The sequence below is a fragment of the Aotus nancymaae genome, unplaced genomic scaffold (genome assembly GCF_030222135.1).
Source record: "Aotus nancymaae isolate 86718 unplaced genomic scaffold, 86718_ANA_hifiasm-v0.15.2.pri h1tg000022l_1, whole genome shotgun sequence".
Classification (NCBI taxonomy): Eukaryota; Metazoa; Chordata; class Mammalia; order Primates; family Aotidae; genus Aotus; species Aotus nancymaae.
In genome coordinates this window covers 28,078,151-28,150,239 of record NW_026988435.1, presented here as the reverse complement: position 1 = coordinate 28,150,239, position 72,089 = coordinate 28,078,151, and positions in this window count along the sequence as shown.

Sequence of the window (72,089 nt, the reverse complement as noted above, 5' to 3'; positions counted from 1 at the left end):
GTGCACTTTTGAGACTATTTTCTCAATCCTGTAGCTGTACTTTCTTCTTTTTTATTCTTTTTTCTTTTGCTTCCTCTGACTATTTTCAAATACCCTGTCTTTGATATCACCAATTCTTCATTCTGCTTGATCAATTCTGCTGTTGAGAGACTGGTGCCTTATTCAGTGTACCAATTGCATGTGTCAGCTCCAGAATTTCTGCTTGATTAATAAAAAACTTTCAATCTCTTTGTCAAATGTATCTGATAGGATTCTGAATGCCTTCTCTGTATTGTCTTAAATTTAATTGAGCTTCCTCAAAACAGCTCAACAGCTTTTGCCTTCTTGGTCTGAAAGTTCACATATCTGTCACTCTGGGATTGGTCACTGATGGCTTATTTATTTCATTTGGTAAGATTATGTTTTCCTGGATGGTCTTGATGCTCGTGGATGTTCTTTGATGTCTGGGCGTCAGAAGAGTTAGGTCTTTGTTATACTCTTCCCAGTCTTCCACTCTGGGCTTGTTTCTAGCCATCCTTCTTGGGATGGTATTCCAAGTATTCAAAGGGAATTAGCATGTGATCTAAGTTGTTGTTCAACTCAGTACATTAGGGGACACCCCAATCCCAGTAATACTGAAACCCTCACAGACTTGAAGAGGTACCACTTTTATGGTTTTGGTTGAGATCCCAGACAATTCTCTAGATTACCAGGTAAAAACTCTTAAACTCTTCCCTTACTGTCCCCTAAAGAAATGGAGTCTCTGTCCCCATTTTGATATGCATAGAGCTTGCAGAGGAGAGACAGAAGCACCCCTGTGGTCATGAGCAGTGGGACTGCATTGGGTTAGACCCAAAGCCTGCATAACGCTGGGTCTCACCCAAGGCCTGCCACAACTGCTTGGCTACCACCAATGTTCAATGAAAATCCTTTTTTAGTCAGCAAGTGGTGAATCCAACCAGGCTGTGTCTTTTCCTTCAGAATGGCAATCTCCCCTGCCAGCCCAGGGTGTATCTAAAATTGCCATCCAGAAGCCCAGGTCTAGAGGCAGAATCCTCATGAAGCTACTTGGTACTCTATTCTATTGCTGCTGAACCAGCACCAAAGTTATAAGTCCACATCCTTCTCACTCTTCCTTCTTTTTCTCAAGCAGAAGGAAGGAGTCTTTCCTGGAGCTGTGAGCTGCACTGCCTGGGATTGGTGGAGAGGGGTAACACAAGCACTCCCTTGGCCACCCCCGCTGATATCTACATGCACTTCAGATCCACTTACTTCAAGTCCAGCATGGCACCAGAACTTACCCAGGAATTGCAGTCCTTGTGGTCTAGACTGCCTTTCAAGTTTATTTAGGACTTCAGAGTGCTTTAATTGGTGGTTAACTCCCCTTCACCTATGCCTGCTCTATATGCTCCCTCCTGGGGCTCCAGCTGAATTATACTCTATGCTGCTTTCCACTGTGACTAAGTAGCATTGAGTTCCAGTGCAAAGTCCTACGATCACCATACTCTCTCTTTCTCAAGCACACAGATTATCTCTCCATCACGTGGCTAATGCTAGGGGTTGCAGGAGGGGTTATGTAGGCGATTCAAGACTGCCTTTCTATCCACTTCAGTGCATCTTTCCTCCATATATTAAAACCAGGTACTGTGATTACTCATCTGATTTATGGTTTTTATGAAGGTGCTTTCTTGTGTGGACAGTTGTTTAATTTGGTGTTCCTATAAGGGGGACAATCACTGGAGAGTTCTATTTGGCCATGTTGCTCCACCTTCTTAAGCATTAATTTTTGTTCTTCTGTATGTTATTCTGTGACAAAGACTGTCAAGAAAATAATAAGATTATCTGTAGCTTTTAATTGGGCAATATTTAAGTATGATAAAGTAAGAGGATTCAGTATAGAATACATGAAGTGTGGAGGTTCTGCCCAAGACCTTCTCCCACAAGTTTGCCATGTGGCTTATTTCCTCGTGTATGCTCATGTATTCATGTTTTGTGGGGAAATAAAACTTTCTTGAATTTTAAATGCTCTTGTATATTTGTCCAGGGAGAGAGAAAGAGAGAAGAGAGACTTGTCACATACCGTGAGAGTTAGATTTGTAGCAGTTTTCCTAGTTATTTTATCTTATCCAAATGAATAATAAAAAAACAGTGTAAGCTCTCTTTGAAGCCCAAGAGTTTGCAGCCTGGCCTCGATCTCTAGGTTAAGCCACAGGTGTCTGGGAATCTAGGGAGCTACTGCTTAAGTATTTGGAGACATCTCCAGATTGTAAAATCCAAGATCTATACTGATACTTGGCTCCCGGAGATATTTTACTTATATAACTAAGGATTGGACTAAGAAACCAATCTTTTCATGAAGAGAGTGAACAGCTACCTCTTTCACTTTATACACAAAGAAAATTATTTTTGCTCATCTTTCACCTATGGTGTACACCACTACTTGAAAACCAGCTTCCAAACTCTCTGAGTTTTCAATGCATGACCTGAAGAGGAAAGGATGAAGCAAGGAGGTTAGGAGGCAGCATGCTTATTTTCAATGTAATGCAATTAATTAATTAGAAATCTGATTCAGAGTATCTCCTGTGTACATAAGAATAAAATTAATAATAATAAATATTAAAAACCTACCATCTCTCTTTAAATATTGTGTCTTCACAGAGGCATTGTGTTATCCACTGTCTAAAATAACCAGCACACAAATTTATTCATTCTCTTGCCTCTTTTTCTCCTTTAATGTCTTAGTATTTCTCATCTAATATTATATGAATTATTTATTTTTCTTATTTACTGCCTTAGTCACTGGAATGTAAACTCCGTGAGGACTTTGGAGTTTTTTTGTTTTTTTTTACATTTTTTTACTCTATTGCTAGAACCAATAAAGATATCTTGTTAGCAATATTAACTTCAGGCACTTTTCTTAGATTTCCAGAAATGATATCAACCAGCACACCTGACCATAAATTTATATGGTTCATTTTGATTACATAAATACATTATGTGGTAGAAAATATAATCTCCAAATATATCTCTTACAACAGTTGAAGAAATAACATTAAGGAAAGTTTTTTTTTGAATTAAACAAAGCAAAAACATTCTATTACTTATGCAAAAGTATATACTTATATATGATGAATGACTTCAAATGTCAATGCCTACTGCAGCCCTACTGGGTGGAATACAGGATGTACAACAGCAGGCAGTAATTTGTTTATATAGTAGATGCGGTTGTTGTGCACGAATGTAGGGTAAATGTTGCCTTATCTTCCAATTTTTTGAAGAAAGCTGAGAATGTAAATATTTATGTAAAATTATGTGATATTTATGTGCTGTCAAGTACCCAAGTGGACTGCAGCATGCATCCCAGTGGTTTGAATCTCTCTATTGAGTCAATGAGAATTATGTACTTCCACTTTTAGGGGCTTTTTCAGATTTATCTTAATCTTACACACACTTTACCATTGTGCCATTGACCTATTTCAAGCACAATGTGAGAAATTCAGCTATAAAACTCTCTATTGTATTTACTCTAAGGAAACCTATCGAACTTAGCTCAGTATGACTTCTTTAAGAAAATTCACATACCATGTTACATTTTTAATTCCAGTTAACAAGTTTACACTGAGAATTGGGTAATAGGGTTTTTTTGGTTTGTTTGAGAGCTGTAAAAAAGTCATTTCAATCTATCTCAAGCAAATATATGAAATCATTTGGCATATATTTTTAGTAGCAATTTAAATGTATTCCATCAATGAGTTCTAGTTGAACTTAGGAAGTACTTCCTAAACATCTTAAGATATTATTCTATTTTATTCTGATAATTACCTTAATAATATTAATGATTGCATAATAATATTAATAATTTGTTAAAGTATTTGCATAGTATGTTGAGTCAATGGGCATCATCTGTGTTCTTCACTGCTACATCCCTGGAAACTGGAAGAGAGCTTGAACTAAAATAGGTTCTTAGAAAATATTTGTTATTTAAATTTAAAAATCCATTATATTATAACTTATAACTCATTATAACTTAAATGCCTAATAAATGTCCTAAACATTGCTAAGAACCCAAGCAGCCAAATGATACACAAACCTTCTAAAGATATGACAAATAGGCTCTCATCTTATATATAAGGAAATTGAGACTCAGTGCATTAAACCATTAGTCCAGAGCCACTCATCCTGATAAAATAATTCAAGTTTCAAAATTCTGTGCAGTTCTTTCAAATTGTTTCATGTTGGCAAATGATCTTGGTTTTATAATTTATATATGTTTATAAAATAATTACAATCACTTCACAAATCATCTTTTCTGTAAAGCATTATCATTAAATAGGAAAGAAATAGAGAGAGAAAGTAAGGAACAAAGAAAATAGAAGAAAATCCATGTGTCGTGTATTCAGAATGATACTTCATGGTGAGGACACACACTAAGCAAGATAAGAAAGCCACAACCAGTACCTTGGTGCCAGGACTCATAGCAATAATTAGAAACTGAGCATGCAGGAAACACATAATTAAAATTGCAGATTTTATTTTTCAGTAGCCATTTACTTTTTATTAAGTTGACTACATTCTTCAATGTAAATTTTTTAGAAGGAAGAACTGTTCCAATAGAGCCTCCAAGTTTTAGTTTCACATCCTCAGCTATTTCTCTGATTAGTATGGAATTCCTATTTAGAAGCATAGAAGCTGGATATAATCATGTTCTAGTAATTTCTAGACAACTAACATGTCTTAAATTCAACTTAAAAGAAGACTGTCTCTAAAATTTTTGATTCTAATCTTAAATAAGCCTCCCACTATACATGCATATTTCTAATAACCAGGTATATTTTGGTTTACTGTAAAATTTACCCCAAATATGCAATAAGAAATTATCAGACTATGATTAACTCAAAAGATATTCAGTGAAATATTTCTGAAAATAAAAGTAACTATTTTCTCTATGTATGTAATAAATATTTATAATTTATTAATTTAGAAAATAAATTAATACATAAAAGATGAAAATACATAGAAGATGAAAAGCATCCATGGCCAAACCAAATGAAATAACCACTAGTAATACAGTACATTTCCTTCTAAAACAATACATATGCATATATTTGCATAGAGGGGCAACATATTCTAGACAAGGTTTTTTTATTCTTATTTAATTCATGATTGTAATTTGAGCTCTGTCTTTGGTTAAAAGTATCCTTATAAGACATTTATTGTTAAATATTTGGAGAGCATTCAATTTATTAAGCATATAAAACTAATAATGTATAGAAAATAGACTTATTCTCATATTTAATTGTATAATTTGAGATATTTGAAAGTGTTTTCAAGTCTGTCATGTAATATTACAATATCACAATAAACTTCTGTATGAATATCTTTGTGAATGTCTATGATTATTTTATAAGAATCATTTCCAAAATTAAGTATATCTAAAAAGTATCAACATTCTACAAGAGTTCTTGATGTGTACCTCCAAAGTGTCCCCCAGAAACCTTAAGTGAATTAACAGAAACAGAAAACCAAATACTGCATGTTCTCTTAAAAATGGGTAATGGGAGCTAATCATTGGGTACACATGGACATAAAGAGGGGCACAATGGACACTGGGGACTCCAAAGACAGGCAGGCAGAGAGAGAAGCAAGGACTGAAAAACCATCTGAGGGAACCATACTGTGTTCACCATCTGAGTGATACGTTCAACTGAAACCCAAGCCTCTGCATCTCAATATATCCATTAAAAAATTTGTGGGTAACCCCCCATATAGGCACTGAGGAAGGAGAGCTAAGCAGAATCCTGGCACAATTAGGGCCTGAAGAATATCTCAGTTTATAGTGTTACTACTCAGTTATTCCCCATTATATAATCCTCTATACAAAATCATATACTAGTTCATAGAATGAGTGCCTTAAGAATATCTTACCACTCAGTTATTTCCATATATATATGTGTGTGTATATATATATAAACTATATCTTAGCTCATAATCAGAGGAATGCCTAGAGTAGACAAGGTACAGAGCATGAATTAAGGAATAAGGAGCTTATAGTCAGAGGAATGTCTGGAGCAGACACAGTGCAGAGCATGATTTAAGAGAAAAACAGTTATACCAGGAGAAGAATCCATGGCCCAGGCAGCAGCGTTCAATATTGTAAAGATACCTGCTGTATGGCAGGCTTGGGGCAAGAGCCACTTCTCCTAATAAAGGAGTTGTAGGACCTTGCTCCAGTTCTTGTGGATGGCTGCCCTCAGATCGGCAATCCCTCGAGCATCCAAGGGCTCAAAACCCCTCCGGATAATCCACCTTGGTGACTGTGAATTTTATCAGCTCTTGTTACTGTGCTAGCTCAAAAAGCATCCTCCTATAGAACTCACTGGAAGCTGCCAGCAGGTGGTGGTAGACCCTGACAGCTCTATCATGCTGTGTGACTTAAGCATCCTCCTATAAATTTTCTTAGGAGTAGTATGCCCATAGATAGAGGTATTACACACTGCGCCCTCTTCACTGCACATGGTCCATCTCCATGCCTCGGTGACCTAATGGGGGTGGACCCCTTACTGCACACTGCCCACCTCCTTGCCTTGATGACCTAATGGGGGCAGACCCCTTGCTGCACACTGTCCACCTCCTAGCCTAGGTGACCTAATGGGTGTGGACCCTTGTTTTATTGCTCACGGCACTATCACTATCCTTAAAGATGACTTCACTCACTACCCTGCCCCCTAACCTATACCCAATAAATACGGATGCTTCTGGACATTCCAGGCCGCGCCTGTCTCAGCTTATAGGTGGCGTGGCCCCCTTGATCCGAGCTGCATTTTCCTTGTACTTCTGTGTCCTGTCTCTTTATTTCTCAGATCCTATGCCTCAGCACAGCATAAGGGACACCCCACGACCCTGTGGGGCCTTTAGCCCTACACAAATTTGCACATGTATCCACTGAATCTAAAATTTTTAAAAAATAACAAAAACTGACATTTTTTTTTTTTTTTTTTTTGAGATGGAGTCTTGCTGTATTGCCAGGCTAAGATGGCGCACTCTCAGCTCACTGCAACCTCTGCCTCCCCGGTTCAAGCGATTCTCCTGTCTCAGCCTCCAGAGTAACTGGGACTACAGATTTGTGCCACCATGCCTGGCTAAGTTTTTGTGTTTTGGTAGAGACATGGTTTCACCATGCATGTTGGCCAGGATGGTCTCGATCTTCTGACCTTGGCCTCCCAAGGTGCTGGGATTATGGGCATGAGCCACCGTGCCCAGCCAACCATTTTTGATGTTTGACTTCTAACGATGTTCAAACCCTTCCCTACTCCTCGTGACATTTGGCATCACATCTGAAGCTGATTGGTAAGTTTCCGTGCCTCCTCTATTGGTGACTGTGAGAATTTCAAACCATTCAAACTAAGGCAGGGAAACCACCCTGGCTGCATCACTTAACCACAATAAAAACCAGAGCCACTTGCCCCTACTCACTCTTCTTTCTCTTGGGGTCTAACCTGAGCACTCTTTCTTGGGGAATTGGTTTGCAGTTAGTCTGGAGACAGCAAACTCTGACATCTATTGGTCCCTGTGTATCATTCTTCCAGGCATCTATATATTTCTGAGGAAGGTGGAAGCCATTGAGGGACTCACAGTTTCCAGCAGGGAGTGCCATGAGCCCAGGTAAAACATTTATATTCTAGTTAATGGTGTAAGAGTATACACTCATTTTATTACCTTTTTGTAAACTTGGTGAGTATAGTTTTAATTTTATTATTTTATTATAATAAAAATTACACATCAAGTTTGCAAAAGAGTAGTAAAATCTAAATTAATGAACAGAGTAATTTAGGCTAATTAAATGTAAGTTATAACTACATACTTGCATTTAAGATTTTAAATAAACTCATCTGTAAGGGAAGGTGTAGACCTTTAAAATAAATGCACTGAAGAAATAATCTATTTTCATATGCCTTATATGAGGAACATAGCCTTCAAGCTGCAATTTTTATCCACACCATCTGTTTTTATTTAATGAGAGCATATCTGATCTGAATGATGTGGATAATTACTTCAATCTTTCATTTCAGTTGCCATTTGCAAGCACAGTTCTAAAAAGACAAAATGAAAATAAATAGGCCCTATTTGGGAAAAAGAATGGAAGTCTTTATTTCTTCAACAACTTTCAATTAAAGCAACAGTTTTGCTTTCAGTAATCAATGTTTATTTTATTAAAAAAAAAAAAAAAAAATCTATAATCCCAGAACTTTGGGAGGCCGAGGCGGGTGGATCACGAGGTCAAGAAATCGAGACCATCCCAGTCAACATGGTTACAAAAAATTAGCTGGGCATGGTGGCGCGTGCCTGTAATCCCAGCTACTCAGGAGGCTGAGGCAGGAGAATTGCCTGAACCCAGGAGGCGGAGATTGTGGTTGCAGTGAGCCGAGATCGCGCCATTGCACTCCAGCCTGGGTAACAAGAGCAAAACTCCGTCTCAAAAAAAAAACAACCAAAGATCCTTCTCTGATATTCAAAATGTAACAAGTTATAATTTTTGACATTTTAAAATTTGGAATATGTGTGTATGTCTCTTTTCAAAGTTTAAATTGTGCTAATGTTTAATTTTATTTAAAGGGTAAAATAGAAGGTTGTCTTTAGTTTCGGAAATACATACACTATTATCAAAAGTAAAGAATAAAAAGTATCAGGACAAACTGAAACAAAGTTTAAGTTGAGATTTCTTAAAATAAGAGTGAATCCTCAGGGGAAAAAGTGGCAAGTTCTATAATTCCAAGCAGGGTCTTAGATCCAGGAGTATAAGATATGTTTAGTAGTGAATTAAATAGGATTGAGATTAAGTAAAGTCCTGAAACTAATGGGTTATTCCTAAATCTCTAAATTAAATACAGAAAGAGATCCTGAAGCTTTAGAGATCTGTTATGTACTGAATGGCTGTGTTCTCCTGAAATTCATGTTGAAGCCTAACCCCCACTGCAATATTCTAAGGAAATACAGCCTTTGAGAGGTAGTTAGGATTATATGAGCTTCAGGAGAGTCAGATCCTTATGATAGGATTATTGCCGTAATAAGAGACACCAGAGTGCTTCCCCTTCCTCTCTATCTCTCTATAGCATGTGAAGACACAGCAAGATGATGATGCTCTGCAAGCCAGGAAGAGAATTTTCCCCAAATAGGACCATACTGGCACCTTGATCTTGGACTTTCAGGCTTTGGGACTGTAAGAAAATATGTCTTTGTTATTTAAGCCACTCAGTCTATGGTATTTTGTTATGGCAGCTAGAGTTGACTAAGGTAAGACATAAATAGGTTTTGTCACCTCCATTTTTGTTTTGAATATTGGTAGAGACTAAGATATCATCATAGACTTCAGGGTCTTCAGGATTGGAGAATAATAAAATAAATAAGTTATTCTAAATTAATTTTCTAGAATTGGAGGAATAGGTCATCATACATATATAGGAAATAATTTCATTGTGTTTCTAGAATTTATAATATGATAGAATTTATTTCACAATAATTACTTTACAAACGTAATGAAGCTTATTATCTTATTTCATAGAAAATGTATAAAAATCTAAACTATAATTTCAGTTATGTTTATTATATAAATAAATATTGTTGCTTCAACTTTAAATTTTTAACCCATCAGATATGTGTTAGGATTTTAAGAACTTGACTGTAAGGTTCCATATTTTCTATTTATTTCTGTACACAGAAAGCTAATTATTAGACACTGATTTTTATAGAAGTATTTTAGCATTTCTTTATAATGCAAACTAAAGTTATTTAAATAATAATATAGTTTGTAGCTGTACTTTTATATTTTATGAAAATGCTTAAATTCACAGGCTACAGATTTTTGAAAGGCAATTGAATTCATTCAATCTATCAAAGAAAAAGCCCAGTGAAATGGCTCAGATTAACATGAAAAGAAATGCCAGTACCATGGATAACAAAGAAACATTCAATTTAGTAATAAAGCATAACAAATCATCATTACCAATAGTGACACTATTTTCACTGCAATGTTAGAGAAGACTTTTGAAGACACAATAACTGGATTATTATTATCTGAATCATTATGAATAAATTAAAAAATAAATCAACAAATAAATCACATACTCTCAGGAATACTATAATATACTGAATGTGTTTTTGTAAAATTTACGTGTTGAAATATATGATAAATTATTTTTGACTATAGTCATCCTGTTGTGCTAGCAAATACATGTGTTATTTATTCTATCTAACTCTATTGTTATCAAATATCCAAAAGAGTGGAATTGAAATGTTCCTAAAACCAAGAAATGATAAGTGCTGGGGGTGATGGAAACTCCAGTTACCCAATGTGATTGTTACACATTGTATGCCTGTATCAAAACATTACATGTAGCCCATAAATATAAATACCTACTGTGTAACCATCAAAATAAAAAATTCATAACTATCTAATGTGGAGGAAGTTCAGCCTTTAGGAGGTAATTTGATCACTAGGATAGAGCCCTCGTGAATGGGATTAGTACCCTTATAAAGGGGAATGCAGAGAAGTTTCTCAGTGTCTTTTTAAAATGTGAGGACACAATGAAAAGACTGCCATCTATGAACAAAAATGTGAACGCTTGCCAGATACAGAATCTGCCAGTGCCTTGGTCTTGGACTTTTGAGCCCCCAGAACTGTGAGAAATAAATGTATGCTGTTGAATCTGCATTATTCTGTTCTATTAGTCTGAACAGACTAAGAAAAACACTAAAAGTATATTTTAAAAAAACCCACTATGCAATCACTTTATAAAATATTTTCTAATTTGGAAGACTTTCCAAAGATTCACTAAGACGTCTTGAGACCAGGCTTTAAATGGTTTTCCCCTCATTTATGAAATTACTAACAAAATAACCTCCTGAAAACGAAAGAGAAGGTTTTCATAATGCATAAAATATCTTTTATTATGAATAGATATTAATAATAAAAGAAAACTTTTAAAAGATGTTTTTGTTGAGACTAGTCATTAAGCATTGTATGCCAAAAAACATTTGGCCTTTTATTTGTGGAAATGGCCTCTATATTTCTGGAAGTACAGCTGTAAAATATTAAAAGTAAATTGAGCTAAAGATATTACTTTCCAGAACTTATGCTGCCGAAGCATTTAGTAGCATATTAAATCATAGTTTGAATAATTTATGCATGGCAATTGCCATGATGTGATGTGTCCTTTGTGAGTACAGCCAGCATTTTTCATTAGGTTTTCAGGCTTAATTTCAGGAAATAAATTCAAGTTTAAAACTTAGGACACCTAATTCAAATCTAAACCTTAAGCCAATAAAATAAGTCACACTGTTTTAGTTAAGTAAGTGCTACTGGCCTTCCTCAGTGTCTTACAACTGCAGCTCCTAATTCTAAGTGGCCTGGTTTGTTTCAGACACTGTATACATTCAGTGTATTTAAGTTCTCCTTTTATTGCATATTTTTGTTTCATTTAATCTGAAAAGAATACAGATCTATGTAACTTCATAAAAGTTAAAGATTTTGTTAAAAAATTATTTTCAGAAAGAAAAGGTAAAGTCATGACTCTCATACAGATACAAAAATGAATAAGCATTAAGGATTTTATTTAACTCATTCAGTGAGGGAAGAAGTTTGATATTATAAGTGGGAAAAGGAAATGAAAAAATTGGGCATATTTATACAAAGCTGTAAAATAGCTCAAGAAAATAAACAGAGTTAATATCAGATAACCAACCGGGTGTGCTGGACGTAGAAAAGGTATAGTTGAAAATCAGCTCAAACACAGTCAAATACTAGAATTAGATAATTTAGAGAGGATATCATCGGAAAATGTATAGTTTCCACTGAAACATATTTTTTCTACATTCTTTTGTCACTAACATCAAAATAATATTTGTGATTTTTATCCATCTAACTGAGGTGCTCTAGTTGTTCAAATTAAAGGGCCCCCTCATTGCTCATGTTCTGATTGTTGAAGTGGTTGATTAAAACAGCTTTAAATCAGCTTGGCACAGCTTCAGAAATTTTCAAACTAAGCAAGTATGACCTAAATATTGCTTCTTTGGAAAGAGAGGATAGTTTTTATCAATCTGATTGTATTATTTCATTCTCACACTGCTATAAAGATACTGAGACTGGACAATTTATAATCAAAATAGGTTTAATTGACTCACAGTCCCACATGGCTGGGGAGGCCTCAGGAAATGTACAATCATGGCAGAAGGTGAAGGGGAAACATGGCAAGTCTGACGTGGTGACAGGTGAGAAAGAGCACAGGGGAAACTGCCAATTTTAAAACTATCAGATATCTCTCATGAGAATTCCCTCACTGTCACAATAACAGCATGGGGAAAATATCCTCCATGATCAAATCACCTCCTACCAGTTCCCTCCCTTGACATTGGGGAATTACAATTCAAGATGAGATTTGGGAAGGGACACAGAGGCAAACCAGTTCACTGTATAATATTCAAGATGAGATTTGGGAAGGGACACACTGTACACACTGTACAATTCAAGATAAGATTTGGGAAGGGACACAGAAGCAAACCAGATCAATGTATAATATTTCAATAGAAGATTATAGTTAACTAATATTTATGCTTTTACTTTTACTAATATTGTATATACTTGTATATTAAAGTAAAATACTTTAATAGTGTATATACTTCTTACTTCATTTCAAATATTTTTGTGGTGCTTATAGTCTTTTATGTTTCATCATTCTTTTTTTTCTTTAACTTGCCTTGTCTTTTTTTTATTCATTTATTTCAAAGGTCTGTTAAAACTAATATATTTTTCAAAGGACCAAATTTTTGGTTTTATTAATTTCTAATTTTGTCTATGTATTTGTTTTTCTTCCCTTTAAAATTTTTATTTCTAGCTTTATGATTTTATCTCTTCTTTCCCTAATGTTTAAAGTAAAAGCCTATCTTATTTAGTTGCAGTAATACACCTTATATATTACTTTACTCCTATCCTGTGTATTTGACATGCAGTGCTTCATTAGCATAATTTAAAAATATTTATTAATTTATATTGTTATTTGTATGTAGGGTATTTAATAACTGGTAATTTGGCCTTCAAATATATACAATTTAGTTGTTAATTTCTAATATTTTTATTGAGTCAAAAGAACATGGCTAGCATATTCTTTGTTTCATCAGGATTTATTGAAACTTTTTAATGCACTAATATAGGCATTATTTTCAAACAATATGAACACCTGCTGAAAAAAATCAACACATCAGAAGACAAACTTTTAGAAATTAACAAATTGAAAAATAATTGAGCATCTTTTAAGTACAATTATAAGTTTCATCCTAAGTTGTTGAGCATAGATCCAGAATTCTTGGCTTGCATGAAGTCTACATAAACATGGGGAAATGAAGAAATATATACATAATAAAAATATTTTATTATAAAGTATACAAAATATTAGATCACAGTAAGGGCAGTGAATAAAAAGAGGCCACAAAGGTGCAGGGGTGAGATGTCATTTAAAATAGGATGTTTGGAAAATGTGTTACAGAGAAAATATATTTGAGAAGAAACGTAACACATACGTGAAAGTCATCTATGGAAATATACAAAAGAAGAGCTTTCTAAACAAAGACAAATGCAAACTAATGGTGTGTTCTATGTACTGGTGAATGTTTTTAATAACAAGTATTGTAGGTGGGGTTAAAGAAAGACCCCTGATTTATATTGCTCTCTGAATGTTTGTGTTGAAAATACTCTGACCAAGGTTAGTTTCACGTTACCAACATGAAATCACTGAATACAGAGCTGGAAAAAAATATGCAGTAGCACACCATTGTATGGCGGTGGCAGGGACAACTATATTTTATTTATGTTTTCACCGTATAAATACAATAGTGTATATACAGATATGATAGATGTGAATAACCTCCAGAATAGAGTTAATAGTAGTAAAATGCAGTAAAATAGTAAATGATGAGTTTTAGATATATATAACTCATGTTTTCCTATATAATTTTTTAAATATTGTTTTATATAATTTAATATTTAATCCTGGCTAGATTTAATAACAGATCTTCCAAGTTCCTGAACATTTAATAATCAACACTCATATGGAATTCTAGGACATCACCGGTTGCAAGAGATCAAGGCAAGTCTTTGAGATGGACTGAGTGGATACAAAAAGTAAAGTTAGGTACATGAGCACTAGAACAGACAGGATGGGGTAAGCCCATATATAGAATTTTGCTGTCGTTCTAGATTGGTAGGGAGATACTATAGTGTTTCAAGCTTAGAAGGGACATGATTATTATTTTTAATGGATCTTGCTGACTTCTATTTTGAGAATAGATTGAATTGTGGCAAATGCAAAACCAGTAAAACCATTTTAGGAGAGTGTTTCAGTAATCCAGAAAAGGTACTGTACTTCTTAGATTAGATGAAGTAAAAGAAATAGTAGTAAATGGCCACATTCTGGATATTTTTGGAAAGTAAAGAAAAAAATTGCAAATGGATTGAGTACAGAGTGTGAAATTAAGAGGCAAGGATTTTGACCTTGAGCTTTTAGAAGAGTGACATTTTTATTAACTGAGATGGAGAAACAAGGGGTAGAACAGAATGATGTCATGTCAACATTTGAACATGCTGACTTTCAAATGGCACAAATGAAAATGTTGTGAAGGAATTCAATATATGAATTTGAGTTTATGTATTTAGATAACCAAGTATAACTCCCAGATGGCTTTAGTAATAAAGACTTAATAGTAATGTAATTGCTAGGGAGTAAGACAGGCAGTGTTTGCATTAATTAGAAAATGTTTAAATATCCACATACATACATAATAAGTATAATTATTCTGTTTGGGGGCATAGAGGGATATAATAGAGGTATAGAAAATACCTTCTTTTTAGTTTTAAATGCTTTCAGCATTTATTACCCAGTGGCTAGTGAAGGCCACAATCACTCAAGCAAACTTGCTGCTTTCTAATGCAGATTCAATCATCTCCCTACTGACCTCAAAGGGGAAATTTAAAAAGCACACATATCGGCCGGGCATGGTGGCTCATGCCTGTAATCCCAGCACTTTGGGAAGCTCAGGCGGGCAAATCATGAGGTCAGAAGATCCAGATCATCCTGGTTATCACGGTGAAACCCCATCTCTACTAAAAATACAAAAAATTAGCCAGGCATGGTGGCACGTACCTGTAGCCCCAGCTACTCAGGAGGCTAAGGCAAGAGAATTGCTTGAACACAGAAGGTGGAGGTTGTAGTGAGCAGAGATCATGCCACTGCACTCCAGTCTGGGTGACAGAGCGAGACTGTCTCAAAACAAAACAAAAAACGTATGTCAGTTTCTCCACCCAGTCACAACTTAAAATAAGGGGTAAAAATATTTTGTAAAAATTGCTATATGCATAATTTGCCTATGTTAAAAATCTGGGTTTACATTTATCAACAAATGCTATTACAGTGTCCTGGCAAACTACTTCCACCTATTTTTACAGTTAGGAATGTTTTTAAAAACACTAATGTTCCTGTAATAATTTCATAGTCATTATCTAATATTTAGTATAATTTCATGAGGTAAATACCATGTTGATTAGTGATATCACAGATATCTTTGGAGACCTGGGTGCAGAGGTATTCTGGTGAGTGCCGCCCTTCCTGTCTGGTCTTATTGTCATAAGTCCTTCTTCACTTAGACTCCCACATTGAGTGATAACCAGAGGTTAGACTCTGGTAAGAAGCCAGGGCTTTGTCTTTAATGCTTTAGTTATGATTCATTCACATGATCAAAGTACAGACAATTCTGCCCATATACATAAATACGTATATATATATATATATATAGTGCTGAGTATAAAAGAATGTGTAGTTATCTCTCTCCTCTGTTAAATGTAATCTGGTTGATGAGATCTAAGAGTACCTAGTCACTTATATTAAAATTCACATAAGTTAAATAATTTTAAAAAGTAAAAATAGAATGCTGTGGAAGTCAAAAGAAGGGAGAAACTTTAGCAAGTTGAAAAAAATCATAAAAGCTCCTATGGAAAGAGCAATATTGAGTTTGATCTTGAAGAATAAATAAAATGTCAACTGGTGAGAGCATAGGGAGAATTAACTAGGCAGAAGTTTAAACTGTGAGCGAAAGTCTAGATGTTGGAGGAAGGTGAGATATTTGGAAAACAAATAATCAAGTATGACTGGACTGAAGGTCAGCATAGAGAAATAATATACATTAGAGCTGGAAAATATTTTAGAGTGATATTACTGGGAGACTTGAAAGATAGTGTGAGTTTTTAAAGCTTTATTAGCAATTATAATTCTTTCCATGTCTGTCATTAAGAAATTGGCATAATTGCAAGTCAGAAAATAGTTCATTGGGTAATGCACATTGTAGGACCTCAATCAGGACAGTGACAGTAAGAAGAGAAGAATGAGCTATGGTAGGAGTTTTGGAGGTAGAAATCATGGGAGTTTGAAAACAACTGAGTATGAGAAATAAGAAAGAAAACTAAACTAACATCAACTGTGGAGTTGTAAGACTGAGTAGCAGCATGTTCCTGAAATTATCAGGTAGACAGACATGGAATCACCTGAAATGCACACCAATGATAGACTGAACAAAGCAAACGTGGTACATACACACCATGGAATACTATGCAGTCATAAAAAGGAATGAGATTGTGTCCTTTGCAGGGACATGGATGGAGCTGGAAGCTGTTATCTTCAGCAAACTAACACAGGAACAGAAAACCAAACACTGCATGTTCTCACTTGTAAGTAAGAGCTGAACACATGGAGGCAACAACACACACTGGGTCATTTTGCAGGGGCAGGGGGAGGGAGAGCATCAGAATAGCTAATGGATGCTGGGCTTAATACCTAGGTGATGGGATGATCTGTGCAGCAAGCCACTATGGCACACGTTTACCTGTGTAACAAACATATACATCCTGCACGTGTACCTCAGAACTTAAAAGCTGAAAAGAAAAAAGGCAGATAGAAGGCAAGAAGAAATGTTGATGTGAAATAGAAGTCCAGTTTTGCAAATTTTCATATTAATTAGATGGCACTAGGAAGTTGAGCATCTACATCCTCTGAATAATAATGGGGAAGAATGAATTATATATATAATTGACTATATATATATGATTATATATATAATGAATTATGTAAATTCATATAGCATATGATAATATAAACATATAAAATATGATGATATATATAATATATAATGAATTCTATATCTAATAGGGTTAATTATATTGTTATAATTACATAAATAATTCATTATATATAATATAGACATATATGCTAATATAGACATATGTTATGTATGTTAATATATGCATATATTGTCATATGTCTATATTATATATAATGAATTATTTATCTAATGAATTATATATATATCTATTTATCTAATCTATTCTATATTTCTTATGAATTATATATACATAATTCATTAAATAATTCATTATATATAATATAGACATGTATACATATATTTATGTATATATAATTCATTAAATATTATATATACATATATGATATATATTATATGTATAATATATATGTGTGTATATATTTAATAATTATATATAATATATGTATATATATTATATTATATATGTATATAACATATATACACATGTATACATATATGACAATCTATGTATATAATATATAACATATATGTAATATGTTATATATTATATGTATATAATATATACTATGCATATAATATACATATATACATATATAATACACATAAATATGCATTATATAATGCATATATGCATATATTATCATATATGCATGTATTATCGCCTATGCATATATTGTATATAAAATGTATATATATAATTCTGAATGTTATTAGAATAGGAATATTAGTTGATCCAGCGAAAGCAGATGTCATTGTTGCAGCCCCAAAGGGAGAATTAGACATATTTCTTAACCTTTTCTCCTCTCTCCAGGCCATTTCCCACTTAGAAATTCCCTGAATTTTGAACTTTATTTTCTTCACTTATGTTACTTTTTCTTTATCCACAGTAGGCTGATTATCCAGACATGTTTCTTCCTCACTGATAAATGTGGCAAGGTTACTAAATATTCACCAAATACATTTTCTTCTTTCTTAGCACAAAATTCTGCTTTTATTTATAAAGTTAGGAAGGCTAGTTTTTAAATAATAATTGTTCTCTCACCTTCTCTTATCATGTAACATATTTTAGCCAATGAAGTGAAGGCAGAACTCTGAAAGAAATGTACAGGGGCTCAATCATCCCGAATACGTCTCCTTTTGCTCATGCCCTTCTTCCTGCCTGAAACATAATGTGATAGCTGGAGTTTTTGCAGCCATCTAGAGAGCATAAAAATGAGACTTACATTATATTATGAACAAGCAAGATGTTAAAGAGTTACTATTCCCTTTAATGGCATCGTGGCCCTCTGCTCTAATCTGGAACTCTCTGCTCTAAATTTCTTGTACTTGAGAAAACATTACATTTTTAATTCAGATAAGGGAGCTTTTTCTTGCTACCTGAATACAATTCCTAACTTACTAAATTAATTCAATGTTTTCCTGTACCAATCTGCTATAATATGATTAGGAAGATCTATTTATCATCAGCATAAGCAATATATCAATTTTAAGGAAAAGCAACATAAATATCCCATGCTAAGCTACATAATCAATGTGGCCTAATAATATGCATTAAACTAAAAACAGAATAAAAACATAAGAAAAGAGCTGCTTTTTGGATGACAGTGTCATTTATCACCTTGAAATGACTTCAGTTTCTTATTGTAATCACCTTGGTTAATGAGTAGGAACAAACATATATACATCTAAATAAACGTTCCACCAATCAGATACCTGCTGAGAAAGCATAACATCTTGAGGTTTTTTGATTTTGTATTCCTAGCATGCTTGCTTTGTGCAGCATGAAATATGTGCAGATACAGTAGAGGAAGGTAGAAAGCAATTTGATCAACTAATGGCTTGTTTCTTTTGAGATAAGCACCATATGGAAAACAGTGACAAACAAGGAAACTGGAGGTGCACACACACACACACACACACAGGCACACACACACACACAGCCTGAAAAGCAGAAACCTGGTTTCCTTATCTTGAGTAATTTATCTTTTTTATTATTTATATTTTCTGCACAGTAATCAGTAATGTTTAAAAAAGAAACATTTTGAATTTATGCTATTAAAGCAAAAAACAAAAAAATACAAATGCCAGCTTAAATATTAAGGACAACCTAAAATTCTCAAACACATAACTCATTTTTTCTTATCTGATCACATATGACATATGAATATTGCTGATATTTACTGAATCTTTCCTTTTCATATATTTGTAATATATTTTCTAAATATGTTATTTTTTTGATATTATAGAATGAATAGAAAAGAATAGAGAAAAATTCAAAATGTCCCATTTGTATTCCAAACATATTTGTTCTACCCATTCAAAGAAATAAATCAGAAAGCTATTCTCTTTTTAATGTGTTATACCTCACCAGGGGAAAATGGAATATACCCACAAAAAAAATTTGGTAAAATAAGAAACACTAGCAGAAAATTTGTATGGCTTACTTTTGAGATGTTCTTCTGCATCTTAGCTTTACGCAGAGCTCATTTTTTTATACAGATGTTCACACTTTGTAACAGGACTTAAGCATGGTCAATGACCCTCAGCTGTAGTTATCAAACTTGATCAGTTTAAGCCAATAATTAGGATTCATAATCATCTCCAGTGATTGAGTTAGTCATAGACTTTAGAGAAGTTTTTTGTTTTGTTTTGTTTTGTTTTTTTGAGATGGAGTCTGGTCTCCAGGCTGGAGTGCAATTTCGTGATCCCTGCTCACTGCAACTTCCGCCTCCCAAGTTGAAGTGATTCTCCTGCCTCAGCCTCCTGAGTAGTTGGGATTACGGTTGCCTGCCACCGAACCCAGCTGATTTTTTGTATTTTAGTAGAGACAGAGTTTCACCATGTTGCTCAGGATGGTCTTGATTTCCTGACCTCATGATCCACTAGCCTTGGCCTCCCAAAGTGCTGGGATTACAGGTGTGACCCACCACCACCAGCCCAGAAGTTTTAACCAATAAGATCCTTACAGGTATCTGCTAGAAAGTTGATTGGAAGTTTACTTCAAAAAGGAGGTGGGGGGACTGAGAGGGGAGGGAAGGAGGAGGGGGAGGGGGAGGGAAGGGGGATGAGAAGGGAAATAAAAGGGGAGAGAAGGTGGAGGTGGAGGGGAGAGGAGGAAGATGCAGGAGTCCAGGTAGAGGGGATGGAGAGTAGGGGGGAAGAGGAGGGGAGAGGGAAGAAAGGAGAGCCAAGGAGAAAGTAAGAGATTTCTGCTAATCATTCCAAATTGTAGGTCTGGGACAGCTGCAGCTTTCTTTTGACCACAAGAAGAGTTCTCCTAAGGGTAAGACAACATGTTTCATTTACAAATCTGAAGTTTTCTCTACTTCCATACTCCTTGCTTTGTGTTGTTATAATTTGTTTCTGTTTATTTAAGAAAAACGAGTATTCTTACATTACTTGCATCCGAAAGCACACTGATGTAGCAAGTGTGTATCAGCTAAACCAATATCTACCGAATGAGTATCTCACATGCTTAGTTTTAAAAGTATTAGAAATTTCTTGTTCAAGTTGATTATATTTTATCACAGAAGAAACATATTTTTCATACTATGATTTTGATGAGCAGGTAGAATGATATGAAGCATATTTCACATTAATGTCTTTTTAAGACTGAATTAAGAATAGTATCATAATCATCTGAGTTGAAAAATTCAGATCGCTGGACTTTTCTCCTGACCTATTAATTCAGAATCTCTGGGGAGCAGTGATCTGAAATCTTAAAATTTAATGTGCAATTTAGTTGGATCTTAGCTGTACAGCTAATAGACATACAGCGAACTTTTTTCTATACAGAAAGCCTTCACTCCTTTGCATTTTTCTAACAAGATACATAATCCCAATTAACTTAATATTATCAAAATGGCTAATTCATCAACATTCAAAATCTTGCTGTTACTCAAATCTAAATATTTTTACATCAATTATCTTTCCAACCACAGTGAACTTGTCTCACACACCTAAAATCCTGAAAATAATTAGTATCAGCAAATGCAATTTCTAAGAATTCAAATAACTTTATTTTTGGTCATTGTCGTCAATTTTAGAAATATGCTCCGTTAAGAAATTTGGATTTTTTATTAACTTTATTTCAATAAATAAATGTTATTTAAGAACTTGAGATGGTAATGAGGTTGTTAGAAATCAGTGCAAGTTGTATAGTTTGTAGAATCATCATTCTGTAAGCATGAGCAAATCAACTCAATTCTAATGATGTTAATTTAGTGTAGATGTGGATGATCACAACTGTCTCACCAAGTCTGTTGTCTTAATGACCAACAGAGCAGATGCTCCTCCTTCTCTTAAGCAATACTCATGGAGATAATTATTAGATTCAGCACAGACCGAAGGAATGTGCTCTCAGCTGGGACTTGTTCCTGATAACTGGGCTGCAGCAGCTGCCTGCTGATTAGTAGAACAAATAAGCGTGAGTTACAGAAAATAACTCACAGCTTTTAATGTACCTGGTAGAGTTTATTTGCATTCTGTGCTGATACTACTGCAGAGTGGGTTTGGAAAGATACTACTGATAACTTACTGTCATTTGTACTGGTGATTAAACCAGCTTCATTGCTGAATATAGTTACTGAAAGATAATTACTGAAGATGCAAGCATATAGAAATTAAAAATGTCAGCCATGCGCTCTGTCATGATATTCTGCAGCAATATGACTTTTTCTTATGGAGCAAGTTGCTTTATTTCATCTTTGATGTCTTTGTTGAAATCGGTTATAAAAAACAGATTATATGCAAATGAACCAGAATCATTGGGAATAATACTTCACAATCTTAATATCCATGTTTAAATGTATAATGATTCTGGGTTATATTTGCGTATTTATAATTTACATCTTTAATTTATTTGAAAATACGAATGTGGGAGCACCTCTCTGCAGGTTCGATATCTTAGGCATTCTAATTTGAAGAAGTACTTTTTCCCTGAGAAAGTAAGATAAGATTACTTTTAGTTGACATGACTAAAGTAACAGCTTCTGTTCAAGCACACTTTAGGTAAAAATACCAGAATACAATGTATTTAAAATGTTCCAACAGGATTTTAAAAAATATGTTATTCATACTTAGCAACTTATGAAAAATAAGAGTCTTAATAGCTGTTCATCCATAAACAAATGTATTGGTTCAAATTATTTCAATTTACATTAACAATTTACTTTAAGGTTTGGGAAAGATAACCCTCATGATGTCAAGCAAATATCTCTAGTTTCTAGAGGGTCTGGGAGAGAAATGCTCTAATAATTAGCATTGATTAAAAAAACAATTTTAACTGGAAATGTCCAAAAAACTTTTTTTTAACTAATGGGCTTATGTGATTTGTATTTTATAATATGTATATGTTTTGCTTCCTCAATTGCAAATGTTACAGGTTTCTTGGGTAAAACTACTATGATCAGTTATACACCTCCACCAGGAATATATACACCATTATATGCCGCCACGTAGTTTTATTTAACATAAGCAAAAAACTGAAAATCCGAGGAAGAGTCTTGCTAATTAAATTATTTTTTGAATACTCAAAACTAACCCTTAACTTTGTTCCCAGTTTCTTGGCTAATGACATTTAAATATTCTCTCTGTAACTATAATTATAAAACTCCTTTTATATTTAAAATGTTTTAAGTTAAATCATCTTTAGTTTTTAGCCAACTTTAAGATATTTGATGTTAAATTAAAATTAAATAGCTCTCTTAGCACATCAAAACATTTGACATTATAAGACATGTGCATTTGCTACATAGCTAAACTTCTCAGATCAATTATAATCAAAATGGACTATGAAGCTGATCATAGTGGCTCACACCCATGATCCCAGCAGTTTGGGAGGCTAAGGCAGGAGGACCACTTTAACCCAAGAGTTTGAGACCAATCTGGGCAAAAGGCAAGACCCCATCTCTACAAATAATAAAAATAAAAAAGTAACCGGGTATGATGGTGTGTACCTATACTCCCCACTACTTGGGAGGCTGGGGTGGGAGGATTGCTTGAGGTCAGGAGGTCAAGGCTGCAGTGAGCCATGATCACACCACTGCACTCTTACACTCCCACCTGGGTGACAGAGTAAGAACTTGTCTCTTAGAAAAAGACAGAGAAAGAGAAAGAGAGAGTGAGAGAAAGAGAGAAAAATGGACTGTGATGACCAGAACTAGGAAAATTATTGAACATAAAAGTATTACGCTATTACAAAAAAGTGACCATTGCAAATACATGAAGGTCCTATTAACTGAACAGCTAATTTGATCGCAAGACATTCAGAGTAAAATGTATCAAAGTTCTCTGCCTATGGCAGACATTAATACAACTTTTGTACCTGTGTTCTTTCATATTACCTGCTTTCTCTTCCTCAGCTTCACTCTACTTCACTAAACTCTCTCTAGCCACAGTTTACTGATTCCTTAATGATCAGTTAGCTTGACCTACTACCTAAATCCTCTCTCCTGTTCTAGCCAATTCCATCTTTTTGAGATTTTAGAATGCCTATGATTGTTTCATTCACTTTAGCAGCTAGTCATGTTTGCTCTTATTATCATCCTCTCAAAAAACAGCCAAGTATCTGTTATGGGTTAGAGATGATGGAATATAAATATATAAAGACAGGTTTCATGGATCTGTGTTTTCTGTCTAGTTTATTTTCAGTAACTAACATTTGACATAAGGTTATGCAGCAAGTAAAAGTCAAAATCCATTCCTAATGGCACTGATAAAGATAGTTAAGATTTACTAAATTCTTAGTATCTGCTTTACACTACTCTAAGGCTTTTAATGTGTTTTCTTCTCCTAAATTAACTAAATTCAAGAAGGTGTTACCATAAACAACTTTTCTTTTTCCTCACTACCCCTTTAATCCCAGCCTGAAGATTCATTACTTCTACAAAGCCAGTAGATGAACATATGGGCTGGCGTAAAAATATTCTCAATCAATCTTGACAAATAAACATTCCTCCAGGTATTTTAAGTCCCAAATAATCCATGTCAGTAACTAAAATATTCATTCTAATATAAAATAAAAATAATTAAAATTCTTATCTCCTATCCTTCAGACTGATATTACTTTAGACATAGGGATAGGGGATGAAAGAGTAAATACGGCCAATTTCTGAACACTGTCCTAGCTATACTTCCTCTGTATCCAAATGTTTGTGAGTTTCTCTACCCTTCCAGGATTTGAGCTAGAGAACAGGTAATTACTGACAAGGTAATTTTGTTGTCAAGTGTTATTGTCATCTGGTATCAAGGCAAGGTGGGTGATTGCAAAACAGGCCTCGTTGTCTGGGGTACCTACCACCCAAAATTATTGGTCTTGCAACCAAGAAAATCAAGGAATGAGGACACATCAAGGGTGAGATTAGAGCAGAAGTTTAAAAAGTGAAAGAAAGAGAGAAAGCAATCTGAGACAGAGAGGGCTCCCGTAAAAGGGTTGCCATCATACAGTGAAATACAAGCATTTTTATAAAAGAGCTAGTGGGAAGGGGGTGCTTTATCTACATAAGACAGGAAAAACCAGTTAGGACTAGGTGTGTCATTTGCATAAGGTGCAAATTCCTGACAGCTCCCACCCAGTCCTTTCAATGCACATGGGGGATCTTAGCCTGTTACTCCATGTTGCTTAATTTCCCTTACTGCATATATATCAGGAGTCAGGGGGCAGAATCCTCCCTTGTGGTTGTGCCTGACCCAGGGTAACTCTCCTTATTGGTGCAGCTGCAGGCATGTTCCAAGCAAGCCTCGTGCAAGCCTCCTTGTCTGAGTATATCCAAAATAAGATAAGAATATGCTGACTGGGGGCCCCATATGTATATAAAACTTGCTGCTCACACAGAAGTCGCTCTTTGGTGCTGGGCCTTGCTTCTCTTATCTAAGCTTTCAGCTTGATCTTTTAGGCTGCTTCTTTTCTTTTGTTAAAAGAGAAATTCTACCAAGGACCTTGCCTTATCTGCCTGCTGATTTCTTTCTTTCCCCTCTCTTGTTTGGAGTTGATTCTTTTCTTCCATAGGCACTTTCAAGGGTTTTGTTTTTGATTTTGATTTTGTTTAGATTTCCCTTTCCCTCATAAATTCTGATTTCCATTTATTGGAGTCTCTTCCATGGCTACTGCTCACAACTTTCTCCTCAGCAACTGGGCTGCTTGTGAGAACCAGAGATTTACCCTTTCTAATAGAGTCAGCTGCACAGCACAGACTAAAAACCCCCAAACCCAACCGAAGACACTCCCTTCTATTTTAGACTCTTGAATGTCATACAATTTTGATATGGGTGATAGGCTAACGGTCTCCAAATCGGTTTTAAGTGTCTCTCAACAATCTATCCTAAGTGCATTAATAAGATCAACAAATATTTATTGAGTTCTCAGGCACTGTTCTGGTCAGTGAGAAAACTTCAGTAAACAATCAGACAACAATCTCTGTCTTCGTGAAACAGATTTTAATGGGAGACACAGAAAATGAGTTTGAAAAAAGAAAAATATATACTATATGTGATGGATAAATTTTGTGTCACTATGATTAGGCTATGGTGCCCAGTTATTAGGTCAAAACTAGTTAAGTTTTTTTCTGTGAGGGTATTTTATGGATGTGATTAACATCTACAATCAGTTGAATTTAAGAAAATTACATGGGTCTCATCCAATCAGTTGATTACTGTGTAATCAACTGAAATCATGACTAAATATACAGCCTGCCGGCCTGCGCTTTAAATTTCAGACTCAAGATCACAACATCAATTCCTGTCTGAGTTTTTGGCATGCCAGGCTGCTCTGTGGATTTTTGACTTGCCATCTTCCACAATCACCTGAGAAAATTTCTTAAAATAAATCTCTTAATGGATATTGAGGAGATGTTAAAACATATATTGCTTCCTTTCTCTATCATCTATCTATCATCTCTCTATTTCTTAATATATCATTTATCTAACTATTTCTTAATCTTATTGGTTATGTTTCTCTAAGGAACACTGCTATTCTTTGGTAGATAGTGATAAGTGCACAGTAGAAAAATAACTGAAAGGATTTTGCAGTCTATTCATATGTGTGTGAGGGCAGTGAATTATTTTTAGGTTTGGTGTTTAGTAAAGGCGTCACTAAGAAGGGGACTTCAGAGGAAAGATAAGGAAAGGGAAGCAGTCTTGGGACTATGTGCAAGGAACAGCCTTTCACACAAAACAAACAGCATTTGCAAAGGGCTCTCAGCTGAGATCATGCCTAGCTTATTTAGGGAGCAGTGAAGCCTACAGCCGTGAGTGGAGTGAAAGAGAGAGAGAAAAGTAGGAAATGAAGTCAGACAAGTTACAGAGGCCAGATCAAATCGTGGAGAACACGTGGTCAAAACTCTGGCTGTTAACTTAAAAGAGATAGAACACTGACAGCAGGGAAGTTTTGAGAAGAGGTCTGGCATGACTTTGTTCCACTGAGAATAGACAAAGGAGGGTAAAGGAAGGAGTAGGGAGAACCGTTAGGAGGCTATTGTGTTAACCTAGGTCAGGGACACCAGTGACTTAGAACAGACTGGTGGCTATGAAGTGATAAGAAGTCATCTGATGCTGGAAATAACATTGAAAGTGGAGTCAGGGCAATAGACTTGTGACGAGAGGTGGATTAGAACAAAAATAGAATCCAGGATGACAGCCACCATTTTAGCATGAACAATTTGTTTTATTTGGTTTTGTTTTATTTATTTTATTTATTTTACTATGTTTTTTTTGAGATGGAGTCTCGCTCTGTTGCCAGGCTGGAGTACAGTGGTGTGATCTTGGCTCACTGCAACCTCTGCCTCCTGGGTTCAAACAAGTATCCTTCCTCAACCTCCTGAGTACCTGAGCCTACAGGTGCATACCACCATGTCTGGCTAATTTTTGTATTTTTAGTAGAGACGGAGTTTCACCATGTTGGCCAGGATGGTCTCGATCTCTGGACCTCGTGGTCTGCCTGCTTTGGCCTCCCCAAGTGCTGGGATTACAGGCTGAGCCACTGAGCCCAACCAGCATAAGCAATTGAAACAAAAGAATAGCCATTAGTTAAGATGAAAGAGGTGCAGAAGGGGGTGGTGAGTGGGGAACTGATGGTTTTACTTTGCTTCAAAAAAAAAGCAATTACAAATATTTTAACATTTAGTCCTATTATAGGAATATTAACCTATTTGATCCTTACAAAAGCTGTGATGTACCAAGTACCAGCTTGACTGGGAGAACTCCACCCAGGTGACACTGAGGGCAGTAAGAGGCAGACACTCAGATAGAACAGCAAAGTGGGTCTATCCAGGGAGCCAGCAGCCTATCAAGCTGAAAGTCTCAGGGGCTAACAGCATGCCAGGCTGAAGGCCCCAAGCAGATTCTGATCCACATAGTTATTATCCCTTAACAGGGGATTATTATTATTGATAAGCAGGTGTTCTCTATTTACTCATAACTCAAAAATATTCAAATTAGGTAGCTGTTACCTGCTTACCACGAATTGCAAACTAAAAGGTATTCTCCACAAGGGAGCCACGGGGATAGGGTAAACCTAATGTTTCTCAACAATGAGGCTAATAATATTGTCCCAATTTCACAGAATAGGAAAGAGAGATTCTAATACTTTATGTGTGTATTGTATTCTTGTTGAATTATAAGCAAAATTATTGAGTGTATTTGATTAACAACCACTCAGTGTACACTGATTGTCTTGGGTCGTGATGCTCAGTAGGCAAGGCAATGTCTAGAAGAAACATCTAGAAACTTCCTATCTGTACTCAGTTTTCTTTGTTATTGTTGTTTGTCTCAACTGGAAGACTGCCTTTCATTTTAGGTTTCAGTGTTCACACACTCCCAAGTACTAAGACAAATATTTCTCCAAATTTTATCCATGGATTGTTTAGCCCTATCAAGATTTTCTGATTATGTATACATATTTCCAGACAAATACCCAGTAGAAGCACCTCTGCATCTCCACTGCTTTTAATGTTTCACTTTCTCTTACTTTTGCTGTGGTAAGGAATGGCACCAAAATGTAGAAAATGACAACAAACACTGATGACTTGCATGTGTTGCTTGAGGGCTGTGAGTAAGTTGAGCTAGTTGGATTGTGTCTGATAGGCTAAGTTCAATTAAGCTCCATATCTACTTATTCTTGAATGCAAAGTCAGAAGTAAATAGGGGAACTATAACTATATCTGAGACTCCTGCAAGATTGAAAGATATGTTGATAATATCCCAGGCAGGTGGGATGGGTTTTAAATCCAAATTCCATTTAATCTCAAATGATAGGATGACCTGAGTTCATATCTGGCTTGAATATTCCCTAATAAAAAAACAAACATCAAACAAACAAAAATGCTCTGAATCCTAATAATAGTAGAGGATATGAGCAGCACAACTGTGGAGGAAAATCTGGAGGATAGGAAATTTCTAATTTAAGATTAATACAATATTGTAAATCAAGAATTGTCTTTACTTTCTATTTCTTCTCAATTCAGATTTATACTAGTCTAATAAACTGGTTTGGGGCTATATTACCTTTCACATACTATTTACCAAATGTATATTGTTGCTGCAATTTTTCTTTTGCCACAGACAGTGAAGTCATTGAAGACCTAGAGTGAGTTACTGAACTTCATATATATGCATTTTGGGAGTCTGAATTCAGTAAAGTGTGTATGAGTTAGTTGAGCCAAATAACTTGCACCTAGGACTTCTGATAGGCAGTCCAAGCATCTTTCTACTGTTATTTCCTTTTACCAAATGCTTAGTTACTGTTGACATATTAGAAAATAAATTTTTTTGGTAATCTCTTAATCCAAAATATAAAGTTAACAACAACAACAAAATACTCTTGTTGTTAAAACACACTGTCTACTTAATGTTGAAGAACAAGCTGAATACAACATCCCAAGTGTCTCTACTCCATGTCCTCTCTTTCACCTTAGGCAAATCCTTCTTTGTGATGCATCCAGAAACCTATAATTAACCTCCAGATTCATGTAATCAGGGTTCTCTTCTATTTAAACACATCAGGCCATATCAAGGATGTAAATTGTCTTCTAATACTTCAGCTAATTGTGGATCAAAATATCATGATTTCCTAGAACTGGACTACTTTATAATGGTTTTGTAAAGGAAAGCTTGCTTTTGCTAGGAAAAGCCAAGAAAAGAGCAAACAGCAACTAAACATGAGCTCTTTTCCACACAGACCAAGAGCTTAGGGTGGTGGAAAGTAAGAGCAAGTGTTGAAAATTATTTGCCTTTTTGTTTATAATCTGTTCTCTAAAAGAAGTCAATATTTGCCAAAGGTAGGCTATATCAAAGAAGTTAAGGGTCTAACTATCCATTAAACTTTCTGGAACTCAGCTTGTGATTTTTTAATGAAACATATTTTTAAAAGTTTCTTTGTAGTTATTAAAGGATTACATTTCTGGGGCTTGATGTTTCTCCAAGCCATGAGGGTACCAGGATCATTAAATGATCATATGAAAATACTGATTAACCTCTTTTATATTAATAAGTTTTGTTTTAACTTACCACTTAAATATCAACTCGGAATAGATGTTATTTTGAACTAAATACTTATAGCTGATTTGCAGAGGCCTTTGTAACCTAAATTCTTTGAGAAATTGTATTGTCTGGTAGTTCTATACTCTGTCACAATATTCCCTGTGTCATTCTGGCAAGTTAGAGCTATTATCACAATATAGAAGGTTTGCTTTCAGCTATCACAACATTTGAAATTTACACATGTATTATACTTAGTTTAAACATAACCCACCCAGTAATCATTTCTTTAGGATTCAGTATGGGGGAAAAATAAATTAATGAATATCCTATGCCACAGAACCCTAAACTACTTTCAGCATATTTCCTCAGGTGTATTTAAATAAATATATAAAATGTTGGTGACAGAATCAGGTTAACGTTAGCAGGAGGCATTTAATGCAGCAGAAAGGAATAGGCAATTAATTTTGGTTGTAGCAATAGTTTAAGACTCTTAATGTTGGTACCTTTGAACTGTAAGATGTTTGCAAAAAGGGGGATGTTAATATTCTTCTCTAAGGATTACATACGTGTATTCTTAGATAATTCTAACTTTTAACATTATCACTTGCACATTTCTACAAATGAATTATAATAATTGGATGACCTCTATTCTGCTAGAGTTTTGGGCTGCATAAATACATGCACACACACACACACGCACGATGCTACGTTCTAGCACGTTACTTAGATCTTCAAGATGTTATTAGCGTTGACCTTATTATTTTGAATGTATTCTACACATTAACAATCTAACCCCCAAATATGTAAAACTCTTACACATCAATCAGAAGTATCCAAATGCCCTTCAGGAGGTTAACAGGTAAGTTAACTGTGGTATATTCAGACAATAAAATGTCATTCAGCACTAAAAACAAATGAGATACTAAGTCATGAAAAGCACAGAGGAAGCTTAAATGCATATTACTAAGTGACAGAAGATAATCTGAAAAGGCTGTATATGTTATGATTCCATCTACATAACATTCTGGAAAAGGCAAAACTATGGAGACAGTAGAAAGATCAGCAGTTTCCAGGGATTAGATTGGAATAGAAATGAATAGGCAGAGCACCGAGGACTTTTAGGTCAGTGAAAGTAGAGACTGTAATGGTAGATGCACATTATTATACATTTGTCCAAACTCATATAATATACAACACCAAGAGTGTACCCTAGTGTAAATTATGGACTTTCAGTGACCATTGTGTGTCAATGTAAGTTTATCAATTATAGCGAATGTGCCACTCTGGTGGAGCATATGTGTGGGAGGTGGGGTTAGGAGATATGTAAGAAATCTCTGTACCTTTCTCTCAATTTTGCTGTAACCTAAAACTCCTCTAAAAAATAAAGTCTTTTAAAAATAATAATACATTTAACATGAGGAGATAGATGAATTCACAGAGAAAGGCTTAAGTTTCTCTTCAACATCTTGGAATAAATGAAAGATGTTTCTTTTTATTTTATTTTAATTAATTTATTTTTATTGTACTTTAAGCTCTGGGGTACATGTGCTCATCCTGCAAGATTGTTGCATAGTTACACATATGCCATGGTGGTTTGGTGTCTCCATACCTCTGTTGCCTACATCAGGCATTTCTCCTGGCGTTATCCCTCCGGGAGAGGGATAACAGACCCCCACTGTCCTTTCCCTCCCCTGGTCCCCCACCTCCTAGCCTATGCCAGTGTGAGGTGTTCCCCTCCCTGTGCCCATGTGTTCTCATTGTTCATCACCTACCTATGAGTGAAAACGTGGTGGTTGGTTTTCTGTTCTTGTGTCAGTTTGCTGAGAATGATGGTTTCCAGATTCATCCATGTCCCTCCAAAGGACACTAACTGTTCGTTTTTTATGGCTGCACAGTATTCTATGGTGTATATGTGCCACATTTTCTTTGTCCAGTCTATCATTGATGGGCATTTGGGTTGTTTCCAGGTCTTTGCTATTGTAAACAGCACCACGATGAACATACGTGTGAATGTGTCTTTATAATAGGACAATTTATAATCCTTTGGGTATATACCTAGTAATGAGATTGCTGGGTCAAATGGAATTTATATTTCTAGATTCTTGTGTTTCTTAAGCATAATTTTAGAATATATGCATTATCTATGGGAACTAATTAGCATCACACTGGTTAAGGGAGTTTAACTGCTGTAATGTGTATGGAAATGCAAAGACTTTTCTATAAATTATTTTCTTATGCTGGGAGAAAATTTATAATTCTAAGGTAGAGGCAAACATATACTATACATAAAATATAATATATATTATATCACATATAATACATTATATTAAATATTAATATATGAATCATATATTGATTTAATTTGTAACTATATCACATATTACATATTTTATAAATATTTATTTTATATTTAATAATATTACCTTAATACATCTTCTGATTCAGTGTCTTCGCCCTACTACTTCCTTCTTCAAAATTTGCCTGGTGCCTTTAAACCATGACATCTAGGGTGTCTCCAGTCCAACATCACTTGAGTCTCTCATATCCTCTCTTCTAGTCTAGTGCTTCACTGTTGTATGGCCCTTGATGCTTGCCCTCATTAGATTATTTTTCACCTAAGTGTACTGCGGCCAGTGCCTCCATTTCCACTGATCACATGTGGCTCCATTCACTCCCCTGACATTAAATTACTATGGATGTTTTAATACACAGTGAGCCCACTGATCTGCCACTGCCACTAACAGTGTTGATTCTTTTATCACAACTAGTGGTGCAGCTTTTGTCCAGTTGTCTCTGTTGAGTTGGCTACTGCTGTTGTTGTTGGGTTTTTGTTTTTGATTCTGCTACCACCATTCTTGTACTTAACTGCTGATGGTGAACCTTCTGCCACTTTTTATTACAATTGTTCAGGTCAGTCAATTCAATAGATATTGCTTAAGCATCTAGACTAACACCCAGGATTAGTGCTGTCTATGAGGGAAACAGACATAGTCCTAGCCCTCAGGACATTAATAATTCAAAGGTAGAGGCAAACAGATACCATATCTCAGTGAGGATTTTATTTACTAGTGTTCATGATTTTACAATTGTTTCTGCTCTTGCCTTCTGGTACTCAAAGTCACTGCTCCATATCTTAAAAAGGTTGCTATGGACAATATAAGAATTAGGAACATATTATTTATTAATGGAAAGTAGGTCCTTACTTGGGGTTCTTCAAAAAACCATTACTGCCTCATATTAAGATGCTTCTATCTTTATATTCTATCTTTATGCTTTATCTGTGTTTTCCATACAGTTATTTATAATTTCTCTCCTTTCTCATTTTCTGGCACACTTACGCTTATGAGCCTATAAATAGTATAGCAAACCTTTAAGTATTTTTGTTTGTTTATTTTTCTTTTTTACCTCTGACAGGTACATAACAACATTTAAGCTTTGGCACATACTGTTTTAAAAGAATCTGAAAAATGTTTTCTTTGTTTTATCACCATGTAATAAATTTAATAAAATTCACCTAACTTTATAAAAATATTAAAATCCATTAGAGAAAATATAATTTTGTGTTAAATAATATAGAAATTCAATATAGAACTTATAGTATACAACTGTTAAATTCCTTTTTATGTCTAGATTGAAGACCAATCCATAGAGGAAATTTTATTTTAAAATTATAAAATAAGATTACAAAAGCCTGGTGGAAATTTAGAGAATATAAATTTCTTATTATGCCTCTGCCTCCTTCCTACTACAAGGTTTTTGCTTTAGCTTATCTTTGATACCAAATATTAAATAACCTTTGAATCTTTCATAACAGAAAATATACTTTTGCATAAGCTTAAAAGGTGATTTAAATATAAGAAAATAATCTATGGGAATGAAAGTTGAAAGCAGAAGAAAACAATGTGAAAGTGGCCACTGAAGTATACAGTGAAGGCAACAAGGGGCACCTGTTTCTGTTTGGTTGGTTGATTGTTTAGGGTTGTTTATTATTATTATTATTTCACGAGAACTTTCTGTAACTTCGCCCTGGTGTTAAAGAGTTCTTGAATGCCTCCCAGTACCTCTGGAGATTGCGTTTCTTGGGTGGTAAGGAAAGCTGGTGGTAGGAGAAACAAGGTGCTCACTACTCAGCACTGACTCGAAGCTTCTGCCTCTTTCTGTTCAGTTAGGCTGCGAAGTGATTATCTCAGCTCCTCCTGCTGTGCTCTCAAATATTAGTACATTATAGATTGATACATGGAGATTAATTTGTTTACCGAGGTGCCTTTCTGAGTTCAAAAAAAAAAAGAGAGAGAATAGTAAACATGAATGAGAGTATTTGCGGAGGGAGCAAATTTACCTCAAATTTTGGGAAAAACATAAAAACTGGAAATTCAATAGTAAACATTTTATTCCTTAAACATTTCTTCAGCCTTCTCCATTCATGTATATGTCTCCACCATGCTGCTTGCCTGTCTCTCTTCCTACCCTATTATTAAATCCACAAACAAATACAAACTGTAAATTGATAAAATGTCCTTTCAGGACAATCCAGCTCTATCTTTTTTTCCTCTATCTTTTTCTAGATCATCCAATGGCCTATTTTTTTTAATGTCTAAATAATTCTTAAAGATAATATGTGGATGATGAGGAATTTGATAAGGAATTTTAGTCCAGTTCCAAATATGTACATTTAAAAAATCCCACCACACAATTTAAAATAATGCACATTCTTGAGAGCTTTAAAATATTACTAATGATGCCTAGATAAATAGTTTTAATAGGGTGAGTTATTAAAAGGAATTTTGCGTAAACTATCTTTTTTATAAATAGAATCCCACAAAATAGCTTACAATGTGAATTAACTATTTATTTCACCCATGAGGAATCTAAGTTTACAGAAAAATTATTTCCCTAAGAAACTGTAGATATTTAGAAATTTTCTGAGGTTTTTATTTATTTACATTGCATAGGCTATGCATTTCAGTTTTTAAATAGTCAACTGATGGTAATCTGCTCAATTCTGATCTTTTTTTATTTTCATGACTTTCTGTGACCTTGGTTTGCAATAAGTCATATCAGAGTAATTTATTGGGAAAATAAACATACAAATTTACTTTTTATTGGATTAGAGACCCTTAGTAACCAGAAGAGCAAGGAAAAAAAAAAGTTAAATGTCTCACTGTTAGGCATTTTAGAATAGCTTTTTGGAAATTATTTCAAATAATGTCATTTTAGTAGGAGTGGTAAATCCAAAGAATAGGTAAATCACTTTTTTAAAAAAAATTATTTCTTCATAGAAACAGATTTTTAAGGTGATTATTTAGAAACCAGTGTTGACACGTACTTATCATTAGAAGGATAATACATATGACATTTTTCATTTGTTTTGCTTATTGTTAAGGTTGCTAGAAGGGTTGCTGGTATATAACAGTAAGAGAAATTGAACATCTTTTCTGACAGTAGTGGTACATACTATATATTTGCTTAGTTGTTGGAAGAATTGTTTTAATTTCCTTTTAGTGTATTATTGTGGCAGGAACAAAGAAAAAAATGGTGTCATAACTAGGAAAGATCAACACCAATTGATACCATTCACTAAATATTACATCCCATGAGAAATGATTTGAGTGAGTTATTTCTAAAATAGCATATATATATATATATATATATATATATATATATATACACACACACATATAGAAAATGGGTATACTTTTTCATTGATAAAACAGACAATGGGTTTATTCCAAACCATGAGTTACAACTGGAGATGTCAACCATCAAACAAATAACTAACTTCAAAGTCTGAGTTCTCAAGTAGAGTATATTAGAATGATTTTTAACATGGGTAAAAAATAGACATTTGTCTCCACAAACACTCATGAATGGATATGTTCAGTAAAAACTTCCAATGTCCAGGCAACTGACAAAATAATTACTGTCAAAATATACCTGAACAAAATGAACAACATCTAACATAGTGTTTATAGAAGTTTCTGGCACAGAGTATATGCTTAATAAATAATTATTAAATGAGAAAATTAAATTGAGAATGAAGAGGAATGAGAAAATGGAATTAAGGATAACAGTGAAAAAAAGTTCATTATCCTAAAAACTGTAGTCCTTTAAAATTATCCCTTGGTTAATCAAAGCAATACACTTTCAGGAGGATGCTAGAAGAATTAATACAGGTATAATTTTATTTGGCCCATAATTTGTTTTTGGTTTGTTTGTTTGTTTTTTGGAGATGGAGTCTTGCTCTGTCACCAGGCTGGAGTGCAGTGATGTGATCTCGGCTCCTACAATCTCAGCCTTCCAGGTTCAAGGGATCCTCCTACCTCAGCCTCCCTAGTAGCTGGGACTACAGGTGTGTGCCACCACACACATCTAATTTTTTGTATTTTTAGTAGAGACAGGGTTTCACCATGTTGGTAAGGATAGTCTCGATCTCTTAACCTCATGATCTGCCTGCCTCAGTCTCCCAAAGTGCTTGGATTACAGGCCTGATCCACCTTGTCTGGTCTGGTCCATAATTTCCTTAGACAGCCTTGTCTTGGAAATTGTCTATAATGAGAATAGTGTCAACATCTGTATTAGGTGGACTCTTGTTCACTAATGAATGCTATTCATTTCTTATAAATTAAAAAACAGTTTTAATTCATGTTAATTTTAAATATTAGATTGGTATAGTAAACTAGGGAATAAAGATCAGAGCTCAATAAGTATTTCAACAAAAAGACCATAAAACTTTATCTTGACCAAGATTCCAGTCTTTCTGAAAAGTTAATGCAATGTATGTCATGGTAGAGTTATCTTCAGTTATGTTAATAATTAAGAGATAAAATGGAAGTTGATAAGTATTTGAGAAATAAACTATTAAATGGAATTAATCTACAAAGCTAATATATGTTAGGTGTCCCCATTAGAGTTCAAGTAAGTAAAAGGTGAAAATTTATTTGTTTGGTGAAACCACAAAGAATTCAAATAAGTCCATAACTGTTTGACTTAAAATAATATTCTATTCCTCAGTCTTTCAAATTTCCTATTTTTCTTTGATTATTCAGTGTAATTATAACAATGCATTAAACAAATATATTTAGGACATAACTGCATATAATTATGGATTTTGGTTTTGTTAACTCATTTTCCTCAAAAGGAAAATGATTGTTATATTTAGAAAAAGTAATTCTCAAACCAATTAAAATATTCCCATTCCTTCTCATATGATGGTAATTGCTTTTTAAGCATGTGTTAAATTTTATTGCACACTACTTAATTGAAGAGAAGAATTCATCCTATTTAAATTTAAGTTGTGGAATAATTGTCACTATAAATATTTTTTTAGCGTTCTGAATTCTAATAAGCATTTCTCACCAAAACAAACATATAAATCAAGGATTCTGTTATTCAAAGCATGTGTGAATATTTTTATAATTAAAATAAATGGCATCATTATGCAGAAACACACATATACATGCAACAAAACCAAGTAACTTTATAGACATGTTTTTCAAATTATTATGCTTGAACGAAGGATAATAATTTTAAGGACAGAGAAATGACTTGAAACCACCTTGGAGCCTACCCCTACTTCTTGCCCTACCATGAGTATAGCAGGAAGGCAGACATAAAGTGGAGTGGGTGTTAATACGACTAACATTTTTCATGCTATATGTTTGTGATGTTTATTCTGTAATCTAAGATTTCCAGAATAGCTCTGCTTTTGAATGTTTCTCTACAAAAAGATTCTCTTTTTCTCCCAATCACAGAAGCATATGAGTGGTAGCATACTTCCATCTGTATACATTGCAACTTCTACACCAGTACTCTTCTTTTTTTTGTTGAGGGAGGGAAGATGAATATTTATTTACTTTACAAAAAGAATGGTATAAAATTGCCATAAACAGTTCCATTTATAGACAAATATAACTGTACATTACACCAGTACCTGGTTCCAACTTGCTTGCCTGAGATGCTTATATGGCCCTGGCTCTTAAGCTGAGCACACAAATTTCCGTTCCATTGATATTAATAAGTTCCTCAAAGATAACAGTTTTGCTTTACATTTTCACAGGAGGGAAAAAATAAATCTATCCGCCCAGCCCTTTCTTAGAGGTGAGCTTCCATCTGAATGTACCTTAGTGAGCACTAAGACAGTATCAGCTCGTTCTAAAAAAAAAAGAAAAGAAAAGAAAAAAAAAGCTACTGACAATTTGCAGAAGCTTTTGTAGCACACCAAAATATGTATATAACATACATAAAAAATATTGAGTTAGATTTATCATTTTAAAGGTAAACAGATAACACTGCCAAGAGTAGGTAATGAAAAGGAAGAAAAACATTAAATTATTTAATTATAAAAATATTTTATTTGGAAAAAAAATTCCAACAAGATTATCATTAATAACGAAAACCAAAGAGAAAAAATAAACAATTGTTCTTTGATCCATTAGTAATTTAAATAAAAATAAAAACCTCTTCAAAAGCAGTTATAACAGTACTCTTCTTTTTATAAAACTTAACAAAGCCTCTCTTCCATCCTACGCGTATCTGTTTGTTGTCACCTCTCTATCTTCTGGCCAAATTCCCTCTTCCATGGAGAACTAGACACTTGGCTTAAAACCCTCTTCACTAAAACTGCTGCCATTACTCAAGCTAACCTCAGCATAAATGCTCGCTGCCTAACAAACATATTAGCATTAGTTTTCCGTCAACATCCAACCCCCTTGTTATATCATAGACCTAGTTATCTGGACTATTATTCCTTATGAAGTATACTTCATGTTTGTATGCAGTATAGATCTGTCACTCAAGCTATTTTTATAGCACTTATTTGGCTCTGATATTTTTTCTTTCCATAGTAAACTTTCAAATCTTCTAGATCAATCTTCATTTTTAAAAATCTTAGACTTGCCTGTGCCTATATCCTGAATGGTTTTGCCTAGGTTTTCTTCTAGGGTTTTTTATGGACTTCATGACTGAAACACCAAAAGCATTGGCAACAAAAGCCAAAATAGACAAATGGGATCTAATTAACCTTAAGAGCTTCTGTACAGCAAAAGAAACAATCATTAGAGCAACCAACAGAATAGGAAAAAGTTTTCGCAATCTACCCATCTGACAAAGGGCTAATATCCAGAATCAACAGAGAACTAAAGCCGATTTACAAGAAAAAAACAAACCCATTCAAAAGTGGGCAAAGGATATGAACAGACACTTTTCAAAAGAAGACAAATATGCGGCCAACAAACATGAAAAAATGTTTGGGCATTAGAGAAATGCAAATCAAACCACGTTGAGATACCATCTTATGCCAGTTAGAATGGTGCTCATTAAAAAATCTAGAGACAACAGATGCTGGAGAGGATGTGGAGAAAAAGGAACACTTTTACACTATTGGTGGGAGTGTAAATTAGTTCAACCATTGTGGAAGACAATGTGGCAATTCCTCAAGGATCTAGAAGTAGAAATTCCATTTGACCCAGCAATCCTATCACTGGGTATATATGCAAAGGATTGTAAATCATTCTGTACGTATGTTCATTTTGGTGCTGTTTACTATAGCAAAGACCTGGAACCCACCAAAATGCCATCGATGATACACTGGACAAAAACATGTGGCACAGATACACCATTGAATACTATGCAGTAATAAAAAATGATGAGTTAGTGTCCTCTGTAGGGACATGGATGAACCTAGAAACCATCATTCTCAGCAAACTGACACAAGAACAGAAGACCAAATACCTCATGTTTTCACTCATAGGCGGGTGGTGAACAATGAGAACATTTTGGCACAGGGTAGGGAACAACACTCACAGGGCTAGGTAGGGGAGTGGAGGGGAGGAGATGGGAGGACATGGGGGGGTGGGAGGATGGGGAGGGATAACACCAGGAGAAATGCCTGATGTAGGCGACTTGCGGTGGGGAATGGAGACAGCAAACCACCATGGCATGTATTGTACCTATGCAACAATCCTGCAGGATGCAGGACGTGCACATGTACCCCAGAGCCCAAATACAATAAAATAAATTAATAAAAATAAAAACAAAAAAGAAGGCAAAAAAAAATCTTAGACTTGACAATGAACTCTGTTGGAGGAATATATATACTCCAGTTGCCACTTCTATTATCTTACCTCATTTGAATGTTCAGCCACATCTCAGAGTATACCATTCTCAATTTATTTGAAATATCATATCTTACTGTCTTCTTTTTTTTTTCTATTCTCACTGGCTGCTTCATCTCAACAACTTTTCTAAGTTCCTTTCTCCCATGCTAGCATCTTTAAATTTTAGAAAAACTTCCAGATTTTAATATCTACTAATGACTCTCTACTTCTCCACTCCTTCGTTTTTCTCTATAATTATATTCAAAATTCATGATGTTCAATCATATTCTTGAATTAATCAAGCTCATTTCTACTTCAGGGTTTTTGCAAGCTCTCTACCCTGTCATTGGTTTATATTTTTCCTTATTTTTTGTATGCCTAGCTTTTAAAAATTCCCTTTCAGATTTTACATTTCCAATCTTGGTTAAGCTGTCAAATGCTCTTTCCACCTCTTCACCTATTGTTTATGAATTCACTCTGGAGGAATACCTAGCATTTTTGTAAAGGTATATATTTTTACAATGCAATTTCAGATATTCAATAAATACTATTTTTACTTTTTAAAAAGTTTTTACTATAAAACCTCTATAAGAGGCTGGGCATGGTGGCTCACACCCATAATCCCAGCACTTTGGGAGGCCGAGGTGGGTGAATCATGAGGTCAGGAGTTGGAGACTATCCTGGTCAACATGGTGAAAACCTATCTCTACTAAAAATACAAAAATTAGCCAGGCATGGTGGCATGCACCTGTAATCCAAGCTACTCAGGAGGCTGAGGCAGGAGAATCACTTGAACCCGGGAGGTGGAGGTTGCATAAGCCAAGATCATGCCACTGCACTCCAGCCTGGACTACAGAGTGAGACTCTGCCTAAACAAAAAAAAAACCTCTATAGGAAAACCTAGGAGAAGCTCTAGGTGACCTTGGGCTTTGTGAATTTATAGATATAGAAGAAATGCTTTACCAATGAAACTAAAAATTGTAAATTGCACTATTAAAATGAAAAGTTTACAGTCTGCGTAGGAAACTGTAAAGAAAATGATAAGACAAATCACAGAGTAAGGAGAAATATTTAAAAAGCATAAAAGGTAAAAATGTATATCAAAAATATTTAAAGAACTCTTAAAACTCAACGACAAAGAATCAAATGATACAATTACACCATAAGCAAAAGATACGAACAGACAACCAGAAAAAAAATCCAGATTGAAAATAAGCATATGAAAATATGCTTAACATCACTTGTTAATAAAGCATTGCAAATTAACATATTACTGCACAAATATTAGATTTGCTAAAATCTAAAGAACTGACCATATTAACTGCTGTCCAGAATGTAGAGTGACATGAACGTTCATTCCTTGATGGTGGGAGTGTGAAATGTATAGTTAATTTAGAAGGGTGTGGTGGTTTATTACAAAGCTACCATGGTTTGAATGTCTCTTCCAAAATTCATATTAAAATTTAATTGCCAATGTAATGCTTTTAAGAGGTGGAGCCTTTAAGAGGTGGTTAGATTGTGAAGGCTGATCTCTCATGAATAAATTAATGCTACCATCTTAGGAGTGGGTTAGTTATTGTGGGAGTGGGCTCATAATAAAGTGGGATTGTGAGAAAGAGAAATATGGCACAATTTCATCTTTCTGTCTGGCATGGTTGCTTGCCTTTTTGCCATGCTATAACAAAGTAGGAAGGCTCTCACCGCATGCTAGCACCATGTTATTGGACTTTCCAGCTTCCAGAAGTTTAAAAAATAAATTTGTTTCGTTTATAAGTTACCCAGGCCATGATATTCTGTTATAGCAACAGAAAATGAACTAAGACACAAACCAAATATAGTTTTACTATAGGATCCAGCAATTACACTTCCAGGTATTTATTAAATTAATTTGCAAGCCTACATCTACAAAACTAAGACAAATCAAAGCAAAAACAAGCAAATAAAGACACTTTATCTGACAGTATATAGCAGCTTTATTTAAAATAGTCCAAAATTCAGATTTGCTAACATGTCTTTCGGTAGATTAATGAATAAACTAACTGTGGCATATTCATTCATTCAGTGGTAAGTTTTTCAGGGATAAAAGAAATGAGCTATTAAACCAAGAAAAGAATAAATGAAACAAATGGGTACTAAGAGAAATAGCCAATCTGTACATGCTACATACTATACAATTCCAATTATATAGTGTTCTACAAAAAGGAAAAATTATAGAAACAGTAGAAGTGTCAGTGGTTGCCAGACATTCAGGAGAGAGGGAGGAAGGTTGAATAGATGAACTGCAGAAGATTTTGAAAGCAGTTAAAATGATCTGCATAATTCTGTGATATTGGACATAGGAAATTTTGTATTTGTCAAAATTTATAACACTTTATAGAACAAAGAGTAAACAATAATGTATGCAACATTTAAAAATAATTTGGAAAATGTGGGATCTTGTAAGAAACGTAGATTGTGACAAAATTATAACTACTCTTCAAGGCCCGGTGCGTTGGCTCATGCCTGTAATCCCAGCACTTTGGAAGGCTGAGCAGGCAAATTGCCTGAGCTCAAGAGTTTGAGATCAGCCTGGGTAACAAGGTGAAAACCCGTCTCTACTAAAATGTAAAAGAAATTAGCTGGGTGTAGTGGCGTGCGCCTATAATCCCAGCTACTCGAGAGGCTGAGGCAGGAGAATCGATTGAATGAACCCTGGAGGCAGAGGTTTCAGTGAGTAGAGATAGTGCCACTGCACTCCAGCCTGGGTGACAGAGTGAGACTCCGTCTCTACAAAAGAAAGAAAAGGAAAAAAATAAAAAGGCTACAACTGCACTTCAAATGTACAAAACCTCAGTGAAGGGAGAAAAGTTGCCATCTTAAGTAACTTTGGAAATGAATTTTAGTCTGTAATACCTATGTACTGCTCTTTAGTTGATAAACTTTTTCCAGGAGAGGTGTGGGTTAAATATTCTCACATCAGGAAATATATATACTGGAACTGAACAACTGGAGAAAAGAGAAGCCTTATACACTGTTGCTGGAAATGTAAATTATCACAGCTGTAAATATTATCACAGCTATATAAATATATAAAATATATAAATATAGCTGTGATAATATTTACAGCTAAAACTATAGATAAAATATCTAGTAAGCCAGTTAATTACATTTGTTTTCTCTCTTTTTCCTTCCTTCTTACCGCTCTTGTTTTCTTCTTTTTTGTTTATTCATGTTGTGTGTGTGTGTGTGTGTGTGTGTGTATGTGTGTGTGTTTCACAGTTGATTGAGTTCTTTGGATAACACACATGAATTTTTTTGATTCTGCCTGCTGGAGAGCTATTCTGTAAGACAATGTTTCTCCATAGAATTTTAGTTATACCTGAGGCTGTCATTTTTTGTTCTGGAACCTTACGTTGGCCTGATAAGCAGCAGGTCACTTGGGATTTACTTCAATGCAGACTAATGATCATCAAATTTAACTGGATGTGACTATCTAAATCTGTATAGAGTTAGATCACTCTCATGTCTTAAGGAATAGAGTTTATATAGGCAGCGGTTGTTTCACTGAAGGTACTAGAAAAGTTTCCCTTTGAAGATGCTCTGTTTAACTTACCCTCATTTGACATCCCTGACCTCAAAATACCAATGTCACTCAGAATCCAAACAGGCAGCAAGGTAGTTTCGCACCCTTTAGGGAAATGTGCTTCATAATTATTTTTATTGTCCTAATTAATGACCCTTCAGAAGATTCTGCACCATTGTGAGACAAATTCTTCACATGCTCTTTGTATAAATCTTAAGTAAGAAAATCTACATACCTGATATCTTTTATCTAAAGTTAACAACGTTTTCAATATATGAATCACATATCTTTAGTCATGTATCCACTTTCTGATCTGATCATTATGATTATAAAAGAGAAGATATGGGTTAAATGATATAAAATTGGTCATTGAGGATGCTGCCCATGTAGAATAGGAGAGGGAGTAATGAATGGTTTTCCTTAGAAGGTGATGTGGGTAAAAAACATATAAAGAATGTTATCACCAGATAGACTTTATAAAGCTTATGTTTAAGACATTTTGTGGTTCTGTTATACTTACATTCTTTCAAAGTTCCTGGTTTATGTTCAATTCACAACTTTATAGTGTTAAATATATTAATAATAAAGAAAAAACAAAAACATACTTTTCATAATGAGTATCATGATACTAAGAAATGATAGTCATGAATAGAAAAACAGGAAACTAGCTCTTTCAGGTATTTACTATTTTATTACAAGTATACCATGTAAAATTAAACAGTTTTCCCAAAGTTATGAAACATTGAATTCATGCCCTATCTACACAGAGGAAAAAAATAAGATTTGTAAAGTCCTCTTTACTTTAGTCATTAAATGTGTCCTATTATATATTTGATCAAATAGCATGTGTTCTGATTTGTCTATTAAGCACAAAAACAAAAGTTTTGAATAATTATTTGGGATTCATTCAAAACACCTTTCACTTTGTGTGTTCTTGTAAATACATATACAAATACAATACAAATATAAATGCTACTTTTTAAATAGTGGTACATTGATTAAAAATTGATCATAATTTTAAAACACTTCTGATTCTTGCATTTTTAAAGCACTTTAAACATTTTGTTTATACTAAGTGTTAATTCTTTTAGGATAAGAATATATTTTAGATATAGATAACGTATGAATGCAATATAAAATATATCTTAGGATAAAAAATATTAGAATATAATTCTTTTAGGATAAGAATATATATAATACAAGTGTGAGATGGACAGGCTGGAAGACAACTAGACTCAGCTGAGACAGGTAAGTTAGAAACATTATGTGTACGTTACAAACAAAAAACAGGAACATAGAAACATATGTACATTTTCCCAACTAAATGCACCAAGTTCCACATATTACTTTTACCGTGTTTGATTTTTAATAGACAGAATTCCTTACATCAGTTAATATAAAGCCATGTAATATAAATCAAGGAAACAGAAAAGCAATTCACATTAATGCTTTGTATAATGAGCTAAAATCTGTCCAAAATTAGACATGAGATTTAGAATCCTGGAATGCAACATAACAATTGTAAAGAAGACTTAAAAGAACACTTTTAGAAGAGAATGTGAACTGCTTTAACTTGGTGATTACAGTTTTTGCAGACTTTGCAGCATCAATGAAAGTTAGCAGTAATACTTCTCATGCATAATGCTAATATGTCTGAAGATTAATTCTGATAATAACTGCTCATTATTATTAGACATATTAGTGCATATACTTTGCAAGGACATTTGTCAACACTTGACTTATATAAGTGCTCAGTGTGAAGCTATTGAACTGTATTGAAGACTGTAGTGCACGTGCTGTTTGATGCCAGATGTGCTGCAGTTTGGTCCTTTTACTGAGATTAAGCCATTCTCAGAAAGACATGGAGGAGTTGAAACACTTGCCTCCTACAGAGAGTTTGAGATTCATTCATTAAACTTACTGTAGCAAAAGTGCAATAAGTATGTGGCATTGTTATGAATCTTGTTTTAGATTTTGCCATGTTTAATGCAAATCTGTGATAGTCAACAATTCATCATAGGAAGATAAGTTTATAGATAATGTGAGGTTCCTATCTCAGTGCTTTCAGGCATTGGGAAAAATGTGTACACACTGCATATTTTTTAAATTGTGCTATGCAAAGCTTGTGTGTGTGTGTGTGTATATACACACACACACAAATTTGTATATAATAAACAAACATATATATTATATATACACAAACGTATATATGTATATATATGAAATCTTTGGAGAAAAATGACCTAGATATGATTTATCAAGAATACAATTTTTAATTGATTGATGTTGAAATTACCCTTTGATTATTAACTCTAGGTTAGTATACTTTTTAATAGAAAATTTGTTTATCTTTTTAACATTTTGTTGAATATAGATCTTGAATTTAAAAATCCACAATTAACTTACGGTGGGGATGTTGCTTATATCAGAATCCAGAATGGTACAAGAATGAGGCTTCTACATTATTTAGACATGGCTTGTTTTTAAATCCCATACATTGAATACTGTATACATAATCTTAAGTTTTTATTTAACATATCTAAACTATGTAATATACTACCATTAAAAAACTGACTTTTAGGTATAATTACGTGTTAAAATGTTATGAAGAAATAAAAACAGAAAAAATATTTTCTTCATGTATTTTTTATCTCAAACTATTGTACTTAACACCATAGTAGAGAAATTCTTGCCGTTGGGGTTACTAATACATAGATTATAGTATCATTGCCTCTAAAAGGCTGCAGAGACGATCTGATAAGTGGTAACTACAGAAGTCACAGTAATTTATATGTAAGAGTTAGCATGCTATTTAATATGTAATTAATATATTGGACTCTAAGAGAATGAAATCAAGGACAGCCAATTTTCCAGAAGTTCACAGAAAGAGCACAGACTTTTTGAAGGTGAATGCTGAGTAAAAAGAGGAACTATGAGCTTCTCATTGGATATAGGGAATTATAAAGTTTCTAGTGCCCCTGGACAGAGGCAAATGAGAAAAAAGAATGCTAAAAATGAAGTGTGAATAAGGATTTTTTTGTACCACTCAGGATGTGGTGATGATTAATTTGGATAAGGGAATAGCACATGTTTGAAAAGGTCAAGTGTAAAATCCAGGGCAAGGTCTTCTAAAAATAATGAAGGGACTTACTTGAATGTCAGAAAATAAAGCAAAATATCACTTCTCCCCAGCTTTGCATAGTGATTTTTAAGGATTTTGATAGAATTCCATAGTCACAATATTTTTTAAAGTATGTTTGTCTATTAATCTTAAGCTTCCATCTTAAGGGATTTGAGAGTTCACTAGTAGCTTTGAAGCAACTGGATGCCCAAGTTTCTATATAAATGCTTTTTTAATCTCTTGATTTGAGGGCTGTTTACTCCAATAGTTTATTCGTTGGGCTTTTCTAAAAATGACAACATGGAATTCTTTTGGCCTGTGACCTTGAATCTCTGTTCTTTGGAGGCACCCATGGTAGAAAGAAAGGTGTGGGGCATGGGAAAGCTGACCTCCCTTTCAGCACTTCAACCAGAGGATTCCTGGTTATTCCATTTATTTGGAAACCTTGTAATATATACGACAGATTTTTCATGCTGTATAAAAGTTTAAAAATAAATAACTCTAAAGGTAGATAACACAAAATGGTATACAAAAGCAGGATGAAATCTATAGACATAGTATGTTTTTGTCTTGCACAGTGTTTTCAATATTGTCAATTTAGGGATAAGAAAGAGAATTTCCAGCTTATTCTGAAAACAAGTCATATATGGCTTATATTTTCATAATGCAATAACTAAAACAAATAAACTATAGTCTCCATTAAAAAGGATCTTCAATCTTTCCCCTCCTCCCTTCCCTTCAAGCATTACTGTCACTTAAAATTATTTGCAGAAGGAGCAGGATTGAAAATAATAATAATAAAATAAAAAAGTAATTATTCATGGCCTGCTAGCCCCACTTATCTGCATCATGTATTAAACTCATGTACACAATTGAATACGATCATTGTTATTATCATTTCGATGAATAGTGAAAGTCAAATATATAACAGCTAAAATATGAAATGAGGATAAGAGTAATAACTGATGGCCTCTTCTTTCCCTTCCTTTCTTCCCTCCCTCCCACTTGTCTCTTTTTCTTCCTTCTTCTCTTCTTCCATCCTTTCTCCCTTCTTTTCTTTCTTCCTTCCTCCCTCCCTTTCTCTCTCTTTCTCATTCTCTCTTCTTCCTTCTCTTTCTCTTTCTTTATCTCTCTTTTCCTCCCTCCCTCCCTTACTTCCTTCTTTCCTTTGTTTTCTTTTTCTTCCTTATTTAACAACAAATGAGAAACTAACCGTAAACTCAAGTATTTAAGATATATAAGTTTTTCATAACTCAAATTAAGTTATAATTTGAACCCCCATTCTTCTAGGGTGATAGAAGATCACTCAAATCAAACAACAGGGTTCCTTTCTTTGCACCCCTAGTTTTCAATAGATGGGACATGATTGCAATGTCATAGTTCCATTTATTCTTCAAATAATTTGTGCACATGGGAGCCCTTAGAGACTTCCCTCACCGATCTGTGTAGGCTGCCACTAATCTGATCCTTTTTCATGGTGGGTAATTTTCATACGAGAATAACTGTTATTCCCATGTCAGGCTTCAGGACATGAGCAACACTGGGTGGATTATCTATAACTCTGGGGCATGAAAATCTCTGTAGTGTTATTAATAGTTCTTACCTGCTTTCTTCAGAGTCACACTCAATCCCAGAGCAAGTGAACACAGAACACAGTAGGCCTAAATGCATAATGAGAAACAGAGAGAAATACTGAGAGAAGAGGGAAAAATATTTAACCTTACTTACAAACAGAACCAATAATCCATTAAATTACAATGATTAAACCACATGTTCTTAAGTTTATTCAAGTAGGTAATGTCACTCTGTGATAGAAATCCAAATATAGTTATAAAAGTTTCATGATACAGAGGGATAAGTAAACCAACCACCTGAAAACTCAATTAACTGCACCATAAAGTATACAAATGTCTAATATCTGTAACAGAATAAGCAAATAAATAATGCAGAGTGTACTAGCACAGAAAATGAGGAGGAGCGTAGTTGTTCCCAGTGCTAATGAATAGATCTCACAAATATATTGGAAAGGAATATTAGAGTATGCACAAATAAAAGAGAATCAATAATATCATTCCGTGACAGGGAGTTAGGAAAAATTATAAATGGAGTTTAAATTGGTAATTGTTACACAGTCATTTGACAAATAATATTCAAGGCACCATCAGCCAAAGTCCTAATTTGTCTCACATCGTGCTGCTGGAGAGACTAATTTCTTCAGAGGAGGGGTGAAAAACTCTGTTACTCTTGGAGTCATTGCTATGCTACTACATAATTTGTTTAACTCTTAGAAGCAATTTTTAAAATAGAGTGCTCCTCTGACAGTAATTTCCAATAGAGCCTCACTATTTATTGATTAATATTTTTGTCAGAGAAATCATGTCTTTATTTTGACAGTTGCTATCACCATCTTCCCTAGATGAATACACTCTCTTAAGTTTTTCCCAAGCTATAGTTTTACTCTAGTTTACCAATGAATTATATGAGCAAAAGTTCTCCAGGGAACAAAGTTAGGGACCCAAGTTAGGGAGAAAAGAGTCATACCTGCATAGAATAAGAGTAGCAGATGGACTAGTTAAGAAATTCGCCTTACAGCCAGAGTAGAGAGTTTTCACTCCTTCCACCTGGGAGATCTGATAATTTGCTTGGGTCAATAAATGCAGTATGTTTCTTATTCTTTCTTTTCCAAATTAGAGTTTTAGTTTTGGGTTTTTAGTTCTTTATTCCATATCATATATTTGATGTCCTAGGGTAAGTTGAATTTTAGTGTATTGATTGTCAGTTTACAAGGAGGTTATGCAAACCTAATGTGAAAAATGATCTTAAATTTTAAGCTGGAAAACTAACTGTTTAGGTCAGTTTGTGCGCTCTACCTTGAGGAAGGGATGATTGGGTTTTATGTATAGTAAGCAAGATGTGGTCGGCAAACTTAATGCCCCTAAGGTTACATTAATACGGTTTATCACTGTTATATCCAATAAACTAAAACATCCCAGAATGCCCTGACTTGGAGGCCTTATCCTGTGTTTCTGCCATTGCCTCTGTTTTGGTTTGTTCTTATCTGCATCATGGAGAAAATGATGATTTTATTTTATAACTTTGCAGAGAAAATTACCTGAGATAAGTTGCATAGAATATGACAATGTGTGACATATATATTTTAGCTACTATCTTTGTGACTGTTAGTACCATTATCAGAGTTATTCTTCTTCCTGTCAGGTCCGGAGCAGTTCATGTAGCTTAGGATGCTTGTCTAATCCATCTTTCCTCTTGGGACTTAATAATCTTGCCAATCTCTTGTTCATTCTCTGAAGTCTTTCTTAATCATACAGGAACCCCAGGAACACACTACTCCCTGAACCCGATGATAAATACTCTATAATTTAGAAACATTTGCAATTGCTGCTATTTCCTTGAAAACTATTGTACTCTTGTCTATCAAGTGTCCAACCACGTACAGTAATTGGTTTCCTCTCTCATTTATTTAACGGAGGCACCAAGTTTATGCAGCATTCATTTCATTATTCCTTAATCAGTCTTCTGTCCCATTCATGACTGTACCTTTTTCAGAGCTTCTGGTACCAATTCAGTATCCAAACCTCTTTGCCCTTACTTCTGTCTTACAGATTAATATGCAGTTATTTTTGTCAACAAAATAAATGGAAAGAAATACTTCAATTTCCTGCTGTTGAATACACAGGCCTACTTGTATTTATTTCTCTTCCCCCTCCCCATTCTCTCTTCTTATGAAGATAAAATGTATCTTGTCTTTTTAAAATAATCTCTGTATTTCAGGACATCTTGCCTTTCCAGAGATTTTGCTCTCCTTTTTATTTCTTTTCCTAAAATTCTAAGTCATCACAACTGTATTAGTCCATTTGTACTGCTATAAGAAAATACTGGAGCCTGAGTATTTAATTAAAAAACTTAAATTTATTTCTTGTAGTTTTGGAGGCTGGGAAGTCTAAAACCAAGGCACTGGCATTTGGTGTCTGTTGAGGGCTCTCCTGCTACATCCTCACATGATAAAATGTGCAAACGCTATGGCCTTACCTGATGGAAGGATGGAAAGACAAAAAGATACATTAGTTCCTACCAGCTCTTTTATGAAGCACTAATCCATTCACAAGGACAGAGTCCCCATGAATTAATCATGTCCCAGAAGGCCCTACTTCTTGATACCACCACAATGAGGATTAAGTTCCAACATAAATTTTGAAGCATGGATAAATGTTCAAACCACAGCTTCCTTCATTTCAGCATTTAAATAGGCTTCATCATCCCATATTTGACAACATAAAATCCTTCTTACGTCTCAAGGATATTTTGGTTTTGAGGTTTTTTTCCCCTTCTGAAGATCAAACTTATTGAAATAATTGTCTTTACTCGGTGTCTCTATTAATATTTCATTCACATTTATTCTACTGATTCTATTTGGATTTATGACGCCACTTCTCTGCCTAACCTGCACTTTCCCAAGCCTCCTGCCAACATTCCTCAATAACACAGTAGATACTTTTGCAATATCAACATATTTAATAGAACTGAGCACTCTTTCTATTATAAAAATACATATTTTTCATATTACTTACTATTATTTTAGTTCACACTCTATCACTCATGACAATTTCTACTGTAGACTCATTTTTAGATGAGCTAGATGCTCTCATGGCTTTACCCACCACCTTTTTTGACAAATTGCCCATTCATAGTTTCAGCCTGAATTCCTCAATTCCTCTCTCAAATTTCAAATTTGTATAGCCTACTATATACTTTACTTCTTTTGTTGAAACCACAATATATTTCTCCATTCAGCTTGCCCAAAACCAAGTGAATGGTCGTTTTTCTCAACAAAGCAGCTCTTACTGAATTTCTGATTTCAGTAGATTGCACAATTATCCAAAATTAGGACACTGTTGGTATTGTTTAACCCAGCTTACAAGGCATTTCAAGAGCTTACACCTGTCTCTCTTTCAAACAACACCTCAAGCAATGTCCCAACATCTACGCAAAATTTAATTCTTTCTTTTTCTGGAAGATCCACACTTGCTTGGTCAGCAGTTCTTTATCCAAGTTTCTCCTCTGCCTAACACCACCTTTTATGGCCCCTAGTTCCAGACATACATACACACACACACACACACACACCCCTCAATTCTATTCATTCTTCAGTTCCCAGGTCAAATTTTCCGGACTTCTGTCTCCATACTTTTCTCCAATAGAAGCCATTTGTATGGGCTCTTCTTAACCCATGCCTCCATTAGTGAGCATATCACATTTTTATTTATTTGCATTCCTAATTATTTATCTCTCAAATGAAATCTTTACAATGCACCGTCTATCCTAGATTGTTTATCTTTGAATCTCCAGTCTATTGCACAATGTATTAATAAGCCAGAAAGAATAAGATAATATTGTCTTAGTTTACTAGGACTAAAAAAACGGACTATAGACATGTTGTGTGTAAACAACAAACATTTATTTCTGAAAGTTGTGAAGACTGGGAGGACCAAGGTGTCAACAGTGTATGAAAAGAGACCACTTTTTAATTGATAAATGACTGTCCTCAGAGGTTTTTTTTTACAAGGCCACTAAGCCCATTCATTAATGATCAGCCCTGATGGTCTTATCACCTCCCAATGACTCCACCTTCTACTATCATCGCATTTGGGATTAGATTTCAACATTTAAACTTTGGGGGAACACACACATTCAGACTGTGTAGCAAATAAGTAATGTGACATGTTTCTGTTGCTACTCCTACCAGTTTTACTCCAATTTCCCACCAGCCAACCACAGTTATCTCTTCATTCTTTTTGTTTTGTTTTTGAGACTGAGTCTCTGTCACCCAGGCTTTAGTGCAGTGATGCGATCTTGGATCTCTGCAACCTCCACCTCCTGAGTTCAAGTGATTCTCCTGCCTCAGCTCCTGACTAGCTGGGATTGCAGGCATGCACCACCATGCCAGGCTAAGTTTTGTATTTTTAGTAGAGACAGGTTTCACCATGTTGGTCAGGCTGGTCTTGAACTCCTGACCTCATGGTATGCCCGCCTTGGCCTCCTAAAGTGCTGGGATTACAGGCGTGAGCCACCACACCCAACTATCTTCATTCTTATTAATAATATTTATACTTTCTAAAAATAAAGAAAGTTAACATTCAAATCACATTAGAATCAAGTAACAGGCTGTGCTGAAAATGAGGGTATATAATTAAACTCAGATTTTTAGTAAGTGGAGAGTTAATGCAAAGTCTTCATCACTGAAAATACGTCAAACCAAGACCTTAGGATTCATGCTCAGTCTAGTCAATTAAAGTTAATTGAAATAACCATTGCATTAATAAAATCTTAGTAGAAATGTGCGGTTAATGTTAATCCCTGAATTATTTAACAGAACACATTATGAAAACAGGGTGATGGAATATTCTCTGTATTCATTAACTCTACAGATAACATTAAACTACAAGTAGGGACAAGAAGGTGGCTACAAATGCAGGTGAAATCATCACATTTAACATGATCTTGGAGAATGAAACAACACATGGAAAAAATGCAGTCGAGATTAGATAAGGGTGTATGTTTGAAGAAAAAAATAAATTTTCAATGAAAAAATACAAGAAATGCAAGTATGTCAGAAAAATAGCTAAGTGTCATAATAGATAACAACCTACCTAGCCATGCTCTGGAGAAAGCAAAGGCAGTGCTGAATTCTTAAACAGGAGACAGTCACTGAGAAACCAGGAGATAATTCTTATGTTATATTCAGCTGTGCCTTGACTTGTTTCTTTAATCAAAATCAATGCTGTTTTGGGAAATATAAAGAGAGTTCTGGAGAAGGCAGTGGAATTTGCTTTAAAATTAGTGATAAAGAAATGCAATGAAAAAAGGAATATTCTGGGTGCGACAATATTGAGAAGACAAATTGTATTATAAAATACATAACAGATCCTGAGTAAATGATGGTACCCAGGTGGTCTCCACTAAGCCCAATCATGCAGAAGGAAGAGTAAAGAGTAACATATAAAAATAGTCAAGATATGGTAGGGATTTCTAAGAGCTGATAAAATACTGGCAGGAGACACTACAGAGATAAAGATTAAAATTGATTTTTTCTTTGAATGGCTTAAGTAAAATCCTATCTAACTGAGGGTAAACTAGATTACCTTCCATTTATTCCTAATATTCATAAAATATGGATAGTATTGTTTTAATATTGCTTTTGACAAGCTGTTAAAAATGCAGTAATCCCCAGAATAGATATTTATAAAAAGTAGAAGTGACAACAGTATGGACAAAGCCAAGTAGTGGATAAAATTGAGTCACATATTGGATTGCGCAATGAGTGCCAGCTTTAGAAACAGGAAGCACAGTAATAACTGTTAACACTGATGAAGGCATACTTTGCCAGATGCCAGGCTGAGTGCATTAAGTGCATTGTCATTATCAATTTTCTTAGGGATTCTGCGTGTATATATTATTATCATCTCTGGTTTGCAATGTGGAAATTGAAGTTTATTAGATGAGTACCAGCCCACAGCCATATGACTAACACATGTTATTCAAGCTCATGCTTGCTTGACACCAGAGCCCATTCTTCTTAATAAACAATGTTAAGGTCTAAATAGAGATTTATTTTTCATTCCATTTTCCTGACTATATTCCCAGAGCCATACGCATGATAGTTGTGTGATGAATATTTGTAGAAAGAATATTACAGATAACATATATTTCAAAATACAAAGAGACAATTTGGAAAACTCAAAAATAATCTATATGAACAGAAAAATAACAACTTTTAAAGATTTTTAATTTGGTATTTGAACTGATATTTCTCATTTGGGAATTTGATTATATTAAACATCTTCGTATGGGATTACGTTTCCTGTGTCTTAACTCATTGCTGGTTTTATAATTCTTTTTATCATTAGGATATTTGAGTGTTAAAAGGAGAACAAGCATTTATTAATTCTGTGAGTTCAATAGAATAACATTAAAATGTCAACCAATTTTAAAAATGCAAAATATATTAAAATTGGGAATGAACGTATATTTTAGAATAGATGTAATTTCAAAATAATTAAAACATAAATCCAGTAGCTCAAAAAAATATGTTTTCTAAAAATGAAAAGATGATTGTGAAAACACTACTTTTAACATAATGTTGTTTATAGACTATGATTTTTATTTTGGTCTTGTTGTAACTTGACTGTGCTAAAAGTCATAGCATTTCACCCTTTACAATCTTAGATAAATGGAATGAGAGATCAGGCATAGATTTTAGCCCTGAAAATAAGACATGAGAAAACAATGAGAACTGTATTAGTTAGAGTTCTCCAGAGAAACAGAAACCATAGCATACATGTATATTTGCATAATTATGGAGGCTTGGTGAGTTCAAATTTGATGGGAGGGACTGGCGGGCTGGAGACTCAGGAAATTAAGTTGCAGTTTGTGGCCAAAGTCAGTCCTCTGGCAGGCCGGGAAGAGTGGATGTTTTAGGTTAATGTCTGAATGAAGGCTGTATGCTAACTGAATTCTCTCATGCTCAGAGGAGGTCTGCGTTTTGATTCTATTGGACCTTCAACTGAAGGAAGAAAGCCCATTCACATAGGAAAGGAAATCTTCTCTACTCAAAGTCCACTGGTTTAAGTGTATCGTTCATGCATGAACTCCTATACAGAAAATTCAGAATAATGTTTGACCAAATGTCTGGGTGCTGTGGTTCAGTCAAATGAACACAGAAAATTAACCATCATAGAAACATTCATTTTTGAAAGAAATAAAATTTACTCAATACATTACTTCCTTAATTACCAACTTGTTAGAAACCCATGAAGGACAGATTTGTTTTTGTCTGTTGTTTGCTGGTTTTTCCTCTGACACAGCATTAATTTTCTGATTCACGTTCGTTTAGATACTGGCTTTAATCTTATGTGACACTAAACTCACTAGGTTACATTAATTCTCTCTTGATATTTGTCATATCTGTACATTTTGAAACTTTGCAATATGATGCAAAGTTTTTCAACTCAAAATTATACATGGGGCTGAGAAAGCTAAGCTCATCTTCTCATAGCAAGTTCTCTGTGGCTGGTCATTAGTCTTTTTCTATTTTTCTCTTGGCATTTTTAATATTAATTCAATGTAAGAACTCATTTAAGAGATACTCTTTCTAGAGATACAGTCTGGCATTTTAGTTTTCTTTTATTCCTTGCCATTCTTTCAGGTCAAATAAGAATTTAAGATATACGAAATTTAAATTCATAAATTTTATTTTCACTATATAATAGTATAGTAATATAGACATTTTAGAAACTAAAATCTACCCTAATTTTATTATTTTAAAGTATTGGCTGCTAAATATACATGTACAAAAGAGAAAATCAAGTCCATTAGAAGATGGAAAAGAGAAAACCTTAGTCTGTAGAAGAGAGATAATACATGAGATATATGTGTGAGACAAATTATAATCCATGCAGAAGAGGGTAAGAAGCCCCTCACACATCTAATAAAAATACTTCACTTAGAGATATTTCAATAAAATGGTTGTAGACCTTCAAAGATTAGAGGAAAACAGTCAAATTTATTGTATTGCTAGAGCTCTCATAACAAAGTACCACAGACTTGGTGGTTTAGACACAGAAATTGATTTTCTCACACTTCTAGAGACTGAAACTGAAAGATAAAGATGTGGACAGGGTGTATTTCATTCAGAAGCCTCTCTATATGGCTTGCAGATGGCTACCTTACCACTGCGTTTTCCCATGGTCTTTTCTCTGTACACGTGTAGCCCTGGTGTCTCTTCCTATGTCAGAATCTTTTCTTCTTATAAGGACACCCATCAGATTGCATTAAGGTCCACTGTAATGTCCTAATTTTAACATAATCACCTCCTAACAAGCGTTATCTCCAAACATAGTCACATTCTGAAACACTGGGATTACGACTTCAACATAGGAATTTGTGGTGAGGGGCATAGTTTAGACCATAATACTTATGAAAAAATTAAAAACCATATTTCTTAAAAAGGACTAACAATCAGGCCACTATTACAAAATATATAATAAGATGAAATGGAATCATGTCTTTCAAATACTAATTAAAAATAATATCAATATAAAAACCCCTAACAAGAGAGAATCTTGTCAAGACAATGAAGTAGACACAGTAGGAAATAAAGGGGAGGGATAGCAGGAGGTGAGGGGATTGGGGAGGGATCTCATTAGGAGAAATACCTAAAGTAGATGATAGGGGGATAGATACAGCAAACCACCATGGCACATGTATACCTATGTAACAAACTGCATTTTCTGCACATGTACCCCAAAACTTAAAGTATAATAATAAAAAAAGAGTTACCTTTCACAGATTCTTGCTGAAAATCAATGGTTGATTATTTCTAGAATGAAAGATTTTGAGGAAGGAATGATATAAAAGTATTAAGGTTTAGCTAAGGAATTTTAAACATTGTGGTGTATTAAACACTTATTATAAAAAATAAAAATAATCATGATTAAATGATGTAGACAACAAACTTGGAGAGTGTTAAAGCAAGATTAAAATTTGTACAAATTGTAGATAAATGGAGATGTGTCCAGAGGAAGATCCAAGATGGCCGCTTAGGAGGAACTCGGGAATGCAGCTCCGAGAGAAAGCACAGAGGGTGAGTGGACGCCGTATTTCCAGACTGATTTTTACTGCCCACAGAACAGGAGATTCACACGCAGAGAAGCCACACGGGTCGCCAGCGCCGCTGGCGCCGCTGGCTTGAACGGCGCAGCCGCTGGGCCGGCACCCTGAGGCAACGGCTCACTGTATAAAGTGAGAGAGTCTGAGTCCCCTATAAGCCAGCAAGGGGAGCTGAAACGGGGAGCCAGGCCAGCGCCACGAATCTCAGAGCCGCGGCTTTAGCCAACGCAGCGGCTCCGGAGGCAGATCGGATGAGACGGTGTCCCCTCTTACCCAGCAAGAAGACCTGAAACACAACTGAAACCGGGACGGTCCAGCTCTGTGGAGGAGGGGCGTTCTCCATAGGCACCCTGCTGTTCTGTACCAAGGCAATCCGCCACTACAGAGACTCCGTCACTACAGGGGCGGGCCAACATAGCGGAAGCAGTTCTAACTACACCCAGAAGTTCACACGGAAGCTGGGTGGAGCCCACAGCAGCTTAGCGAAGCCTCTGCAACCTGAGTGTGACTAGGCTGCCACCTTGTGGGCAGGGAAAACAGCAACCGCACAGGGGAACATCAGAAAACAGTAACTCCCTGGGACAGAACACCTCGGGGGAAGAGCAGGGGGTTTATGAGTTCTGCCACAGCAGACTTAAAATTACCAAAATCAGAAAGACAACAACTACAAAGTCAGCAGGTGGAAAAATCCACAAAGATGGGAAGAAACCAGCGCAAAAAGGATGAAAACACCCAAAACCAGAACACTTCTCCTCCTACAAGGGATCACAACTCCCCACCAGCAAGGGAACAAGACTGGACGGAGAATGAGTGTGATGAAATGACAGAATCAGCTTTCAGAAAGTGGATAATAAGAAACTTCCGTGAGCTAAAAGAACATGTTCTAACCCAATGCAAAGAAACTAAGAACCTTGAAAAAAGACTTGACGAAATGCTAACAAGAATGGACAACTTAGAGAGGAATATGAGCGAATTGATGGAGCTGAAAAACACAACACGAGAACTTCGTGAAGCATGCACAAGTTTCAACAGCCGAATTGACCAAGCAGAAGAAAGGATATCAGAGGTCGAAGATCAACTCAATGAAATAAAACGAGAAGGCAAGATTAGAGAAAACAGGGTAAAAAGGAATGAACAAAGTCAACAAGAAATATGGGACTATGTGAAAAGACCTAATCTACGTTTGATAGGTGTACCTGAATGTGACGAAGAGAATGCATCCAAGCTGGAAAATACTCTTCAGGATATTATCCAGGAAAACTTCCCCAACCTAACAAGGCAGGCCGAGATTCAAGTCCAGGAAATACAGAGAACACCACAAAGATACTCCTCTAGAAGAGCAACCCCAAGACACATAATCATCAGATTCACCAGGGTTGAAATGAAGGAGAAAATACTAAGGGCAGCCAGAGAGAAAGGTCGGGTTACCCACAAAGGGAAGCCCATCAGACTCACTGCAGATCTCTCAGCAGAAACCCTACAGGCCAGAAGAGAGTGGGGGCCGATATTCAACATCCTTAAGGAAAAGAACTTTCAACCCAGAATTTCGTATCCAGCCAAACTAAGCTTCATAAGCGAAGGAAAAATAAAATCCTTTGTGAACAAGCAAGAACTCAGAGAGTTCATCACCACCAGACCAGCTCTACAAGAGCTCCTGAAGGAGGCACTACACATAGAAAAGAACAACCAGTACCAGCCACTCCAAAAACACACGAAAAGGTAAAGAGCATCAACACAATGAAGAATCTGCATCAACCAAAGGGCAAAACAGCCACCTAGCACCAAAATGACAGGATTGAATTCACACATAACAATATTAACCCTAAATGTAAACGGACTAAATGCCCCAATCAAAAGACACAGACTGGCAAATTGGATAAAAAGCCAAAACCCATCAGTGTGCTGTATCCAGGAAACCCATCTCGCATGCAAGGATACACAAAGGCTCAAAATAAAGGGATGGAGGAAGATTTACCAAGCAAATGGAGAGCAAAAAAAAGCAGGAGTTGCAATTCTCATCTCTGATAAAATAGACTTTAAAGCAACAAAGATCAAAAGAGACAAAGAAGGACATTACATAATGGTAAAAGGATCAATGCAACAAGAAGAGCTAACGATCCTAAATATATATGCACCTAATACAGGAGCACCCAGATACATAAGGCAAGTTCTTAAAGACTTACAAAGAGACCTAGACTCCCACACAATAATAGTGGGAGACTTCAACACACCACTGTCAATATTAGACAGATCAACGAGACAGAAAATTAACAAGGATATCCAGGACTTGAACTCAGACCTGGAACAAGCAAACCTAATAGACATTTACAGAACTCTCCACCCCAAATCCACAGAATATACATTCTTCTCAGCACCACATCACACCTACTCTAAAATTGACCACATAATTGGAAGTAAATCACTCCTCAGCAAATGCAAAAGAACGGAAACCATAACAAACAGTCTCTCAGACCACAGTGCAATCAAGTTAGAACTCAGAATTCAGAAACCAACCCAGAACCGCACAGCCTCATGGAAAATGAACAACTTTCTCCTGAATGTTGACTGGATAAACAATGAAATGAAGGCAGAAATAAAGACGTTCTTCGAAACCAACGAGAATGAAGACACCACATACCAGAATCTCTGGGACACATTTAAAGCAGTCTCTAGAGGAAAATATATAGCAATAAGTGCCCACATGAGAAGAAAGGAGAGATCTAAAATTGACACCCTATCGTCAAAATTGAAAGAGCTAGAGGAGCAAGATCAAAAAAACTCAAAACCTAACAGAAGACAAGAAATAACTAAGATCAAAGCAGAATTGAAGGAGATAGAGACACGAAAAACCCTTCAAAAAATCAATAAATCCAGGAGCTGGTTTTTTGAAAAGATCAACAAAATAGACAGACCACTAGCCAGACTAATAAAAAAGAAAAGAGAGAATAACCAAATAGATGCAATAAAAAATGACAAAGGCGATATCACCACAGATTCCACAGAAATTCAAACCATCATCAGAGATTATTACAAACAACTCTATGCACATAAATTAGAAAACCTGGAGGAAATGGATAAATTCCTGGACAGCTGCCTCCTGCCAAGCCTAAACCAGGAAGAAGTCGAAACCCTGAATAGACCAATAACAAGGTCTGAAGTCGAGGCAGCAATTAAGAGCCTACCACCCAAAAAAAGCCCAGGTCCAGATGGGTTCACAGCCGAATTCTACCAGACATACAAAGAGGAACTGATACCATTCCTACTGAAACTATTCCAAATAATCCAAAAAGAGGGAATCCTTCCCAAATCATTTTATGAGACCAACATCATCCTAATACCAAAACCTGGCAGAGACTCAACAAGAAAAGAAAACTACAGGCCAATATCCATGATGAACATAGATGCAAAAATCTTCAATAAAATAATGGCAAGCCGATTACAACAGCACATCAAAAAGCTTATCCACCATGATCAAGTAGGATTCATCCCGGGGATGCAAGGCTGGTTCAATATACGCAAGTCTATAAATGTAATTCACCACATAAACAGAACCAAAGACAAAAACCACATGATTATCTCAATTGATGCAGAGAAGGCCTTCGACAAAATTCAACAGCCCTTTATGCTAAAAACCCTCAATAAACTAGGTATCGATGGAACGTATCTCAAAATAATAAAAGCTATTTACGACAAACCGACAGCCAATATCATACTGAACGGGCAAAAACTGGAAGCATTCCCTTTGAAATCTGGCACTAGACAAGGATGCCCTCTCTCACCACTCCTATTCAATATAGTACTGGAAGTTCTAGCCAGAGCAATCAGGCAAGAAAAAGAAATAAAGGGTATTCAATTAGGAAAGGAGGAAGTCAAATTGTCTCTATTTGCAGACGACATGATTGTATATCTAGAAGACCCCCTCATCTCAGCCCAAAAGCTCCTGAAACTGATAAGCAACTTCAGCAAAGTCTCAGGATACAAAATCAATGTGCAAAAATCACAAGCGTTCCTATACACCAATAACAGACTTAAAGAGAGCCAAATCAAGAACGAACTGCCATTCACAATTGCTACAAAGAGAATAAAATACCTAGGAATACAACTAACAAGGAATGTAAAGGACCTCTTCAAGGAGAACTACAAATCACTGCTCAACGAAATAAGAGAGGACACAAACAGATGGAGAAACATTCCATGTTCATGGTTAGGAAGAATTAATATCGTGAAAATGGCCATACTGCCCAAAGTAATATACAGATTCAATGCTATCCCCATCAAGCTACCAATGACCTTCTTCACAGAACTGGAAAAAACCACCTTAAACTTCATATGGAACCAAAAGAGAGCCCGCATAGCCAAGTCAATTCTAAGCAAAAAGAACAAAGCAGGAGGCATCACACTACCAGACATCAAACTCTACTACAAGGCTACAGTAATCAAAACAGCATGGTACTGGTACCAAAACAGAGATATAGACCAATGGAACAGAACAGAGGCATCGGAGGCAACACAACATATCTACAACCACCTGATCTTTGACAAACCTGATAAAAACAAGCAATGGGGAAAGGATTCCCTGTTCAATAAGTGGTGTTGGGAAAACTGGCTAGCCATATGCAGAAAGCAGAAACTGGACCCCTTCCTGACACCTTACACTAAAATTGACTCCAGATGGATTAAAGACTTAAACATAAGACCTAACACCATAAAAACACTAGAAGGAAACCTAGGCAAAACCATTCAGGACATAGGCGTAGGCAAGGACTTCATGACCAAAACACCAAAAGCATTGGCAACAAAAGCCAAAATAGACAAATGGGACCTAATCAAACTCCACAGCTTCTGCACAGCAAAAGAAACAGTCAATACAGTGAATCGGCAACCAACAGAATGGGAAAAAATTTTTGCAGCCTACCCATCTGACAAAGGGCTGATATCCAGAATTTACAATGAGCTAAAAAAGATTTACAAGAAAAAAACAAACAAGCCCATTCAAAAGTGGGCGAAGGACATGAACAGATACTTTACAAAAGAAGACATACATGAGGCCAACAAGCATATGAAAAAATGCTCATCATCACTGGCCATTAGAGAAATGCAAATCAAAACTACATTGAGATACCATCTCACACCAGTTAGAATGGCAATCATTAAAAAATCTGGAGACAACAGATGCTGGAGAGGATGTGGAGAAATAGGAACACTTTTACACTGTTGGTGGGAGTGTAAATTAGTTCAACCATTGTGGAAAACAGTGTGGCGATTCCTCAAGGACCTAGAAATAGAAATTCCATTTGACCCAGCAATCCCATTACTGGGCATATATCCAAAGGATTATAAATCGTTCTACTATAAGGACACATGCACACGAATGTTCATTGCAGCACAGTTTACAATAGCAAAGACCTGGAACCAACCCAAATGCCCATCGATGATAGACTGGACAGGAAAAATGTGGCACATATACACCATGGAATATTATGCAGCCATTAAAAACGAGGAGTTCGCGTCCTTTGTAGGGACATGGATGAACCTGGAAAACATCATTCTCAGCAAACTGACACAAGAACACAAAATCAAACACCACATGTTCTCACTCATAGGCGGGTGTTGAACAAGGAGAACACATGGACACAGGGAGGGGAGCACTATACATGGGGGTCTGTTGTGGGGGAGTGGGGGGGACAGCGGGGGGGTGGGGAATTGGGGAGGGATAGCATGGGGAGAAATGCCAGATATGGGTGAAGGGGAGGAAGGCAGCAAATCACACTGCCACGTATGCACCTAAGCAACAACCTTGCATGTTTTTCACATGTACCCCAAAACCTAAAAAAAAAAAAAAAAAAAAAAAAAAAAAAAGAAATAAAATTAAAAAAAAAAAAAAAAAAATTGTAGATAAATAAAATGAAAAGTAGAAGGATTTTTGTCTGAGTACACTCTAAGATACTGCATTGTATTACTTGAATTGCTGAAAAGAAAGATACACTGCTACATTTTAGATTTCATTGACAAAAGATTTTTAAAAGTATATTCACATAAAAGTCAAACTCTAATGTGTAATTTCTAAACTAGTAGAAAGTGAAAACGAAATAATAAAAAATTAATAAGCAGGTGTTTTTGTTCATGCTTGTAATCCCAGCACTGTGGGAGGCTGAGAGGAGAGGATTGCCTGAGCCCTTGAGTTCAAGATCAGTCTGGCTTTTTATATGGTCATTTGTTAGTGACCTATGAATTTAAAAAATATTTTGCAGCTGAAAATGAGTAATAAAATTTATTTGGTGATCAGTTTTTAAAGTTTAAATAGGTATATGGCAACATTTCTCTCTATTTTCCATGGGTTATGTATATTGATTTAATGAGTACTGGAACATTTAACAAATTTTGTGTGTATGGGTATAACTAAATTTTTTAAAAAAGGAGAAAAGAAAAATAGAACTTGAACTGTGAGAAGATTTATTTCAGTCTTGTAACACGGATTTAAGATATTTCTCAGATGGCCAGGCGCAGAGGCTCAATGCCTGCCATCCCAGCACTTTGGGAGGCCAAGGTGGGTGGATTACCTGAGGTCAGGTGTTTAAGACCAGCCTGACCAACATGAGGAAAACCTGTCTCTACTAAAAATACAAAAATTAGCTGGGCATGATGGTAGGTGCCTGTAATTCCAGCTACTTGGGAGTCTGAGGCGGGATAGTCACTTGAACCAGGAAGGTGGAGGTTGTATGAGCTGAGGTTGTGCCACTGCATTCCAGCCTGGGTGACAGAGCTAGACTCTGTCTCAACTAAAATAATAAATAAATAAATAGATACATACCTTCATATATACATACATAAAAGATATTTTCTCAGAGGATGAAAACTTTCTCAAATTAAGGCAGATTTGATGCCCTTGGTAACACAACTTACATAGCTGGAAAGAAAGGGCAATGCTCTATATTACAAAGGTACATATTAATAAGACCATTTAGATAGACTTCTTGTTACATTTATCTCTTGGTCATCATATTTATGCCCAGCATTTGAATAGTGGAGGCAGTGTTTCTTAACATTTCCTTCTGCACATCTTAGATCTAGTCACAGTGACCAAATGTGACTTCAGGTTTTTCAAACATTTGCTTCCCTTACATCTAACTTTTGCCCTGTCAACTAAAGTTGCTCTTACAACAGCTTGCATAAGTATATAAAGATTGTGTGTGTGCAGGTTTATGTATGTTCTGTCAACTTTATTTTGTAGTCAAGTTATATATCTCATATTTATACCTGCTTGGAAAAAGCTGATGAGTCTTTTCCTCATGGTAATGCTAAAAGTCCCTTCTAATTTGATGGATGGAACTGTATTTACAAGTTACATTGTAAAAAATATTTATTAACACTTATAGAGTGCTGCCCACATAGTAAAAATGTGTTTGAGAAAGCAATAATATGCTCAAATAATGCAATGTAAGGGTTCAAAACCACAGTTAAATTCAACTGGAGAGGTTCTCTTAGATATCTATTTCAAAAGTGGGACCTGAAAATGTGACGTTTTGAAGTAACAATTTTGTTGCTATTATTGTTGTCCTTTTAAATGTAAAAGAGATTTTCACTTCAAAAAGGACATTTATGAAGAAACAGTCAGTTTGCATGGCCTGTGTAACATATGAAATATTAAGATCGTATATGAATGTAACATTTTCTCCCATATAAAAAATGTTATACTATTATTTCAGTTTGTCTGAATCTTGATCTATAGCCTTCATGACAACTTTATTATGAAATACATGTGAACTTTGGTTTTAGAATGTAAACACCTAGGACAAGATAACCAATGATAAATGAATAAATTAGTGATGTAAAATAAAAACTTAGATGAATTATATATACAAGTTCAATAAACTTCACCATAAACTTAATAATAAAAACTTAATTTGAAGCATCTCCTTCCAAAAATAATACCAATGCATATAGTTTACAGACATTAATCTAATTTGAAGAATAGAATTCATTTCTGTATTTCATTTGTCTTTTTGCTTTCTTGTGCTTTCAAAATATACTAAAAATCTGGTAGCCTCTGGTTCCTAGGATTTAAGGAGTTAGGAAATTATTGTCATTATAAGTTGTTATACTACTATTTTTTTTTTTTTTTTGAGACGGAGTTTCGCTCTTGTTACCCAGGCTAGAGTGCAATGGTGCGATCTCGGCTCACCACAACCTCCGTCTCCTGGGTTCAGGCAATTCTCCTGCCTCAGCTTCCTGAGTAGCTGGGATTACAGGCACGCGCCACCATGCCCAGCTAATTTTCTGTATTAGTAGAGACGGGGTTTCACCATGTTGACCAGGATGGTCTCGATCTCTTGACCTCGTGATCCACCCGCCTCGGCCTCCCAAAGTGCTGGGATTACAGGCTTGAGCCACCGCGCCCGGCCACTACTATTTTTTAATATTCATTTTTACCCTACTTCTGGTTTGAGCAGCCACCTCACTTTTTCAACATCCATTTTTCTGTGAGAGCTGGAAACCCTATTTGCCTGGAATCTGTTTTTATTTATTTTTTTTAATTTTATTTTTAAAAATTTAAAGGGAACAAATGCTTTTTTGTTACATAGACTTTTAATGCAATCACCTGAACAGTATACATTTGTACCCATTAAGTAACTTCTCATCCCTCACCACCCTCCATCCTTTCACCCTTCTGAGTCTCCAATTACTGTTATTCCTCATGCTATATCCATGTGTGCAAATTATTTAGCTCTGGCTTATATGCGATCAAGAAAACAGAGGTTTACAATCCCATAAATATGTTTCTAAAATTCAGGAAACTTTTTTCTGTACTTTAGATAGTAGTTCCTGGCCTGATTAAATTAATTTATAGGGAAAATCTGGCATGAATAAATCGAGGTTATTTAAATAATTTCTGTATTCCCTTAAGTGTTAATATCCCTGTCTTTCATTGAATATATATTAATAAATTTGACTACATAGGATGTGCTTTATATTCCGACATCTGCTGATGCTGTGTACTATGGAGTATGTTACATACTTTTAACTTTTAAAACACTAAGTTGCAAAATTCCTATACTTAGTTTCAGATCAGAAAGTGTAAGTATGTTTTTAAAAGACTTAAGAAATCATATCTTTTTCATTTGCATATTCAGATAGTTAAGTCTGGAATTAAGAAATATAAAGAGATTGATTAAGAAATATAAAGAGGTTGAATCCTTTATTATGACCTTCTATATGAGCCTTCTATATAAGTGTTGGATCAAACTAAGGCAAAGGTTTTGGGAACCTTTCTTGTCCCGTATCTCCTAACTGCCACTGTGGAAGCTATATAGAAGCTACTGGTACACTTCATTTTACCATCCGAGACTCACTCACCATTTTAAGCATTTTGCATTCTTCCAGAGCCCTCTCCCACTCCCAATGAAATGAGGCCATGTGAAAGTCAGAGTTTCTACTGTAATTGTGGAAGTGAGAGCTTTTGAAAACCAGAGTGCTAAAAGAAAAATGTTATCTTGCATCGTTAGTCAGAATTAGGAAGATGTTTTGCCAAAAAAGGTCAGTCTCCAGGTCTGAGCTACATCATCCTTAATTATATGAGAGCAGTGGCCACCTAGAGCTTCTCCTTTTCTCTGTTTTTCTCCCAAGACACCCTTTTTCAATAGAGTAGCCAGATTTTCTTTTTAAAATATGAGTTGAGTTATCATTTGACTCAGCAGTCCCATTACTGGGTATATATTCAAAGGATTATAAATTATGCTACTATAGACACATGTGCACAAATGTTTATTGCAGCACTATTTACAATAGCAAAAATTTGGAATCAACCCAAATGCCCACATTTGCTTTTGGTATTCTAGTCATGAAGTTTTTATGACTGTTATTTTATAAAATTTAACTCAAGATAGATTAAATACTTAAATGTATAAAACCTCAAATGATAAAAACCCTAGAAGAAAACCTAGGCAATGCCATTCAGGACATAGGCATGGACGAAGAATACATAACTAAAACACTAAATGCAAATGCAAGGAAAGCCAAATTTGACCAATGGGATCTAATTAAAGAGTTTCTGCACAGCAAAAGAAACTATCATCAGAGTGAACAGGCAACCTACAGAATGAGAAAATATTTTTGGTATCTACCCATCTAACCTAATATCCAAAATCTACAAGGAACTTAAACAAATTTACAAGAAACAAACAAACGTATATATCTATTTGTATTACTATGGAGCCTTTCCTGGCCACCCTCATCAAATTATAACAGCCTCCTCACTTCACTTTCACACAGCCTGCAATTACAGGTGTACCCTGTAATTGCAGGCTTTGGGAGTCTAAGGCTGGTGAGTCAATTGAGGTCAGGAATTCGAGACCAGCCTGGCCGACATTAGCCAGACGTGGTTGCGGGTGCCTGTAATTACAGCTATTTGGGAGGCTGAAACATGAGAATCTCTTTAACCAGGGAGGCAGAGCTAGTAGTGAGCCGAGATTGTGCCACTGCACTCTAACCTGGTGACAGAATGAAAATATGTCTTTAAAAAAAAAAAGGAAAGAAAGAAAGAAAAAAGAAAGGAAGGAAGGAAGAGAGGGAAAGTAAGATTATAGCATAAATGAATGAAAATAATGGCTTATTGAGTATCAACTAAGTGCTAAATACATTTTTACTAATTATTTTTTCTAGTTATTTGAAAATGCCACAAGATCAAATCTCTGTATTTCTCAGATGGAAAAATTGAGAAGCATTGAATGTATTAATAGGCTGGGTGCACAATTATAGAGAAGACTTACACTATATCTCTCTGCCATGGTTCTTTTACAAATAACTAATATAATAATTATTCAAATTATGATATAATTGGATTCAAATAAACCAGCTCATTGGTTTTAGTTACTTTTTTCACTTGATTATATTATTTTTAAAATTAAATCTGTAACATTAAGTGGATTGAGAATAAGAATTCTTATATTATGCTTAGAAGAAATTACCATCTTCAAAAATAATATTTTACAAATATTTGTCATTTATCTTTAGCCAAATTTATTGCATTATTTGACTTTCTAAAGCATTATTTAATTTAATTCTCAACACTATGTTATGAGAAAGCCAGAAAACTATTTTTATTTTCCTGTTGTACCATGCAATATAGTATAAAAAATAATTAAATGATATTTGTTAAAGCACAATAAGAATATATCTTGAATATATCTATATTCAAGACCATTGTGATCAGCATATGGGTCACTAAAATGTGATTTTGCAATGGGAAAAAGAGATTGGACCCAACTCCAAATAAAACATTGGCAAATGAGTCTTCATAGCCAAGGAGCAGGGTGGGAGTCAGAGGATGGAAAACCCATAAGAGTAAATTCAGGGGTAAAGGAGATTCTAACTAAACCAGACTAACAATATTCTTGCTGAAGATGGGCCAGGGTAATCAGACATCATCTGGAAGATGGTAGAGAATGAAGAATCCAACAAGATATCGAGGGGGAATCAGATATCAAGGGTGGGGAGGTAGGTTCTTTGAGAAAATTGGGTGTTACAAAATAGTACACAGATAGGCCTAGGAGAAAGTTCAGAAAACTAACTAAAATGGGATTAAGAAGAGAATCTTTTCCAGTAGTATACATATTTTTATACGATAATTGTTAATCTCCTACTTAATATTACAAAGCTGTTTTGTAGAATTCCTGCAGAAATATACTCAGAAACACAATCATTTTAGAAATTAATGACCCAATAATTCCTGCCACTTGACATAATGCAAACTAGGTCTTTTCTTGATCTTAAAGCCTGGGCTAGCTAGTCATTATTGAAAAGGGCAATAATGGGCAAAATTCTTGAAAGGGGAAAAAAGTGATCTCTGAAAATGTTAGTTATTGTCACAAATAAAAACTAATAGTTCTATGATTAAAAAGAAGTTAGGGAATTGGAAAATGATGTGATTTTTATATAGAACAAAACCTAAGACTTATGTTAATCATAGAGATTTATATCTCTGCATTTTCAGGTGAAACTGTAAGAAAACCTTAAAGAAACATGTAAGGTCTTCTCTTTCCACACCACACTTTTTTGTTGTTGTTGTTGTTTGTTTGTTTTTTTGAGAGAGAGAGAGAGAGAAAGAGAGACAGTCTTGCTCTGTCACCAAGGCTGGAGTGGAATGGCATGATCTTGGTTCACTGCAACCTCCACCTCACAGGTTCAAGCGATTCTCCTGCCTCAGCCTCCCAAGTAGCTGGGATTACAGGTGTGTGCCACCACCACATCTGGACAATTTTTAATATTTTTGGTAGAGATTGGGTTTCACTATGTTGCCCAAGCTGGTCTTGAACTCCTGACCGCAAGCGATCCACCTTCCTTGGCCTCCCAAACTGCTGTAATTCCAGGTCTGAGCCACGGTGCCTGGCTTCCCCTTCTTTTTATTATGGGAGTAAAGAGATAAAAGTTGGAGCACAGTTCTTAGTAACAGAAATAAAGAAGCAATAAGTGATATATGGAATAGCAAAATGCATAAAATTTTGGCATCAAAATTATTTTTTTTTCAAAGGTTCACTGGACATCAAGAAAAAAGCAATCTGACTGCAGTAAATGGAAATGACAATTTAAATTTGAGCTTTGTTGTACACTGAAAGCAAATGTGCCCTGTGAGAAGCAGATATTTTATAATTATGTCTGTCTTAAAATAAAAGAAAAACAATCTTTCATAAATTCTAGATAATCTCATTTAAATAATTTATCTCCTGATGGAGAAACCTTTATCAGACTATGCCAGCAACTGTACTTGATTTCCTTATATTTCCAGTCCTGCTGTGTTTGATACATTAGCAGCTATATTAATTAATGAAATATAGTAATTGTAAAGATATGTAAAAATCCACAGAAAATTTGTGCCTCAATAAAATCACTAAAATGGCATAAAATCTCTTAGGCAATTAGTAAATGCTTTATAGTGCACCCATGTTGAGTTTCTTAGCAAGATAAAAATTATAGCCTACTTAATATAAATAAGTAAAGATATGGACACATCAATAAAAATATTCTTGTAAAGAATTAAGCTAATCTATTTAAATATAATCATTAACCCACAGCATTTCTCCCTTGTTGGTATTAACTCAACTCTAACTCCATAGCAACCAATTTTTCTGTTAGAAAATTCTTCCTTTGAATCACTGAAAAACTGGTGCCACAAAAAGGGAGACTGTTTATGTTAAAGCACTGTTCTCCCATGTTTAGTTGAGGTTTAATTTTCTTCTATTCATTTCTTTTTGAAAAATTCACCTATCGACTTCAAGGGTTAACAAACAGCTTTGAATATTTCCATTTTTTTTCTTACAGGCAGATTTCACCTTCAGACTGCTGCAAGTTTAGAAATAGCAATGAAGTTTTAGACACAAGTTTCTAAAATCTTAATAAGAGTGTTTGTTATTCAAAATTCTTAATTTTTGTTACCTAAAAAATTCAAAGATGTAGTGAAATTGGATTTCCTATAAAAGCCAATGCTATCCCACACTGTGGGATAAAAGGACAACAGATAACTTTTAGTTTATTCTATTCTCTTGTACACAACTAATTTGAACAATGGCACATTGTTCATAGATGACACTCAAAAAAGTGCTTACTTAGTCCTATAATATTGGAGGCAAGTGCAATTAATAATTTTTACTAAATGAGTAAAACCAGATGGCAACAGACTAACTCTCTGTAGTTCTAGTTACTAAATATTGATATGAAATTGCTATTGCAGGGGACAAAGGAAAGCTTTTCCTCTGTTCTCTGAAGGTTTGCAGAAAATAAACTGGCAATAGATGAATTAATAGAAGAAAGGGCATACAGATTGATTTAACATTCATAAATACGCAGGAACTGCATGAGGATGAATACCCCAATAGCCCAGTGATATCCAGGTGTTCATCGGAGAAGGGGACGTGGGAGAAATAAGATGATTTTTGAAGGGTAGTCAATTATTTTTAAGAGAGATGAATCCACTCAATATTCAGGCACTGGTTAGTAAGTTTCCTTGGGAAGTGAATGGGCCCAGAGAACAGAGTTCATCTGGGCTTCAGTTGTGGTGTTTAATTTTCATTCTCTTCCTTTATGATATGAGTTTTAATCTTCTAGGGTTAATGAAATTTTAGAGATGGATCGAGAGGAAGTGAGTTCCTCTTTGTCATATTTGGTTTCTAGGGAGATATGAGACTTTTAGAGAATAGCCATCTTGTATACTTTGGAAGAGACAGGGGTTGAGAGAGAGGAGAGGTGGGAGGTAAGACATCTTGAGGCCACTTCTTCAGTTCAGTATGTTAAAGTGACATATTTTGGTGAATCACTTTTTGAGCCAAACATTCCTCTGTCTGAAACTTCCCTAGACATGGTATAAATTAATAGCCAAGTTGGTGGCTATGAAGACAAAACTGAAATTAGTAACTGAGTGTCTAAGTATTCCATTAAACTAGTCTCCCATTTCTGAAAACAAGCCAGTACAACTAACTAATTGTATCTCATTTCAGAAGATGGTGTTGCAGATGAGTTCTCAAAGCTATGTCTATATAGATGATGTAGGCAAACAGATCTTTAATAAGACGCATTTCTTTGAAAACAGAAGAAAAATGCAAAGATTAATGTCTGATGTAGTCTATAAGCTAATGGCTGAGTCCTGAGGGCAGTCTATTAAAAATAATTCCACATATGAGCTGCAATATTGAAGTTGAAGCTGGATAGACAGTGAGAATCTGACATATTTGCTTGGACTATAGATGTATGTCACAAGGTTTGCTGTTCCAGTGATTTTTCTTCAGTGACGAGTTAACTAGGTTCGGCTTGTAGGGCCTTAGTTGTTTAAAAGAAGTTTTAACTTCTAGTAATTTGAAGTCAAAAGTGTGGCAGAAAAATTGGAAACAGTTCGGAGAGTCATGGCCAAAACCTGGAGAGAACTAACAATTCAGAATTTAGTCCAGATAATAAAAATCTCAAAATCAATGAACAGGTCTAGAATCTAATAACAGATGCACTATAGTTTTTTTTTTTTTTTGGATAGATC